The sequence below is a fragment of the Nyctereutes procyonoides genome, unplaced genomic scaffold (genome assembly GCF_905146905.1).
Source record: "Nyctereutes procyonoides isolate TBG_1078 unplaced genomic scaffold, NYPRO_anot_genome, whole genome shotgun sequence".
Classification (NCBI taxonomy): domain Eukaryota; kingdom Metazoa; phylum Chordata; class Mammalia; order Carnivora; family Canidae; genus Nyctereutes; species Nyctereutes procyonoides.
In genome coordinates, this window is record NW_026575125.1 from 18,967,858 (window position 1) to 19,039,946 (window position 72,089).

The window sequence follows — 72,089 nt, forward strand, 5'->3', positions numbered from 1 at the left end:
GATTCAATGCAACTCTTGTCTGAGTATCATTAAGGTCTGTAACACTGAACATTATTCCTAAAATGTACTTTAAATACATCAAGTTTAAAAATGTGAAATTTGGTCCACCTCATAAAGGGGAAAACTAAAACTTACATTTGCTGATGATATGATCAGCCTCATAAAAAAAAATCTAACCAAATCACAAACTCAGTTATTAAGAGAGTTCAGCAAGGTGACTGAATATATTATCAACAGAATTTTCCTGTATCAGCAACCAACTAGAAATATAATCAAGCATAAAATAACATTAACAAGAGAACCAAATTCTATAAATTTTCTAAGAATTAGTTCACAAAAAATACCCAGGACTGCTATACAGGAAATTTTTAACACTCCATGAAAAAACATAAAAATCTGAATAAATCAAGAGCATTCCATGCTCTTGAAGGGATGATTATTTGAAAGATGCCAATTTTCCCCCAAATTAATCTATATTCGAATCAATTCCAATAAAAATTCCAACTGAATTTATTTTCATAAACTTGATAAATCTCTTCTAAAATGGGCAAAGAAGTCTAAAGGTCTATCAATAGTTAAGTCAGCTTTGAAAAAAAGATGACCAAAGAGTAAGGAATTGCTCTACCAGATATTAGGACGCACTAAAAGTCATAATAAAAAAGACAAAATGGCCTTGGTGTGAAAACAAACAAATAGAGCTGTGAAGCAGAAGACAGAATCATAGCAGACACATGTCCTTAATATACAATAAAGATAGTGCCATACACAAATCAAAGAACAAAGGATAAACTGGCTAGTATACAGTGTTGGGAAACCCTTTTTGAAAAAAAATAAACTGAATTCCTAAGTAACACCTTCTAAAATTTTGACTTTAAAAGGATTGAACACCTAAATATGAAAAGTAAACTATAAATTAAACATAATGCAGAAAAATAAACTCATAACCTGGGGATGGTCAAGGATTTAAAATCCAGAAAGCACAATAAGTAAGGTAAAATACTTGTATCCTGCCAAAATGAAGAATTCTGTTCAATAATAAAGTTAAGAGAGATGAAGGAACACAAAGAGGTAATCTGTATATGACCTTATATCTGGAATATAAATGGAATTCCTTTTTTTAAAAAAAAAAGATTTTATTTATTCACGAGAAACACAGAGACAGAGGCAGAGACATAGGGAGAAGCAGGCTCCCTAGGGGGAGCCCGATGCAGAACTCTACCCCAGGACCCCGGGATCACAACTTGATCCAAAGGCAGACACTCAACCACTGGGCCACCCAGATGCTCCTATAAAAGAATTCCTATCAAACAAGGACACAACAGAAAAATAGGCAAAGGAAATTAACAGGCACCTAACTCAAGAAGAAAGCAAATAACTTGAGCATATTAAAAGGTACGGGTCGGGGGGAGCGGGGAGGGGGGCGGGGGGGGGGGGCATAAAATCAAATTCTTGAGCATATTAAAAGATGCTCATGATCACCAGTAATTACAGAAATGTATACTTTATTTACACTGTAATAGCAAAAACCAGAAAACTGGTATTCCTGGTTACTATTGCTGTGTGACAAATTGCCACAAAACTTAGTTGCATAAAACAGAAACACTTTATTATGTTTAATGGTTTCTGTGGGACAGAAATTTAGTTGGCTAGGAGTTCTGGTCCAAGGTCAGAGGGTGTTTGCAGCTGGAGAAACTAGGAGATGACCACACATGTGTTCCTCTGCATGCACCTTCTCTGTGGGGTCTATCACGTGGACTAGTTGGGGTTTCCTCACTGTCAGAGAAATCAGATCTCATACATGGCAGCTCAGGGCAGCAGGGCAACTGTGTTAGCAAGCAAGGTAGAAGCTGAATCACAGTTTATAATCTGACCTCCAAAGTCATACAGTGTTACTTTTGCCAGGTTCATGTGGCCAATACACTCACAAAAGCCTGCCCGCATTCAAGAGGAGGAGAACAAGACTTGCCTTCTTAATGGTGAGTGGAGTTTCTAAAGAAGCATGTGGGCTGGGAGATACTGCTGCAGCCATCTTTGGAAAATACAATATGCCACAGCTGGATAATTCCAAGTATGAAGAGTCATGTGGTAATGTAGACAGGCAAAGATATTCTAGAAAGTAATCTGGCAGTGTTAGACAAATTAAGTATGACAATACCATTTGATAATCAGAACTCTTACCCCTGGCTGCATATCCCTGTGAAATCTTCTTATAATCCATAAGAGGACATGTACAAGGATATTTATGACAACATGGTCAGAGGTAACTAGGACTTAGAGATCATCTGTGTTTCACCACCAGGGTAATGATTAAAATGTGATGAATACTTGCAATGATTCCTACATAGCAGTTTAAAGCAACAGAGTTACTCATATGAATAGAGTATTTAAAAATTATGGTGCTGAAAAACGAGAGTCAAAGCACATTACTAATTTTTCATTAAAAATTCACATATGCCAAACAATGTACATTTTCAAGTGCATATAAAACTGAAAGGTAGACTTCACTTGATTAAACATTTGCCCAAACCCCAGCGAAAAGATTACAAGTAGGGACTAGGGGTAAGAAAGGAAAATAAGAAGACCAAGAAAACATTACAGAGATATTTAATTGACCAATGGTGTGCCTTGAACACAGGAGTATAATCAACTCTCCAAAGGCTTAGCAAGACCAGTTGCAGTAGGTAGGATGTTAGTCAGAAACCTTCTACAAATGCAGAGTGACACTTTGGCCAAGTTACAAATGTTTCCATAACTCAATTTATTCATCTTTTAAAATACATTTTGAAATACAGGCAATAATTAGGGATCAATGAGAAATATATTTTCAGGCAGGAGAGTTTCTCAGAAGTCTTCTATTAATTTATCACATAGATTGCCACTTTAACACTAGATCTATTTGAAAAAGTAGATTTTAATGATGTGGAAGTTTCTAAATATATGGTGCTCAGGGGAAAAACAGTGAATTAGACTTTTTGAGATAACCTTTAAAGTAAAACAGATGTATGCAAAACAGCAATACACACCTTACAATAAAAAGGTATTACAATGGCTGCCTACAGGTTAATGCAAGGAATATGGGGGGGGGATAATTCATTAATTGTCACATCTACATTTAGATTTTCAATTAGGCAAATAACTATTTTACCAAAATAATTACATTTCTAAAAGACAAAGTATTTTAATCAATTGTCCCTGCTTATTAAAATATTTTAATCTCTATGATATTTCAGGCATTGAATCTGATTTAAAACAATAATAGAACGATCACAGGTCCAATGGCAGAATGTCAGGGAAATGGTCAAAGACTTTATTTCATTTCCTCGATGTAACTTTGACATCTGAGTTCAATGTTGGTTGACTGGTGTGTGCCTCTCTTTGCTTGGCATTCTCATTTAATAATGTAGTCACAGCTGTAAAACTTGAGATAGTGTCACAAGAGACAAAGAGAGCTGAAGCTGAACCAAAATGCTATGAGAATATTAGCCCTTTGGGGTGAGCGAAATATTAAAAAGTCAATCATAGCCCTAGGTTTCACACCAGGATCCTTTACAGATTTAACAAAAGGCTACTTTAATTTCCAACCCCCAGTAGACATCCTCCTGAGATGGCAACAGAAAAACTGCTCTGCATCCTGTATTCTTTCCCACTTGGAACGAGAGCAAAACTGAGCAATTTACATTCAAGCTCTTTCTCAAGGTCACTGACAGTAACATTTGTTTACTCATTTTTTTACTTTTTAGGATTCAGAAGGGAAAGGGGAGGGGAAAAACCCATAGATGTGAGTTGGCCCTATTAATAGAATTCAAAAGAAAGAAAGAAAAAAAAGAAAGAAGAAAGAAAGAAAGAAAGAAAGAAAGAAAGAAAGAAAAGGAAGAGGAGGAAAAAGAGGAAGAAGTGGAAGCAGAAGAAAAGGAAAAATGCCATTATAATCCAACCCTTTAAGTGGTAGTATTTGGACATTTGTGAAAGCACCAACTGAGCACAAGCAGAGAGCAATCCAGGGGAACCACTTCTATCTCCAGTTAAAACAACTTTGAGGAATCCCTGGGTGGCTCAGTGGTGTAGCGCCTGCCTTTAGCCCAGGGCGTGATCCTGGAGTCCCAGGATGGAGTTCAGCATTGAGCTCCCTGCATGGAGCCTGCTTCTCCCTCTGCCTGTGTCCCTGCCTCTCTGTGTATGTCTTTCATGAATGAATAAATAAAATCTTTTAAAAAAACACCTTTTCTTTATTTAAAAAAAAACAACAACTTTGAGTGACCTCACTCTTGGGTTGTCTCCTTTTAAGAATTGTGTTAATATTTAATATTCCCCCAAAGTAGCAAAATAATTTTAGTTATACATAAAGGTGAAAAACATTTAAAAAAAAAACTTCCCAAACAAAAACATGGTTTCCACAAATTTGTTTTTCTGGTATCATCATCTTACCTTCATTCTTTAGTTTTTAGGTGCATTTTAAAATGTAATGCATACAACAGGGTCACCTCAAGAAAAGATACATGAAGAGGTAGGCAAAGTGAAATTCATAAACATGTATTTTTCTCCTGCTCAGTCACTGTAATTGAAGGGGAACTCCAGGGATAATGTGAACTAAGAAATATGTGTTAACTTTGGTAAGTACTGAACTTTGGTAAGTACTGAACTACTAAGTAGTACTTACTCTTAAATACATTAACACATTTAACCCTTACAGCAACCCTATGGTGGCAATGTTATTCTCTTTGAACACAATCTGGGGAAAGAGAGAGAATAACTGGCTCAAGGTCACAGAGCCAGTAAATGGTAGAACAAGGATTCAAACCTAGGCAGTCCAGCTCCAGAACCTGTACTCTTAATCACAATTCAATACCACTCCATTAAAAAAAAAAAAAAAACACAAGATAGACCAAAGCAATTGGCTAAAAAATACATCATGTTTCAACTCAGAATTTGAGTTATCCAAAGTATAGAAACTGTTAAGATATAATAAGGGAAAACATGGTCTTAGGGAGCCCTAATAAAGCCTGCCTGGATGCAGAAGTCTATCGGGAAAACATCCCTTTTGTCTCCAAGACCACCACTAATGAGTTTCAACATTTAATAAGGTAAGAAGCTAGGGCATGGAATTTGTGCAGGCACATTTCTCTGACTTAGATCAGATTGTTGGGGCCTGCTGGAAAGAATGGCTAACATTTATTATGTCAAGTTCTCTGCTGAAATACTCAAGTAAATCAAGTAGTTGGCAGCCCTTTTGAGAAATATGGTTTAAATTTTTCCCTAGAAAAAAAGAAACTGCTCATAGTTGCCTTTTTAACTGAAAGTAAATATAACAACATCATAGGTTGTTATAGTTTCATTTGTGGACTATATGACATTTAAATGTGTTTTTTTTTCTGAAATGCATCAATTTTAAAATGGCAATTTGTTTTACAATCTGTAAGTTTTGTCATTTACACACAGTAGTGTGAGTTTGCAGCTCTTAGCCCAGTCAGCATGAAGAATACAAAGTGACTATGAGTTTTGGAATTGGGAGTTTATTGTGGTGCTCAATGCCTTTTTATTTTTCAAAAGAGAAACAAGCTAATTTTTTCTTTTTCTTTCTTTTTTTTTTTTGCAGTATGACAGTGGCTTGTAAATAATACCTGTTCATAAACAAATGCCATTTAACACTAGCAGTTTAAGTCATAAAGTCTGAAAAGGCTTTAGGAGGGACAGAATGCTGAATTTTCCTGCAAGGTACTGGTGGTCAAGTTTCCTTTAGGGAATATGCATTCAAAGTTAGCATCACTGGAGATGACAAATCCAAAAGATATGGTAGTATAGGAAACCAATTCTTTTAATAATGTTTCACTGAATTACAATATGTCATCCAAGGGTTTACTGCACTTTCAAATTTGGTTTGCTTAGCTATGAGAAACAAATGGAAAGAAACCAGACAAATCTCCTTAATGTATTCAATGGTCTTGTCTAATTCAGAGCTTTCCCTCCTTTGTTATGACAAAATTACTTTGCTACATTTTCCTAAGCAATATAGCCAGTATCTAACCAATACACTGGTTCTATTCATTAATAGGCTTACCTGTCTTGAATAAGTAACCTCACAAAGTCTTCTGTTTTTTCTCCTTCACTTCTCCCACAGTAAGGAAAAAGTCTTTGCAATTGAATGCCAATTTGCAAACACCTTGTTTCCATCTATAGGTGCATGGTTTATCATTTATATCCTAGTTATCCCACTACCATTTTCTCATTTCTGCCATGGTTTATTCTCTCTTCTCTGGTCATACTTCAGTGTGTCATATGGGGGACACAAAGCTGAAGTGGCTCAGTTTATAGACCATGAAATTTTGATGACAGTTAAGTTAATTTCGCATGAAGATCAAGAAGCCAAAGCTGCAAAAGTCATTCATAGAAAAGCACTTTTCAAGTGGAAGGTTACTGTCTAGTTTAACTGGGCCCAGCTTTTTGCCTGTGATTATTTCAAATTGCATTATTCATACCATACTTCCTATTTGTGACAATGTTTTCCTTTCCCAAACCTGTATAGCTTAAAAATGACAGCTTTTGTATGATTGATTCATCTATTCAGTCATGAAAGATAATATGGCTGTGGAAAATAAGGTCTGGATCTAACTAGATAATTAAGCAGGTGAAAAGCTGGGGTTTTTCTTTTCATAATTAACAAATTCTGTTTTCCAAATGCCCGTAGGCTCATGACTTTCAGAAAGGCTGTAAGTCGTTCTAAGAGAACCAGTTAGTAATTCCAAAATAGTGCAATTAGACGAAATAAAATTACAGGCATTCATTTGTTCTGGGTTCCTTCACAGAAATTCTGGTTATAAAATGGCCAAAGGAACATAGTTTCTGCCCTCAGGGCTACATCACCCTAGTGGGGAAGAAACTTTTTCATCTATTACATTACCAAAATTTACTAGGTATCTATTGCTATATAAAAAAATTACTTCAAAACCTGGTGAGTTAAAAATAAACACTTAATAATATCTTATGTTTTCTATGGTTAAGGAATTCAGAAACAGCTTAGCTACATGGTTTTGACTCAGAGTTCTTCATGAGGATGGGTTAAGATGTCAGCCAGGGTTGTAGTCATTTGTTAGGTTAACTGGAGATTCCCATTTGCCTCAGGCACAATCCTGGTTATGTCCCTTTTCCTGGCATAATTATAATTAGCATTTCCTTTCATTTTCAAAAGTACCCTGGACTGTATAATATAGTTTCATCACTGAACTAATTAGGAAGCCATATCCAGAGCACACTACCCCGAATACAAAAAAATGTCTGCCATTTCAATTGCTTAGCCTCTCACTCTTTCCTTACCCCCAATACCTACAGAGCAGCTTTCCTTCCTTCCTGCTTTCAAGTTATCTCATCTTTCTACCAATTCTGAGAATCTCCAATATTCATTTAATAAATTTCCATTTGCTTAAATTAACCCCAGTAAAGTTCTATTGCTGGCAACTAAAGGATCCTAAACTGGTATGACCATGTTACTGTGATTTTGCTTTATACCTATAGCAGTGTACATTTTTGAAAAAGTGTTCTATCTATTGAATTGAGGGGGAGAACTACATGTGCATTTTAAAGCAGCTACTTGCTTGCTGTGGTGCAGAGAATTAGAAGGAGAAAGACTAGAAATGAGAACGCTAGTTAGGAGCTGTTGCAGTGGTGTGCCTGATGCCAAATGATGCTTGCTGTCGATTAGGATATGGCTTATGAAGGTAGGAAGATGTAATGGATTCATAGGATTTAAGAGGTGACCCTGACAAGATTTAGCGGTGGAACAGATAAAGAAAGAAAAGGAGACCAATATTAACAATGATTCCTTTGTTTTTGGCTTGTCTAGGAGATGCATGACAAGTCTGTTAACTCTACCTATAACAGAAAATACATGAAGAGAATGAAATTGGTGAGCATTGGGTTTCTTTGAGATGTTCTAGAAGGGAAATTGAATAGACAGTTGAATGCATGAAGGGGAAACACTGAGAAGTGGTCTCAGCTAGAGAGATGTTTGCATGGTATCTTTCTATAGGTAGTTACAAAGAAGCCATGGATGGGCAAAGATCACCTAAATTGGCACTTAACCCTGGTTGTACTTTGTGTTTGTTGTTTTTTACATTTTTTTAAATTTAAATTCAATTTGTCAACATACTGGTCATACTTTGAAATCCCTGAGGAGGTGTTTTTACAAAAGCTGCTGTGTGGGCCCAGAGATTCTGATTGATTGCTTGTGGTGGGACTACTACATTTAAACACCTCTACATGAGTAACGATTAGAGCATAAAAAATGAAATGGAGGACAGAAAAAATGAACAAAACTAAGAGTTGGTTCTTTGAAAAGATTAATAAAATTGACAAAACTTTAGCTATATAAACCATGAAAAAGAGAGGACCAAAACTAGTGAAATTATAAATGAAAGAGAAGACATTTTCATCTTTGATCCATTTTATTGATCCTAAGAGACGACTATGAACAGCAATATACCAATAAACTGGAAAACCTACAAGAAATGTACAGGTATATCTTCTTCTATTGGGGTTTGCAGACATTTTGTTTTTAATATATTAAAAGGTTGTGGCAATCCTGCAAACAACTCTATTGGTGCCACTTTTCCAATAGCATTTGCTCACTTTGTGTCTCTGTGACAAATTACAGTAATTCTCAGAATATATCAAACTATTTCATTATTATTATATTTGTTACAATAATCTGTGGTCAGTGATTATGACTCATTGCAAGCTCAGATAATAGGAGGATTTTTAGTAATAAAATATTTTTTAAAGATTTATGTATTTGAGAAAGAGAAGGAGCACAAGTGGTAGTCGGGAGAGGGAGGCGGGTGGAGAGCTGGGACAAGTGGACTCTGAGCTGAGTAATGAGCCCGACACAGGGCTCCATCCCAGGACGTTGAGATCACAACCTGAGCTCAATGACTGAGCCACCCAGGCGCCCCAGCAATAAAGTCTTTAAAGTAAGGTATGCACATTGGTTTCTTAAACATGTTATTGCACATTTAATAGACTACACTATAGTATAAACCTAACTTTTATATGCACAACCAAAAAATTCATTTGACTTGCTTTATTGTGACTTTCACTTTACTGAAGTATCTGGAACCAAATCCACAATATTTCCAAGGTATGCCTCAAATGTCCAGACTGAATCATGAAGAAATTTTTAAAAATCTCAACACACCAGTAAAGAGTAAGGAGACTGAGTAATCAAAAACCTCTCAACAAAGAAAAGCCCAGGACCAGAAAGTTTTACTGGTGAATTTTACCAAATATTAAAAACAAAAACAAAAAGCTAAACACTAATCCTTTTCAAAGTATTCCAAAAAACCTGAGAGGATGGAACACTCCCAAACTCATTTAATGAGGCCTACATTTCCCTGATACCAAAAAGCCAGGTAATGACGCTATAAGAAAATTGCAGGCCAATATCCCTGATGAACATAAAAGCAAAATTTTTCAACACAATATCAGCAAATCAAATTTTGTAAGATATCATACGATCATCTCAATAAATGCAGAAATAGCATTTCACAAAAGTCCACATCCTTTCACAAAAAAAAAAAAAACTCTCAACAAATTAAGTACTGGAGAAATGTACCTCAACATAATAAAGGGCATACAAGAAAAGCCACAGCTAACATCACAAAGGCGGACAGTTTAAAGTTTTTCCCCTGAGATCAGGAACAATTAAAAGGTGCCCACTTTTAGCAATCCTATTCAAAAGAATACAAGAAATCCTAACCACCACAATCAGGCAAAAAAAATAAAAGAAATTAGAAAGAAGCAAAACAGTCTCCATTTGCAGAGGACATGATTTTATATATAGAAAAACCTTAAGACTCCACTAAAAAAACTGTTAAATCTCATCAGCAAACTCAGTAAAGTTGCAGGATACAAAATCAACATAATTTTTGAACAGTTGTATCTTCATTCTTCATTATTTCCATGAATCTTTTTATTCTTCCTTAATTTCCTGGTTGACCCTTTATCTTTTAGCATGGTCCCTTAAACCTCCACGTGTTGAGTCCTTCCAAACTTCTTCTGTGATTGAGTCTAATTTCAAGGCGTATGGTCTGAGAATATGCAGGGACAAATAATAAGGCAGGAAACAACAAATGTTGGAAGAGGATGTGGAGGAAAATGGAAACCCACTTACACTGTAGTGGGAATGTGAACTGGTGCAGCCACTCTGGAAAACTGTGTGAGGTTCCTCAAAGAATTAAAAATAGACCTGGCCCTACGACACCACAATGCACTGTTTAGGGATTTACCCCCGAAGATTCAGATGCATGAAACGCCGGGGCACCTGCACCCCGATGTTTCTAGCATCCATGTCCACGAATAGCCAAACTGAGGAAGGGAGCCTCGGTGCCATCGAAAGATGAATGATAAAAGAAGATGTGGTTTTTATGTATACTATGGATATTAATCAGACATTAAAACAACAAATAACCCACCATTTGCTTCAACGTGGATAAGAAACTGGAGTATTATGCTGAGTGAAGTAAGTCAATCGGAGAAGACAAAACAGTGTAAGGTTCTCACTCATTGGGGAATAAAATAATAGTGAAGGGGAATATAAGGGAAGGAGAAGAAAATTGTGGAGATATCAGAAAGGGACACAGAACATAAAAGACTTCTAACACTGGAAATGAAACTAGGGTGGTGGAAGGAGGAGGGCGGGGGGGTGGGGTGATGGGTGACGGGCACGGAAGGGACACTAGACGGATGAGCACGGGGTGTTTTATTCTGTATGTTGGTAAAATTGAACACCAATAAAAATAATTTTATAATAAAAAAAACAAAATCAACATAGAAATATAAAAAAATTTCTTAGGGTGCCCAGTTGGCTTAATAGGTAAAGCATGCAACTCTTGATCTGGGTGTTGGGAGTCTGAGCCCCACATTGTGTGTCAAGATTACCTAAAAATAAAATCTTTTAAAAAATACAAAAATAACAATAAATTATCTGAAAAAGAAACCAATTTACAACAGCATCAGAAATAATACTTAATAAATTTAACCAAGTAGCTCAAAGATCTACAGTAAAAATTCAAACACATTGATCAAAGACATTAAAGATGACACAAATAAATGTAAACATATCCCATATCCACGGATTAGAATATTGTCAAAACATCCATACTACCCCAAACCATCTATAGACTCAATGCAATCCCTATGAAGATTCCAATGACATTTTTTAAAGAAATAGGAAAAACTGGGATGCCTAGGTGGCTCAGCAGGTGAGCATCTGCCTTTGGCTCAGGGTATGATCCCAGGTCTGGGGATCAAGTCCTACATTAGGCTCCCTGCATGGAGCCTGCTCCTCCCTCTGCCTATGTCTCTGCCTCTCTCTCTCTCCCTCTCACTCTCTTTCTGTGTCATGAATAAATAAAATCTTTTAAAAAAAGAAATAGGAAAAACAATCCTCAACTTTATATAGAGCCTCAAAAGACTATAAATAGCCAAAGCAATCCTAAGAAAGGACAAAGCTAGAAGCATCATACTTCTTGATTTCAAACTATATTACAAAACTAGAGTCATCAAACCAGTATGGTACTAGCCTAAAAACTGACACAGAGAAATAAACAGAACTGAGAGCTGAGAAATAAACCCATGTATATACATTCAGGTAATATTCAACAAGGAAGCTGAGAATAGTCAATGCATAAAAATAAAAGTCTCCTCAATAAACAGTGCTGGGAAAATTGTATATTCACACGGAAAAGAATAAAACTAGACCTCCATCTTACATCACTCATAAAAATTACCTCCAAATGGATTAAAGACGTAAATGTAAAACCTGAAACCATAAAAATCCTAACAGAAAATAGAGGGGAAAAGCTTCTTGACATGGGTCTTGGCAATAATTTTTTGGATATGACACTTAAAGCACCATCAATTAAATCAAAATAACTTAAGTGGGACTACATCAAACTTAAAAACTTCTACAATGCAGAAATAAATGATCAACAAAGTGAAAAGATAACCTATGGAATGGGAAAAAACATCTGCAAATCAGATATATGATAAGGGTTAATATTCAAATTAAATAGCAAATTCATAACAACTCAATAGCCAAAAAACCCCAAATAACCCCAAATTTGGGAAGTGGCAAAGAAGCTGAGTAGACATTTTTCCAAAGAAAATATTCAGATGGCCAACAGGTACATGAAATAGTGCTCGACATCACTAGTTATCAGGAAAATAAAAATCACAACCACAGTGAGCTATTACCTCACACCTGTGAGAATAGCCATCATCAAAAAGACAGGAGAAAACAATTACTGGTGAGCATGTGGAGAACAGGGAACCCTGTGCACTGCTGGTGAGAATGTAAATTGGTATAACCATATGGAAAATAATATGGAGGACCCTCAAAAAATCAAAAATAACACTAGTCTCTGATCCAGCAATTCCACTACAGGGCATATATACAAAAGAAATGAAATCATTACCCTGGAGAATTATTTTTACCCCCACATTCATTGCAGCATTATTTACAAAACCTAAACACAAAAAACAACCTAAGTATCCATCCACAGATGAACAAAAAATTGGGCATATATGGTATATGTATCATATATCTCTCTCTCTTTCTCTCTCCCTCCCTTCCTCTCTCTCTCTCTCTCTCTCTCTCACACACACACACACACACACACACACACAGTTCAGCCATATAAAAGGAGGAAATCCTGCCAGTTGTGATAACATGGATGGACTTAAGAGTATTGTAACCAAGTGAAATAAGTCAGGCCAAGACAAATATTGTATGATCGCACTTACATGTGCAATCTAAAGAAAGTGGAATTGTTGAAACAGAGGTGAGATTTGTGGTTGCCAGAGGTGGCAGGGGCAAGGTAGGGGTGGAGGAATTGCGTAGGTGAGTCAAAAGGTACAAACTTCCAGCTACAAGATAATTAAGTTCTGGGGGGTATGATGTACAACATGAAGACTATAGCTAACAATTCTGTTTTATTTTTCAAGTTGCTCTGAGTAAATCTTAAATATCACATCATAAGGAAAAAAATAGTTTGTAACAATGTAAGATGCTGGATGTTAATAAATTTATTGTGGTGATCATTTCACAATACATGCATGCATCAAGTCATCACACTGCACACCTGAAACTCATGCAATGTTGTAGGTCAGTTATATTTCAATAACAAGAAGAAAGCCCTCTACATGATTTTAATAATCATCCAGCGTTGAGAACAAGTATATATGAAGTATACAGAATGAGAAAAAAAGACCTAAAACCGAATCTTGAAACACTTCAACATTGGCAAGTTAAGATAAGCTGGCAAATGAGACAGAAAATAACCAGAGAGATAGGAATGTAACAGGAAAAGTTAACATGAAAGCCTGAAAATCAAAGTGTGGCAATTTCAATGGGTGGAAAACACTAATTTTTACCAAATAACCACTTAGAACTATATCCATCCTAAATAGTATATTTCTGACCTTTTGAAGAAACAGTTTGCTCCTATTACATATGATGGAACAGAGTTAGGTTAAAAGTCAATGGAAGGTGTTCAACTTATACAAAGAAAAAAGTCAAATATGCAACATAAGGATAAATACAAGAGAGTTCCTGAAAAATAAATACGGCTCCCCAAAACCAGGGAGGATCCTAAGAACAAGTGGAGGGTTTAGCCTTAGTTAAGGACAACATCTTCTCCATGAATCCAACAGGGAAAAAGAGCTAAGAGCAAATACCAGTGGCTCTATTTTGAACTGAAAAGACAATTCAGGTCCACTCTGATAACATACTTTTTCTCTAAAGTAGAAGGCAAGGTATGGGTTGACAATAGGATAGAAGGAACAGGTGGTGGGAAAAAGTTTGTGGAAAGCAGCAAACTTTTGGTGTGGTTGTTATGGAGAGTGATAGAGTGAGCTGATTGTAGAGAAACTGTGTAAAAGTTTCAAGCACTGTAAAGGATCCTTTTAAGAAAAGTTACCATTAATTCACAGAGAAACAAGTACAAGAACCAAGTTTTATCCAAGAATGGATTTTTTTTATCCGGATAGGAGCAACAAAAATACAGGGGAGCAAGGGATTTCCATATGATAATGGAACAGAGTTATAAAAATGAGGTGCCATGGGATCCAAGTTGGATGAGGAGAACAAGAAAAAAGACTGATGTGGGTGCCTGTGTGGCTTGGTTGGCTGAGCATTCAACTCTTGATTTCTGCTCAGGTCATGATCTCAGGATCATGAGATCAAGCCCCAGTGAAGAATGTAGGGATAGGAGGGCCAAGGTGTATTGTATTAGTTAACACCGATAAGGCTCGTGTAAGTAGGAGACAGACAGTGGTGGCCCATATGACGTTATAGCTGACAGGTCATCAAATGGTTACACAGGAAATCTTGGGTTTTGGCGTTAAATGGAAGTGTATGTAGTCTATGTTTATGTCATTGAGGAAATAACTCAGAATACTTAGAAGAGGAACAGGTGTGTGTGTGTGTGCTTGCGCATGGTGCACACACACACACACAGAAAGCTTGAGAAAGGAAATTGATCAGTGCAGTCTTGCAAACAGGAAAAAAAAAAAGGCCAGCTGCAGATAAGTAATGGCAGGCATTTTAGGTGTTAGGTTAGAATCAACAAACCTGCATAACAATCAGAGTACACTTTGAGCAATTAAGCAACAAATAATAAGATTAAATGACCTGGTAAAATACTATGCTATACCTGGTCAGAACAGCATGAGCCAAAAGCTTATAGAGAAAAAAATAAGGCAAGGAGAAGAGACCCAGAATATATCAGTCAACAAAAGTTAACTCTCAGGGCATGGATTTTTACCATTCCCAGTGGGGAAAATCTGAAGTCCACACAGCACACCCATTTTGTGTGTCCCATTCTGATGTGCTGCATACACCATCATATGGATGGAAAATACCTTTCTTGTGTATGGCTTTATATGCCACAGATCTTCTAGAACGTTAGGTTCAAAATGGTTTTTGAATGAGTGAACACATGAAACAGGATCTTTTTGTGTGTGTTTTTTTTAATTGGAGTTCAATTTGCCAACATATTAGCATAACACCCAGTGCTTATCCCGTCAAGTGCCCCCCTCAGTGCCCATCACTCAGTCACCCCCTCCCCCTGCCCACATCCCCTTCCAGTACCCCTTGTTCATATGAAACAGGATCTTTAGAGGAGATTGGGAGTTTTGCAGGTAGAACAAGAGGACAAAAGATATTTCAGGAGGAAGTACCAGTTTGAACAAGATACTGAGGCATGAGCTGGCAGGGGCTGTTGAATGGACTGCCTAGAGGCTGATGTAGTTGTTGGGGAAAAAAAGCATGTGACATGGAATGGATCCTGGGAGATCATGAGGGGGCATAGAAGGAAATGAATCCAGGTGATAAAAGATCTTGAACTCCACATGTGGAAGCTTGGTTTTTAGCCTGTGGATCAGAGGGAAGGCAACATCATAAACGTATGTTTTAGAAAGATGACCATAGTAATGCATGGAGGATGTACCGAAGGTATCTGTTGCCTGCTGTAATTTTTTTTTTTAAAGAACAGTGTTGGTAACTGAATTGGGCTGGTATGTGGTGAAGGGAATTCTGAAAGTGGATCTCTTCTTCTTTGTCCACACTGCCTTCCTCAAGTAGACATTGGTGGGAGCAGTGATTGCATCTGGGACTCCTTTGATCAAAGTGGCACTTGGGAGAAAATCTATCTTTTAAGCCCAGCTCATTCTGCTAAGCTTTAGATCCTTTTACCCAGATATTTACTAGTATCTGCACTAGGTTGCTTTACAAACATCTTCAGTGTAAAATGTTTGAAACTAAATTCACACCTTCTTTTCCCAAACTGCCTCCTCCTTTAGATCCTCTCTCTCAGTAAATGCCACCCAAACCACTGTGTTGCTTGATCTTCAAACACAGGTGTCTTTGAGGAATTCTTCCTATCACCTCCTTCCACTTATCTTCTAAGACAGAAAAATGCTTCTTATACCAAGTGAAGTCACAGCAACAAAAACCTAACATATATTAGGATATTTTTAATTATTTATATATTCAGATAAAAACAGAAAAGGCATATACAAATATGAAAATCTAAGTTATATTGTTAGGGAAAGCATGGGTGATTATCCTCCATTTTCTGAAATGTTATAATACTGTTACTTTGTCTGTGTAAAAATAAGTCAAGCATGCCAAACCGAGGGGGCATCAGAGGCAGTATCTTTATGTATCATAGACAATATTTTAATATTGCCCAGGGAAGCAATCCTGCCATTCTATTTCCTTCTAAACTTTATGTTAATTAAAAAGGGAGAGTGATCCTCAATAGTCCAAGACCAAATAAATGTCAGCTCAGCATTTGTGGAAAGCGCTAAGACTAGAGGACAACGATGAATTAGCCTAATTCAGAGACTAATAACATTATAGAGTGAACTGTCATCTTGGCGCTTACATGTAATGTGTCTCTGAGGAGCAAATGTGGACAGATGCAGTGGAGGACTTCCACCTCCATTACCAAAATGGCTGAGGTGTTGGTGACGGCTTATAATCAGAGACACAGATTTTATTAGCTTTAACTATCAAGAGTGGCTAGGGAAAATAAAAAGCTCACTAGTAGGCAACACTTACAACTGATGAATGCAAGATTAGCAGCACTGGAAACGAGGGTTCTAGGTTCTTGTGGAAAGACAAAAAACTATGGCAAGATGAACACAAAATTCCACTTTTTATAGTCTACATATACTTAATAGAATGGAAAGCATACAGCTATAGTTGGAATCAAGAAAATTGTGTTCTTCTCCCCACTTAATATTTTATTTCTGGAAAGCATTTAAAAATCCTGGACTAGCACCCCCAAAACACATGTTTTATAATTATATTGTTAACTAAATTTTATAGAAGTTTATAGCATTCAAAGCATATTCACTGATTCTATCCCACATGACCATCTCATGAACTCTCTGAGGACATTCTACAGGAGAGGAAGCATTGAACTACTAGCTGCCACTCACCTACCAAGTGGCTGAGTCCAAACTTAAATTCAAGGAATCTGACTGCAGGCCACCCATAAGCCTTACTGCTCCTCCCAGGCAACATTAAAGTGATTAGGAAAGAAAGCTAGTTACCAGCAAAATTGGTATTTAAGAGTTGGCCCTCACTTTCTTCTCTGCTCCCTGCCTACCCAGAATTCCTATACCCTCATGAGAGTCCCCCCTCTCTGAGGGAATAAAACTCATTTACACTAATGTGGCAAGATACTGTGTCCCCTAAATTTGGCTTTGCACCGGTAATGCTAGCAGAGAACATTCTTAAAAACAATGACACGAACGAATGGTGGAATTTCTAGACTTGCTAACAACAAAGGAAAAGAAAGATTTTGGGGGCCTTCCAATTCTACAACTGCAGGACCATTTATTCTTCTTATGAAGCTGATCCTGTACAGAGTTCTCATCAATTTGGGATGCCAGCTGTGGTGAAGTACAAAGAGGAAAATAAGGTTCGGCTGTACCACATACAAGCTGTGTGAGCAAGGATAAACAAAATCAAATGACTCTGAGCTTCCATTTCCTCATCTGAAGAATGGAAGTTTTTATTTACAGTGTTGGAGTGAAGATAAAATAAGATAAAACTTAATTTCAGGAAAGGGGTGATCATTATTCTTAATATTTCCAGTGAGTTCTTTTTAGAGGCTTTTATCCTCTAAAATCAAGTTACTTCCTCCAGCAGCATTGTTATTCTAGAAGCAGCCTCAGAAATTTTACAATTTACCGTTAGCATTACAAAGAAAGCAACTCATCTAATGTAATGAATGTGTTATCAAATCCATTTTTATAACTTTGAAAATTATCTAGGAAGTTTGGGAGTTAGCAGGACTTCAAAACATTCAAAACATGGTTATCGTTTTTTAGTGTTTCTTTAACTCAAAGGGAGTACCTCGCATAATTAGAACATCATACGCTGCTACTGCTTTAGATAGATACACGTAGATATGCCTATGGATCATACACACATACAACTTCTAAAGCATGAACCCATCACGCATATTAATCACTGGGGGAAATGGGATGGAATTATGTTTTTTTAACAATAAATTCATTTTTTATTGGTGTTCAATTTGCCAACATACAGAATAACACCCAGTGCTCATACCGTCAAGTGCCCCCCTCAGTGCTCGTCACCCATTCACCCCCACCCCCCGCCCTCCTCCCCTTCCACCACCCCTAGTTCGTTCCCCAGAGTTAGGAGTCTTTATGTTCTGTCTCCCTTTCTGATATTTCCTACCCATTTCTTCTCCCTTCCCATCTATTCCCTTTCACTATTTTTTATATTCCCCAAATGAATGAGACCATATAATGTTTGTCCTTCTCCGATTGGCTTATTTCACTCAGCATAATACCCTCCAGTTCCATCCACGTCGAAGCACATGGTGGGTATTTGTCGTTTCTAATGGCTGAGTAATATTCCATTGTATACATAAACCACATCTTCTTTATCCATTCATCTTTCGATGGACACCAAGGCTCCTTCCACAGTTTGGCTATTGTGGACATGGCTGCTATAAACATCGGGGTGCAGGTGTCCCGGCGTTTCACTGCATCTGTATCTTTGGGGTAAATCCCCAGCAGTGCAATTGCTGGGTCGTAGGGCAGGTCTATTTTTAACTCTTTGAGGAACCTCCACACAGTTTTCCAGAGTGGCTGCACCAGTTCACATTCCCACCAACAGTGTAAGAGGGTTCCCTTTTCTCCGCATCCTCTCCAACATTTGTGGTTTCCTGCCTTGTTAATGTTCCCCATTCTCACTGGTGTGAGGTGGTATCTCATTGTGGTTTTGATTTGTATTTCCCTGATGGCCAGTGATGCAGAGCATTTTCTCATGTGCATGTTGGCCATGTCCATGTCTTCCTCTGTGAGATTTCTCTTCATGTCTTTTGCCCATTTCATGATTGGATTGTTTGTTTCTTTGGTGTTGAGTTTAAGAAGTTCTTTATAGATCTTGGAAACTAGCCCTTTATCTGATACACCATTTGCAAATATCTTTTCCCATTCTGTAGGTTGTCTTTGAGTTTTGTGGACTGTTTCTTTTGCTGTGCAAAAGCTTCTTATCTTGATGAAGTCCCAATAGTTCATTTTTGCTTTTGTTTCTTTTGCCTTCGTGGATGTATCTTGCAAGAAGTTACTGTGGCCGAGTTCAAAAAGGGTGTTGCCTGTGTTGTCCTCTAGGATTTTGATGGAATCTTGTCTCACATTTAGATCTTTCATCCATTTTGAGTTTATCTTTGTGTATGGTGCAAGAGAGTGGTCTAGTTTCATTCTTCTGCATGTGGATGTCCAATTTTCCCAGCACCATTTATTGAAGAGACTGTCTTTCTTCCAGTGGATCGTCTTTCCTCCTTTATCGAATATTAGTTGACCATAAAGTTCAGGGTCCATTTCTGGGTTCTCTATTCTGTTCCATTGGTCTATGTGTCTGTTTTTGTGCCAGTACCACACTGTCTTGATGACCACAGCTTTGTAGCACAACCTGAAATCTGGCATTGTGATGCCCCCAGATATGGTTTTCTTTTTTAAAATTCCCCTGGCTATTCGGGGTGTTTTCTGATTCCACACAAATCTTAAAATAATTTGTTCTAACTCTCTGAAGAAAGTCCATGGTATTTTGATAGGGATTGCATTAAACGTGTAAATTGCCCTGGGTAACATTGACATTTTCACAATATTAATTCTTACAATCTATGAGCATGGAATATTTTTCCATCTCTTTGTGTCTTCCTCAATTTCTTTCAGAAGTGTTCTATAGTTTTTAGGGTATAGATCCTTTACCTCTTTGGTTAGGTTTGGAATTATGTCTTAACAGTCCTTAGGACACACATCTGCAATCTGTCTTATAATACTAATGTTCTGCAACTTTATGGTATGTATCTGTCTGGTCTGTGTAGTATAGCTTTGAGGAGGTTCAGGATGCTAGAATGTAATTTCTTTCTTCTCCTGACCAGCATGAGACTTGCAGCCTGAGTCAAAAAAAGATTTAGGTGTCCAGCTACCACCTACATAAAAAATACAAATAATTCTTGGAGATATTCCCATTTTTTATCCTATCTTGTCTTTAAGTCATGTGATTTTTTTTCAGCTAACTAAAGGTGATGTTCTATGAAGATGGGACACAGAGATATGTTTGAAATTTGGGATATTGGTCAATTAGGTCCAGAATGTAGGAAGGACATTCATAAGAATGGTACATATGGGTGTTTTATAGTAAGAAGAGAGCAAAAAATCTGTCATTAAAGCTTATAATATAGAATGTTGTTTTCCTTTTCGGCATCTATTCCCTCTTCTATCTTCCCAATAGTATCCTGATTTGTCTTCCTCCCCCTACATAAGCCCATGTGCCTTAGGGGGAGCTATCCCCAACCCAGCTCTTGAGATAGGCCTAACTGGAATAAAAATAATCTAGTCTTCCTCTTCACAAGCTACTGGTTAAAACCCGGGCACATGACTCATTGAGGGCCAACAGGACTTCCAATGAGAGGCCTTTTTTGGGGGTGGGGGTGGGGGACCCCAAGTCATTCTTCATTTTTCTGAGAGAGATTTCAGAGAACTCTTCCTTCTTTACTTTTACAAGCTGTCATACACAAATGTGATGTTCTGCACAAGAAGCCAACACTCAGAAGGAAGCCTAGTGAAGAGAATCACAGGGAAATGAAGCCAAAGCCACAAGATGAAGCATCCCCAAAGCCCACCTCACCACAGCATTTCTCCATGTGTGAGCAAGTACATTTTTTCACTGTATACACCCAGTGGAGTTGAATTTTTTTGTGGCTTGTAGCTCATGCAGCCCAAATGATAGGGAGCCAAAGATAAAATGTTGTATTGTGTAGGTCCCACAGCCACTGTGCTCTGAGCAGGAATCTTTAAAAAAAAAATCACAGGCATCTACACCATCTGTCACTTGTTATAAGTAAAAGCTAGACAAAGAAAAGACATGTGACTGTCCAAGGCATTGCTGTGCAACTGACAAAATCTAGGTTGAAATATTCTTGTCTCTCCTCTCCTGACACTTTCCTTTCCCTGGAATGCTTTGTTTTTCACCATTAAGATCTTCTATAAATGAGGTAAAGGTTCTACAAAAATGTCACCTTCATTTTGCAATCATTTCAATACATAATTATTCATCCATCTAAGAAAAACAATCCATTTCAGAAAATTAATTATTGAGTGTATCAAGTGCTTTCATTCTTAGAACCCATAATGTGAATTGGCTGGATCATAATTAATGCTTTCTAGCATGATTCTTATAAAGGTGTCTCTCCAATCAGATCTGACAGCCTACTCGCCCAATTTGGCTCTTATGCCTTCAAGATCTTAGTAAAACAAAAATGAACTTGAAAGTTGTTCCAAATAAGAATGTAGAACTAAATATCATGTTCCTGATATCTAATATTTTTACTTAAAATTATTTTTAAGTTGTTTTTGCCCACACAGCTATACATGAACTCCTTCCTAAAGAAACAGTGAATGGGACAACCCTCACACAACTGCATTTTGCACACTCTGCCCCATGCCTTTTCACTCTAGTATACATGTATAGCTTTATTTTTTATAATAAAAGCACATTTATAATGGTTGGAGTAAATATTCTGAAGCTAAAATATGTAGTATATAACATAATATACAGGATTCTATCTTGGCCCAAATCAAATGGACTTTATATAAACTGATTACAAGACAGGATTTCTGGGTAGATGACACTCTCCAGTCAGAATGAACTATTTGGGAAAAGACATGCAACATCTCTCTATAGATCTATCAGTTGTAAATTAAAGTTTAAATTTATATAAATGCTTGCTATTAAAATTTTACAATTCACTCCCAGCACCTATAGACGGGAGCCTACATTTGAAGCCTCTCTTCATTTAGGGGCTTTTAGAGGAAATTCTCTGTGATATTATAGTTTCTACCCCTGTAGTCAGTTCTTCGGCTAACATTACCCATGTGAGTGTATTTTAAGGTTCTGATGACCCCTTCATCCACTTGGCCTCCAATGATGATCTTTCATCCTATTGTGGCAGGTTGTATTTGTCTGGTAGCCTGTTACAGGGTAGGGACATTATCTTCTGTCACATTAAGAGAGAGATACTGGTGCTCCCAGAGGTTACCAGAAAAGTGTAAACTCATAAGGACATCCCCAAACAGGTCCTATTTTTACCATGCAAGACTCAACAATAAGGAGAATATGGACGTGGCCAGGGACCAAGGCCATCTTTAGGCCAACAAGGCCATATTGGTCTTTTTTATGATTTTATTTATTTATTCATGAGAGACACACAGAGAGGGGCAGAGACATAGGCAGAGGGAGAAGCAGGCTCCCAGCAAGGAGCCTGATGTAGGATTCAATCCCAGGACCCTGGGATCATGACCTGAGCCAAAGGCAGATGCTCAGCCACTGAGCCATCCAGGTGCCCCAGCCATATTGGTCTTAAGCAACATTTAACAGTAAAGCAGACAAAGAGTCAGTAACCCTTCAGTTAAGGGGCTGAACTTTCATTCATGAATTGCATCACGTTGCAGACATGCTCAGAGACACACTGCCTCAACCATGAGAGTGAGCTAAGGAAAGAAAGCAACGGATAAAATTACAACACAAACCTTGGGATTTTTAGAAAAGATTTTATTTATTTATTCATGACACACACACACACACACACAGAGAGAGAGAGAGAGAGAGAGAGAGAGAGAGAGGTAGAGACACAGGCAGAGGGAGAAGCAGGCTCCATGCAGGGAGCCTGACACAGGACTCGATCCTGGGACTCCAGGATCACACCCTGGGCTGAAGACAGCACTAAACTGCTGAGTCACCCGGGCTGCCCCAAACCTTGGTATTTAATGTCTTTGATTTCCACATCTGAAAGCCCCAAGTAAGGGTCCACAGACAGGGGCCCCATTCCAGATGATTTCAGTGTTTAAGCAGAATATTCAAGGAAGAAAATCTGTTATTTAAAATGTAACTTTTGCCATATAAAGGTTTATCCTCCAGAGACACAGGATGTTAATTGTTACAGTGCTGTTGTCCCTCTCTTTCCTAACTACCACCATCAAAATGACTAACAAAAATTTTGGATTAAGGTGCTTGAATTAATTTAAAACAAGAGGGATTGGGACTTGAGTGCCAAAGAGAATCTGCTGAGTTGGTAGGATTGTAAACATGAAAGCTCTTTAAAAGGGAGAGCTGTATAAAGATATGCAATCACCTGCCCTTTAAGACTTGGGTCAACTGCTAATGTAAGAAAGAGTACTCAAGAAGGATCCTGAGACACTGCTCATAACACTAAGCAAATAAACAGCAACCAACCTCTAGAGAATGTTAGTTGTATTATATTGAACACTATAAGCCCCAATAAGAGAAGATCACAGAAATTTGCAAAGAAAATGTCACCTATCCTTTAAGAAGTGATGGGGGGGGGTCCAACAGTACATTGAGATTATTCACCATGTGGGATTTATCCCCGGGATGCCCGGGATGCAAAGTTGGCTCAACACCCATAAAACAATCACATGATAGATCACATCAACAAGAGAAGAGACAAGAACCATAAGATCCTCTCAATAGATGCAGAGAAAGCATTTGACAAAAACAGCATCCATTCCTGACCAAAATTCTTCAGAGTATAGGGATAGAGGGAACAATCCTCAGCGTCTTAAAAGCCATCTATGAAAAGCCCACAGAAAATACCATTCTCAATGGGGAAACACTGGGAGCCTTTCCCCTAAGATCAGGAACACGACAGGGATGTCCACTCTCACCACTGCTATTCAACCTAGTACTAGAAGTCCTAGCCTCAGCAATCAGACAACAAAAAGAAATAAAAGGCATTCAAATTGGAAAAGAAGAAGTCAAACTCTCCCTCATGGCAGATGACATGATACTGAACATAGAAAACCCAAAAGACTCCACCCAAGACTGCTAGAGCTCATACAGGAATTTGGCAGTGTGGCAAGATACAAAATCAATGCCCAGAAATCAGTGGCATTTCTATACACTAACAATGAGACTGAAGAAAGAGAAATTAAGGAGTCAACCCCATTTCCAATTGCACCCAAAAGCATAAGATGCCTAGGAATAAACCTAACCAAAGAGGTAAAGGATCTATACCCTAAAAACTATAGAACACTTCTGAAAGAAATTGAGGAAGACACAAAGAGATGGAAAAATATTCCATGCTCATGTATTGGAAGAATTAATATTGTGAAAATGTCAATGTTACCCAGGGCAATTTACACGTTTAATGCAATCCCTATCAAAATACCATGGACTTTCTTCAGAGAGTTGGAACAAATCATTCTAAGATTTCTGTGGAATCACAAAAGACCCTGAATAGCCAAGAGAATATTAAAAAAGAAAACCAGAGCTGGGTTTCAATGCCATATTTCAAGTTGTACTACAAGCTGTGATCATCAAGACAGTGTGGTACTGGCACAAAAACAGACACATTGATCCATGGAACAGAATACAGGACCCAGAAATGGGCCCTCAGCTCTGTGGTCAACTCATCTTTGACAAAGCAGGAAATAATATCCACTGGAAAAAGGACAAGATCTCTTCAATAAATGGTGCTGGGAAAATTGGACAGCCACATGCAGAAGAATGAAACTAGAACACTCTCTTACACCAGACACAAAGATAAACTCAAAACGGATGAAAGATCTAAATGTGAGACAAGATTCCATCAAAATCCTAGAGGAGAACACAGGCAACATCCTTTTTGAATTTGGCCACAGCAACTTCTTGCAAGATTCATCTATGAAGGTAAGGGAAACAAAAGCAAAAATAAACTATCAGGACTTAAGATAAAAAGCTTCTGCACAGCAAAAGAAACAGTCCACAGAACTAAAAGACAACCTACAGAATGGGAGAAGATATTTGCAAATGACCTATCAGATAAAGGGCTAGTATCCAAGATCTATAAAGAACCTATTAAACTCAACACCCAAGAAACAAACAATCCAATCATGAAATGGGCAAAAGACATGAACAGAAATTTCACCAAAGACGACATACATGTGGCCAACAAGCACATGAGAAATGCTCCGCATCCCTTGCCATCAGGGAAATACATATCAAAACCACAATGAGATACCACCTCACACCAGTGAGAATGGGGAAAATGAACAAGGCAGGAAACCATAAATGTTGGAGAGGATGCGGAGAAAGGGGAACCCTCTTGCACTGTTGGTGGGAATGTGAACTGGTGCAGCCACTCTGGAAAACTGTGTGGAGGTTCCTCAAAGAGTTAAAAATAGAACTGCCCTACGACCCAGCAATTGCACTGCTGGGGTTTTACCCCAAAGATACAGATGCAGGGAAACAGCAGGACACCTGCACCCCAATGTTTATAGCGGCAATGTCCACAATAGCCAAACTGTGGAAGGAGCCTCGGTGTCCATCGACAGATGAATGGATAAAGATGTGGTCTATGTATACAATGGAATATTCCTCAGCCATTAGAAACGACAAATACCCACCATTTGCTTCAAAGTGGATGGAACTGGAGGGTATTTTGCTGAGTGAAATAAGTCAATCGGAGAAGGACAAACATTATATGGTCTCATTCATTTGGGGAATATAAAATATAGTGAAAGAGACTAAAGGGGAAAGGAGAGAAAATGAGTGGGAAATATCAGAGAGGGTGAAAGAACATGAGAGATTCCTAACTCTGGGAAACGTACAAGGGGTAGTGGAAAGGGAGGTGGGCTGGGAGATGGGGTGACTGGGTGACAGGCACTGAGGGGGGCATTTGATGGGATGAGCACTGTGTGTTACACTATATGTTGGCAAATCGAACTCCAAAAAAAATATACAAAAAAGAAGTGATGGGGGAGGCAGTAGTGTCAAAAAGACTTAGATAATTTGCTGAACATAGAACAAATGCCTTTCTGCTAAAATCCCTAACTTGACATAATTGATTAGCATCAAGGCAGAAACCCAGAAGAAAGTATTTTCAGAGTTGTGAGACAAATCAAATTATATTCTCTGGTAAATCAGGTTTAGAAGGAATTATCTTGTGAAAGATGCCAGGAATTGTAAAAAAAAAAAAAATCTTATTTCCATTTAAAATACAAGGTGGGGGGAACATCCTTTAAGGACAAATGCTGGACACCTGCCACCTTTACAATACAGACAAATTCCCAAATACCTAACTGTCCAGGTGTTTTATTTTTTAAAGCGATCCAGTGGTAGGAAAACCTGTCAAAACACTGGATTTCATACCATATGCCCATTTTCCTAAAACTATAAAGTGGAAGTCCTTTCCACCTGCCTCAAGTCTTAGCTGAAATTAGACTATAGAGAAAGAAGCAATGGAGGAGCTATAAATCACTGCTCTGTCAAGTCCAAGTCGAAAGGCAAACATGTAAATCGCTCTGAGGCTAAAAAAGATTCCTCCCCAAGGCAAAAGAAAGAATGTTTGCTTACACCTTTATAAATAAAGTTCTGTCAAGCTGGGAAGAAAATATACTTGTATCCATAGGGGTAGCCACGGAGCCAGTCCTATGAATCTCCCATGTAATCTATTTCCACACAAAGGACATTCTCACCAGCTTCCTCCTGGGACAGTAAATAATCACTAATCATCCCAGATGGTGTGAATCCAAACTTATTGCTGACAGATAATAAATCAGGGCATTCTGATATGTGCCATGCTATTACAGTTGCGGTGATTTCACACCGATGGGACATTCAAACTGCTAAGTAGCATAATTAGTTAGAGATAATTCCAAGACATTAATCATGCTTGGGATTAAATCCTTGAAACAAACACTGAAAATATTCTTTATCACATACATGACCAAATGCCTGAAAGGGACTAATTTGGTACTGGGCTTGTAAGCAAGTGGGCATTTCAGATGAACAGCACTTTCCGACGCCCAGAATTGACATTCCAGCACAGATGAGGAAATGAAGTACCCTTCCCACAACCACCTTTTCAATTTCTCAAGTTTTGCTCCAATAAGACATTTCATTTTATATTCAAGAGAATTTGAATTTGATTCCACTATCTCTTTAAAAAACAAAACTGTCCTTTTTATGAAGGAAGGCAATATCCACACCTTAGGAACAACTGGGAAGCCAGTCAGCTTTGTTTCGGGATCTGTTCCTAGTGCTTACCTCAACATTTTAGCTTATTTCCCCTCAACATATCCTGTAAAGCTTCCCAAAGTCTTTCAACCTCATGCCCTATTCAGGCCTTCTTTCTCTTAAATCCACCTCTGCTTGTTCATTTGCCTCAGTTTCCCTTCACAACTTAGCCCTCTGGTGTAATCAAATCTCCATCTTCACCAGCTACTCTCAGTAACCAGCCCATACCCAAGTATTAACAGAGAACAATTTAGTGAAACCTATCTTCCCCACTAATGTAACTGCATTTTCAACCATTAAGCTTGAAAATGAGGAGAGTTGGGGATGGGCTGTAACGGTCTATGGGAACCCCAAAAATCTTGATACACAACCAACTAGTTTATGACTGCAGTTAGTCATGAAGTACTGGCCAGCCCAATGTATGTGAGCTACCCACATGAGTTGTTGCAAGCATTCAAAAGTACTGTATGTGAAGAATTCCAGAGAGCACCAATATGTGTTTCCTCTATATATATGTTCCAGAAACCGAATACCATGCAAAATTCTAAATTCACTCTTCTAGACTATGTACCCTTTCATTTAACTTAATGATTCCTCACATTAGAATATTTTTAACTTTTTGGAAATTATATATATTGATCTATTCATTCTTTTTAACTATAGTGTTTTAGATAACTCTTTACTTCCCCTAAAGTAATAGAAATATTCCCTTGAGTTACTTTCTAATATTTTTACTTTTTAAATAATATTTACATCTTCAATTGATCTGGAGTGTACAACAGCTGGGGCATGAACATATTTCCAAATGGGTAGTATATAGTCCTAATGCCATTAATTTAAAAAGACAACTCTTTGTTCCAAATTCCATCAATAAAATATAATGTGAATCAATTAAAACATACATATATGATGAACTATGTAGCTTTTTAAAACAAAGTTGCTCCATAGGTAATGCCAACAATGTACAGATTGAACAGTTACAAGAGAAAATTGATGTATGATATGACCTTATTAAAAGGAAGTCTCTAGATATAACATTATATATACATTGAATATACAAAAATATACAAAAAATCTATAGACACACAGATCAAACTGTTCATGACTACATCTAAAGATCATGATTTGGGATGGAGGAGAGTTTTCTTTTTCCAACTCTTTATACTTACATAATTTTTAAAATTTACAGTAAGCACATATGTCTTCTGCCTTTTAATATAAATCTTGTAAACCCTAATAATTCTTTAACATTAACCAACTGTATAAACAAAATACACCTTCCAAATCACTAAATGCATAAAATATTTATTTAAGAACCCCTTTTCTCTTTGCTGGATTGTGACTTGAATAAGAAATCCACCTTTATGGAGTTTAGCTTCAGAGGTTTGGGAGTTGTTATTACAGTCAGCCTATAATGACTACTTACATGCTACTTAGGAAAATAAGATATGTGTGTGAAAAGTTAAGAGATCAAAGCAGTTCAACACTCCTGATACTAAGGACCATAGGAATCAGATTAGGACAAAATCCCCAGAAGTTTTGTTAAAAAGGATGGGACGGAGCTAGTTAAGTTTTGGTGACGTGTGGAAGAAGTGTATCAGTATAGAATCAGGAAAGTAAACATTAAATAGAGAAATTTCCTTGGAGAATATTTTTATTAAGAAGCAGTTGAGTTAATTCTGAAATGTAAGTTAGAACTTAATTACAGAGAATCCTCAATGTCAGCCCAAGGGTTTTGAACTTTGTCATGCAGAACCAGTATAACAAATAGGTATTATTTCTCCTGTAAATGCTAATTGCTAGAGAGGGGGCTACCTTTCCACGAGGTTCAGAAAGATTCTCAAGTTATAACTCAGTAGCATTTGGAAATACCTTCATGCTCAATTAGCAGGGTGTGACATGGGCTAACACTGAAGGCACTGTTCTGTGCTGGTATGTGGAAACTCTGCTAGAGGCAAGGGGGATCTTGAGATGTGGAGAAATAGATCTGATAGTATTTCCAAAAAATAAAAAGGATCTAATGTTAGTGAGACAAGAGAGATGGCACAGCAAGACTTGGTGAGACTCGAGGGAAAGGAGGAATCAAAAGTGAGCTGAAGGTTTTGTGCATTGAGCCCCAGAATGTTGACAGCATTTTCAAAAACAGATAATTTAGAAAGGAGTTCCTTTTCAGGGAGGTGATGGATTCATGTTTTTTGAGCTGATGGCCATGTAAAAATGTATTGTAAGAAGTTTGGGGTATGATACCGAAAATGAAGACTAATGGAAGTTTTTCCTTTCCTCTTCAAGAAGGCATATATTTCTGGAAGAGAAAAAAATCATGACCTACTTACAAACCATTCCCGATTTGAGTTCCAAGAAGGGGATGGCTTAACAATCCACTGGGTAGAATAAAATAAGAAGTCATAGATTTCTCCCTCTCAAAAAATGATGTTTTCAAGAAGCACAGTTTTGCAATGTGCTGGTCATTCTTTATCAAGTTCACTACAACAGTTAAACAAAGTATTCTATAATTTTTAAAGTTCATATTACTTAAAAGTTTAGCCTGATTTCCTTTTAATCAAACTGAAGCTTTAGTTCCATTTTAAGTTTATATTTGGAAGAAAGATTTGCCTGGAAAAATTCACCCATCATCAGGCCATATAAGTGCATGGTGCATGGCACAAGTCTTCCATGATTGCTTGAGGTTCACAGCTCTCCGGTGAGGGGCTGAGGCTGGAGTTAACAACCTCCACTACACAGATGGCTTCGATGGTACCTAGAAAGGTGATATAGTTTACCTAAAGCTCACACAGTAAGTTAGTGATGACATCTGGCTATGAATTAAGGTTTCTCAAATCCAAATCCAGTGTTGTTTACCGAATATGAGACTTTCTGCCATAGTGAGGTATCTGGCTTCACACTGGCCTTTTAAAATGTTACATCTTATTTTTCATCAATAGCATGGTAGTGGGGTCCTTTTCTAATTTTTCTATTAAATTGTGTTGACTTGCCCCTGAAAGAGCAAGGTTATGCCCTTTATGAAAGCTTGATAGATCATCTAGAATGCTCTCAAGAAAGATTTATGATCTCACACAATATTTTACTGCTGTCATTAAAAACAAGTGGTAAGATAAAGTGGTCTCAATTACACAATAAAAAAAGTTACCTGATTTCAAAGGCAGATTAAATTCAAAATGCTTGAACTAATTTACTGTTTTTTCTTCTGCTCCAAGGTATTCCAACACAATGAGAACAAATGAATTTTGTTTCTTCTACTGTTTATAGCCAACAAATGCCACATAGACTGGGAAAATGATAATTCACCACCACGGCATGTTTTCTCTTTTTGCCATTATACCGTTGCTTGCTTGCCCCAGCATACACACATACTCGCTCTCTCCGGGGCACATTTGGCAATCTCCAAAGGCTACTGAATCTCCTACAGGTTTTTTAAGTGGTATGTTTTCCTCATACCATAGGATAGGGTTTATTTAAAATCCCTTGTGCTTTATCTGACAGGATATGACCCAGGGTGAAGGACAGAAAAGCTGATTGAAATGATACACCTTTGAGACCTCCAGAAGATTGACTCCTATTGTCAGATTTGTTTACTGTCACCTCTGAAAAATAAAATGCTTCTATTTTATACTGGGGTTAAAAATGTCATGCACAAGGGCAAAATCCATTTCATATGTGTCTTTTAGGATTATTTGTAGCTCCTAATATGGTCCTAAACATATTACCACTCAGTATTTACTTGCCTTAATTAAAAATAACACAGACACAGTTTAGGGCAGTAGCATACTCCACTGAGTATGAGTGTTTGAGTGTGGAACACCTATAGAAATGTTCCCAGCTCTCTGTCCCTTATGAATACCCTTTGCAATGTGGTTGGGAAGCTCCTATAATCCAAAGGTGTTGTCTGTTTCCCTATCCTTTGAATACAGGCTGCCCCTGTGACTTGATTTAGTTAACAGAACGTGGCAGAAGTAATGCAGCCAGCCTTGAGGCTGGGTCTTGTTCTCTTGAAAGAAGTCACCACCTGAGCAAGGCTGGGCTATCCTGATGGCAGAAGAGAGGTCTCAAGGAGTAGAGACTAGCTGTACCAGCTCAGGTCATCCCAGACCAGCCAGCAAGCTCCCAGCTGACCCAAGGACTAACCCCAGACACGTGAGAAAACTCAAATGAGATCAGCCCAGATTGCTGACCCACAAAATCGTGAACTCAAAAGACTGGCATCTGGGTGCTTGGGTGGCTCACTGGGTTAGCGTCCAATGTGATTTCTCCTCAGATCATGATCTCAGGGTTGTGAGACTGAGCCCCACGCTGGGGCTTAAGATTCTCTCTCCCTCTCCCCCTCCCCTTCTCTCCTTCTTCTCCTTTTCCCCTCCTCTCTCTTCCTCTCTCCAAAAAAAAAAAGGCATTGTTTTAAGATCTAAGTTTTGTGGCAGTATCACAGTAAAAGCTAATTAATGCATGGGAGAAAGAGTAGCATAGGAGAAATCCCACATTCCTGTTCAGAAAAAAGCTTCTGGGATCCCTGGGTGGCGCAGCGGTTTGGCGCCTGCCTTTGGCCCAGGGCGCGATCCTGGAGACCCGGGATCGAATCCCACATCGGGCTCCCGGTGCATGGAGCCTGCTTCTCCCTCTGCCTGTGTCTCTGCCTCTCTCTCTCTCTCACTGTGTGCCTATCATAAATAAATAAAATAAAATAAAAATAAAAAAAAAAGAAAAAAGCTTCTGCCAACAATTTCCTATACTTCTAAGTCTCAACAGAGCCAACTTCTATCCATCTTTTTATCCCTTGTTAATTTCTTCCCAGAACAGGCATAGCTAGCTTAATTGGTAAAGGCTTGACATTTGTTGCATATTTTCTGGCAATATGTTTAAGAAGATTTAATGTGTCTGGTCTGTGTTCTTGGTCTCATCAACTTCCTCTCAAGTAAAACAAGTGGTCTTCACTGCTCTGCTCCCTAATTCTTTTTTAAGATTTATGAGAGAGAGAGAGAGAGAGAGAACACACATGTGAGTATGAATTAAGTGGGGAGCAAAGGGAGAGGGAAGTATAAAATCTCAAGCAGACTCCCCAATGAGCAGGGAGCCTGACGATAGGCTCGATCCTGTGACCCTGGGATCAAGACCTGAGCTAAAACCCAGAGCCAGATGCTTAACTGACTGAGCCACCCAGGTGCCCTCTACTCCTTAATTCTTTACGAAAGACATTTCAGTGTTCATGGGTAAGGCAGGGGGCCACTACTGTCATTCACTGTCCTGCTGGCTATCGTGTGTGAAACAGGCCTGTAGGTTCTTCCCAATGGTCTGTGAAACTGCTCTAACAGATTCAGATATTTTCAGAGGCAAATAGGAGTGACCAGTAAACTTCAGTTTCAAACTCCATCTACCAATACATATCAGCAGTTGGTTGCCAATAGGTCTATTTTCACCAATAGAACCTCAGGAGGAGAAATGGGACTTAGTACATTCTCTTCAATAACATCCAGTAACTGTGAATATTGACCTGAAAATTTTATATGTACAATGAAATGGAATTTTTCTCCTAGATTTTCAATATTACAATTACACTATTCTTCACTCCAGGTTTCATGGGATTATTATTAGAATGAAACCCTTTTATGTTTAATTTTTCTATAAATTGTCTACATAATAACCATATATCAACTTCCAATCATTCTATTTTGGTCCTTTTAGATGTTAAGATGAGAAATTACTTTGATCACACAACAAATTCTTTTCCAATCGTCAGGTTTTCTGCTCTATTTTAAACTCTGCACTTTGGTAGTATTACTGAATTATTTTATTTTCAAGAAATATGAAATAGAACTGGGTAACAGAGGGGAACTCTGGGGAACTCAGTCGATTAAGGGTCTGCCTTTGACAAGTCTATTCCAGTTTTTACTTCTCCCTCAGTTTTTGTAAAATTTAAGTTGTTCATTTTATGTAATATACAAGTTTATTGGCCTAAAGTAGTTCAAGTATACATGAACAGTACTACAGTTATGGGGGTTTTTTCATTTCCAATATGACTGAGCGATAGATTTTCCTCTTATTTTTTGTTGATTTTGGTTGAAGTTTTATATTTATTATTCTGTTCAAAGAACTTTGTGGTTTTTTTCATCTCTAAATGTTGTTTTCTCTTTCATTATATTATGCAATTATCCACATATTCTTTTGTTCTATTTCCTGTAATATTATTCTTTTTAAAATCTTTTGTCTTTAGATGCTTAGCTCATTGATTTTCAGCCTTTTTCTAATACCAGGATTTAAGGTTATAAAATTCCTTCTTAAAATAAAATAAAATAAAATTCCTTCTTAGTATCTGTTCAGCTATATTCTATATATTTTGATGTATTCAACTTTTATTATATATCATTGTGAAGTATTCATAAATTTTATACATAAGTCTTTTTTAATCTATTAATAACTTTGGAGAGTATTTAAGTTTTTGAAACATAAGGAAGGTTTTTCAAAATCAGCATCTTTTTATTAATCTATAACTTGAAGGCATTGTGATCAGGCTTGCTTTATGTACTATTAGGTGGTCCTATTTTATTTTAATTGTATTCTGCAGGGTTATATTCTACAATTGTTCAGTGAATGATTTTTAATTTTGGCCATTAGACCAAGACACTATTGTGATGTTAAAAATTCTCCATTGTTAACAATTTTTGTCTGTTTGATTTATCAATTACTCAGAGTTGTATTTGTCCATGTGTGAAATTTCCACTGCATTTCTACCCACTTTTGCTATATTGAGGCCATGTTGTTAACTGCTCATATTAGGCTTGTTACATGTTCCCAGTGAATTGTACATTTTATCTTTATGTGATGGCATTCTTCACTTAAAGCTTTTTATTTCAAACTCTTTGATACTTACATTCTTTAGAATTATTTTGGCTTATTTAAATCTAATAATATGTCAGGTAAGAAATATGTACTATGGAAATAAAGCAGACTAAGGGAATAGAGAGTTATGAAGAGGTGCTATGGGAAGCCTTCCTGCTGAGTTTTGAGCTGAGATCTGAGTAAGGTGAGGACAGAAGCCATCAGAATATCTGGGAATAAAGAGTTTCAGGCAGAGAGAACAGCATAGGCAACTGTTGGAACATGCCTGGTGTCTATGTAAACCAACAAGGAGAGCAGCATGGATACAGAGTGAAGAGCAAAGCACAGTGTTTAGAGATGACAACAGAAGGGAAAGGAAGTTATATCAAGTAGGCTAGAGAAGGATTTGAGAACTTATTCTGAATAAAAGAGAAAGCTATTGGAGGGTTCTGAGGAAAAACAAACAAGACCTGACTTACATTTTGATATTATCAATGTGACTTCCATGTTTAGAAAACATTACAGGGCTGAGGTACAGGATAGGCCAAGGGGAGAAGCAAATAAAATAGCTGGGAGACTTTTGAAATAATTCAAATGTCAGATCACTGTAGTTTACATCAGTGCAGGAGCAGGAGAGAAGATGAGAAATAGTCTAATCTGGAGGTATATTTGGAAGTTAGAAGTGGCTAGACTTGCTGATGGACAGATAGGGAGTATGAGAGCCAGAACCATCAATGTTCGACATTTGCTATGAACAATGAACACGTGTGACTGACATTTACAAAAAGGAGGATTATAAGAGGAGCTGGTTTGGATAAGGGACTTCAGGAATTTGTTTTATTACCTGTTAAGTCTGAGATGCTTATTACTCATCCAGGCAATGGAGTTCAGTCTAGATGCAGTCTAAAGATACAATGTGGGAGTCATCACATATAGAGCCAGTCTTTAGAACTGTGAAATGCACTCAGAGCACCCAGGGAGTGCATGAAGATGGAGAAAAGAGGAGATCTAACGATGGAGCCCTAGGATACTCCAATGTTTAAAAGTGGGAAGATGAAAAGAACACAAAGGCAAGGGAGAGAGAGCCATGTCCTGCAGGCCAAGGAGAGAAAGTGATTTAAGAAAGAGAAACTCCGCTGCATCTGAACATAAATGACAGGTCAAGGAAGATGAGAAATGAGAATGTTTAATTCCAAGGCTAGCCATGTGAACATCCCTCAGGGAACTTGAACGAAGTCATTGCAGAAGAGTAGTTATAACTGAATGCCACATTGGAATGTGTTCAAGTGAGAAGGATGTGAGAAAGGAAAAAACATAGTGGAGATAGCTCAAGTTGTTTTGTTTTTTTGGGTCTTGTTTTGGGGGACTTTTCTGGTAAAGGAGAATTTTTAAAAATGGGGAGCAATCTAGTTTTTTTTTTTTTTAAAGATGGAAGACACTAGACTATGCTATTGATAATACTGGGAAAACTAATTATGCAGAAAGGGAACTACAGGTATGAAGTCCTTCTATTCCTGAGGTCAAACCTATCCTGCAAAGGCCCAAATAATAAATATATTAGGCTTTATGGGCCATATTCCTCAGCTCTGTCCTTTTAACCCACGGAAGCAGCTACAGACAGTATGCAAACAAACGAGAATGGCTATATTCCAACCCTACTTTATTTTCAAAAGCAGGAAGCTAGCTCAAATTGGCAGTAGTTTGCCAACCCCTGTCCTATTCCATAAATATTTTCTGGATTGAAATTAAATTCTTTTGAGTAAACGCAAAATTGTATACTATATAATAATGTATTAGATGGAACTGAACCTCTGTTTTATAAGAAGATTCTAGATTAGCGACTTGTCACACTACAGGGATGTTCCTAGATCTGGACCACATCACTCTCTTAGTCCCATTCTGTTTAATTCTCATCAATATCTATTATAAAGACAACACTGAAGATTATACATAGCTGAGAATATCCTATTTTTGACAATAGAAATATACAGGTGTCAAATAAGCAGGATGCCAGGGCTGAAAATAACATTGCAGAATAAAACTTAGGGAGGGAAAAATCACAATTTCAGTAGACCTAACAGAGAAAGCAAGACACAAAATAAACATTTCAGTTGACTGTTATTTAGAGAAAATCATCCCAATACAGAGACTTACACACTATTACACACTATCAGAGGAACTACATTTTAAGGGGGGGGATTTGTTCAGTTAGAAGTCATTCAGAGCTGAGTAAGGCGAGGATGGTCAGAGGTCAGAACATCTTTTTACGTGAAGAATAGTTGAAGCATCAAATGACCTTTTATATGGAAAGCACAATATTCAGGATAGATATAAGTCTCTCAACACTTGAAGACTGATTATTTGAAAAGGAGAATAGAAAACTACTGATTGTAGGATATCTTACATCTAAACGACCTAAGGAAAACTCTTGATATTTTATCAGACCTGTCTATACATCCTAAGTGAGGTGGCAAACTCAATAAAAGTAATCAACCAGAGGACAGATGTTGTTTTACTCACAATATTTCTGTGTTTTCTCATCAGTAAAAGAGAAACAGAGGGTGGTGGAAATAGATGTTGGTTAAAGGGTACAAACTTCTAGCTGTAAGATGAGTACATTCTGGGAATCTAACACACAAGGCAGCCACAGTAACTATCTTCAACTATAATATACACTGTATCGTATACTCCAATTTTGCTAAGAGACTAGAGCTTAACTGTTTTCACCACACACACATGCAAAAAATAAAACGGTAACTATGTGAGGTGATAGATGTGTTAATATGCTTGGTTGTGGTCATTTCACAGTATATACAAATCTAATTTTTTTTTCAAGTATTTCTCAGTAAAGCTGAAAAAAATCTATCTTATGATGTTTAAGTGTTAATTGAAATCACGTATGTAAAGCCCTTTGCATAGGCTCTGACATGTGGCTCTATCCTCTTAAGAGAATTTTCTAATTCATTTGCAGCCCTCCCCCCTTTTTAAACAGGACTCCAGGAAGGTCAAAATAAATTTAGGCATCCCCTAAAAAGTAACTGAACCATGGAAAATAAAACCAACTTTTTTTTGGTCATTAAAGAAGCTCTTCCATCATGACTCTGTACTGCCCGTTTTATAGATCTTTCTGGAATACTCCACTGGCTAGGCCTCTGCCTGAGCTGTCAGCCGTAGGGTTCAGCAATACAACCACCAAGCCATCATTTTTCCAACTCATTAGACCATATCATTAGAGCTGTTGCCACTAGAGCCTTTATAGCTCAGGGCATAAATATGTCTGAGCCTAAATTTGGGAACTTAGAGCTTATCCTTCACCTTTTTCTTTTGTATTTTGTAACATAGTTAATAGGAACATTCTCTCAAGGCTTAGATTATTAGTCTTTTGCCTTTAACATTCTTTGCTTATGCAACTATTTCTGAGAGAGGTAGAAGCACCATCTTTTGCCATTTCTCCATTACAGAAAAGGGCAGGCCACACATTGCTGGTAGCCTAAGGTGGCTCTGAAATGTTATGTCAAGCACACAGAATGCCAGGTTTTGACTGCTTTGACATCAGAGAAAAGCAAAGCTTCAGCATGCTCTGTTTAATATTTTCATGTTCCGGATGCTTTTCTGACCATTTTATTTAATGGGTGAATTTTACAGCAAGATGCAATTTTAAGGGCTGGCTGTTTCTTGAGAGGTATGCTTAGATGTTCTTTCTCACCATTATTTGCTTTGTCCCTGGAATCACACAGGCTAAAAATCTAATTACATCTGTTGACATTCCTCTGACCACTTATTTTTCAGGTGCACAATTATAGAACAATACTGACAACACAATTTTAACTAATTGTATGGTATTTTATCATTGATGAAGTGCTTTCATGTATATCATCTCATGGAAAATCCCAAAGGTAGGAGCTTATTAAACAAATACTATTTAAAAAGCATTAGCTGGGACGCCTGGGTGGCTCACTGGTTGGGCGTTTGCCTTTGGCTCAGGGCGTGATCCCAAGGTCTGGGGATCAAGTCCCCCAACGAGCTCCCAATGGGGAGCCTGCTTCTCCCACTGCCTATGTCTCTACCTCTCTGTGTCTCTCATGAATAAATATTTTTTTAAAATTTAAAAAATAAAAAGCATTAGCTGTGACCCCCGCCCCTCCACACACACACACAACTGAAATAGCTTAGGGAATTTTAGGGACAAGCCAATGAGATGGGATCTGTACTAGCCATCACAATGATTCACTTTAAACAGTATATAAAAGACAAATATGAGTAGACAGATTCTAAGTAAATGCAAGTTGTTATTTTATGCGTGTCAGACATATGTCCCAGCTATAATAGTTTCCTAAGGCTGCAATAACAAAGTATCACAAACAGGGTGGCTTAAAACAACACAATTATTTTCTCCCAGTTCTGGAGTCTCAGTCTGAAAACAGGGTGTTTGCACTGTAGGCTCCTTTTGGAGGCTCTGAGGGTTAATCTGTTACATGTCTCTGTCTTAGCTTCTGATGATTGCCCCATAATCTTCAGCAGTCCTTGCCTTCTAGACTATTCCGATCTTTGCTACTTGCTTCACTTGGCATTTTCTTCCGTGTCCTGGGAACTTCATTTGCTCTTTTATTTAGGAGCCAATCGTACTGGATAGATTAGGGCCCGCTCCAATCAAGTATGACCTCATTTTCACTTGATTACATCTACAAAGACCCTATCTTTTAATAATCTCACATTCACAGATATGGTGGTTTGCAACTTCAAAATCCTTTTGGGCAGACACGATTCAAACCACAACATCAGCCTGACATTTTATTTCTTTTTATATTCCAAGTGGGATAATCCCTACTTGACACAGACCTACTTCTTGTGACTTTGCGCCTCAAGTGTCCCTGCAATCTGTGTATTGTGGAACACAGAACCCCAGAAAGATCCCCCCCTCTTTATTCTGCCCTTCTCATCCTGTGGCCATCAGGCTACAGGCTAAAGTTCTGATGATCTTTGTGACAGTACTACTCTGTTTCATACAGCTACAAACACTGCTGATCGCTACCAACTGCCCCTCTACTCTCAGGTTCGGGGATCTTAATGATGGGACCTGGGCCTTCAATGACAAATGGAGGGAGAAGATTGGCCAGTCTGGGTCTAACTCCTTATGTCCAAGGGAACTGGATTTATAGCACTGAAATTGCACCTTCCCTCTTCATATCATGGAGACTAAGCAAATTTAAAGCCCTTTATATACCAGAACAATAACCTACCTCCTTTCCTGTGCTAGGATTAACCTCTTCCCAGGGGGATACTGTGAACATCAGTTGCCCTCAGGAGAAGCCACCACTCCTCACCAGGACACAATCTTCTCACAAGGTCTCAGCAATTGGAAATCCATCTGCCATTTTTTGATTGACACTGAGTTGACAAGGCAATACATGTTCTTCCCCTTTTCTTTGGTAACAGAACAACTATTCTGTGGGGTGTGGAAATAGGCCAAGCAAGAAAATGTTTGCCCAAGCTTCTGCTGCAGATATTTTATCAGGGCTGTTGTAAAATTTCCTTACAGGGGCCTCACTTAGTTCCTTTTTCTTTCCTGTAACATATAGCCAGAGCTGTAGCAGCCATCTGTCCACTACAAGGTGACCATAGAATGAGAGCTGCACATTAAGGATGGCACGGTTAAAAAAAAACAGAAGGAAACTGGTTATCAGTGACATTGTGGAGCTTCCAAAGCAGCCTTGGACTCCATTTACCTTGCCTCCCCCGCCTCCTGCCAAGGGGACATTTCAGTATGTCTGTTAACACTTTGCAACGTTTTGATGGCCACACTTGAAGGGGGCGAGTAGCAGTCAAGGACAAGGCTAAATATTCTCCAGGGCACAGGACAGCCTCCACAGCAAAGAATCATTAGGCTCAAAGTATCATTAATTCTGGGGTCGAGAAGGTTTCCATCTAGGGATAAAAACCTGTTATTTTAAGCCTATGTTGTTAACAGTCAAATTTAATCCCTGGCATGCAATGGGCCATTTCTCAAAAATCAAAGTTTTTTCATCTTTCTTACTATGACATTGTCACATGTAGAAGAAACCAGAGTGAATGTTAAACAAAATGTTTGCATGGCGGCACTCAAGCTTCCTTTATTTAATATTTCCACTACCATGAATGAAGAGTAATTATAAACACTTTAAGGTACTGCCAAGCAAGGGATCATTAATAAACGTGTTGCATCACTGCTCTGAGTTAAAAGCAATAAGCTTGATTCCTAAAAAATTTAAACACAGAATACCATACAACCCAGCAATTCCACTCCTAGCTATACAACCAAAAATTGTAAACAGGTACTTAAGTAAACATTTGTACACAAATATTCACGGTAGCACTATTCACATTAAAAAGTGTGAACAACCTGAATGTCCATCAATGTATGAAGGAATGGATCAACAAAATGTGATACATATACACAGTGGGGTATTAGTCATAAAAAGCCATGAACTATTGACACGTGCTATAAAATGGATAAACTTCAAAAACATTACGCTTAAGTGACAGAGGCAGACACAAAAGGTCACATGTTACATAGTTACATTTGTATGAAACGTCTAAAACACGCAAATCCTTAGAGACAGAAAGCACTCCAATGTTTGCTAAGGGCTAGGGGAAGGGGTTGAGGGGTGACTGGTTAATAGATAAGGGTCACCCTTGCGGGTAATAAAAATGTACTGGTACCACATAGAAAGGATGGATGCACAACACTGTTAAAATACTAAGTGCCACTGAATTGTATACTTCTAAATCATTAAGATGCTAGTTTTTTTAAAGATTTTATTTATCCATGAGAGGCAGAGAAAGAGGCAGAGGGAGAAGCAAGCTCCCTGCAGGGAGCCCAATGTGGGACTCGATCCCAGGACCCCAGAATCACACCCTGAACCAAAGGTAGATGCTCAATCACTGAGCCACCCACCCAGGCATCCCAGGATGCTAATTTTTATGTAACATGTATTTTACCAGTTTAAAAAAAACCAAGAGGCTAATCCTGGTTGTCTCTGTTCATAAACAGTTATTTGGGACCCACTAAATTCCCTAAGGGACCAGAGTCTTTGCCTAGAAACTAGGTTGACTAAGGGAAAATTCAGAATCATTGCATTGCCACGTCACAGAAGCATAAGGTCTAGGGTATCTATTCTTTATAAATTGGAAATGACAAATTCCCAAACCTCCTACCATGCCTGCTTCTTCCCTAAATGACTGTTTGGAAAGGGGGAAAAGGGTGAAGTGGACATTTTGAACTGCCAAGTATTAGCAGCAGAATCTCTGCTTAGAGACTAGGTGACAGTCCCAAGTCAGTTTCCAGAACCTCCTTCTACAAAGGCCTTCCAAAATTCAATAGAATTACACCATAACTTGGAGGATATTAAGGTCATCTCAGTCTAAAAGATGCTTTTTATCACTCTGGTGAAATTTCTTCATATTATAAGAACTCTATTTAAAGGTTCTGTTGAGCACATTTCAGGAATCTATGAATAAGCTAGGTTTGCATGTCAATCTATTTGAAACTAGAATTAAATTCACTTTTCAAACAGCTTTTTTTCCCCAACTAGACTGTTGGCAGAACTCTTAATTTGAACTGAAGTGGGGAAAGTGCATCAACCTTTTAACTTCTTTTAGCTATTTATGGATAAGGAATCATGGTAGGATGTTCATTTCCTCCAATCCTACAATGGGAAAAAGTCTTCATCTTGACCTCAGAATTTAATAACTGATTTACGTTTCTCTTTTTTAGAATATGAATTCAAACAGAAACACCTTAACATTTTTTTAATCTCCCCCCGCCCCCCGCCTCCACACAATGACTATTTATGGCTACATTCACACCACAGTCATCAATGACAGCAATGCTCATGCAAATCTATCAAGGTAAACTTTAGTTTTTAAACTAGGACACATATCATGCTAGTGAGCAAATACTGCTATTATCTACGATTCTTAGAATTTAAAAATTGGTAATACTAAAATTTTTTTAACATAGATCTCTAAGCTTAAAACCATTTTTATAGGGCACCTAGGGAATTGAGTTGGTTAAGCATCCTACTCAGTTCTGGCTCAGGTCATGATCTCAGGGTTGTGGGCTCAACCTCTGCCTTGGGGCTCCTTGCTCAGTGGGAAATCTACTGGAGATTCTCTCTCTCCCTTTGAAACCTCCCACCCACCCCCATCATGTACATGCAAGCATGCTCACACACCCTCAAATAAATAATTTTTAAAAAAGTTTTAGCTTTACTAAACTACATTATGAGTTGAAACTCAATGAGTCACCAATTAGTTTCTTTAATAAAGTTTACAAAATAACCAAACGTTGAAAATAAATCTTAGTTTTTACTGCCTAAACCTTTGAAAATTCCTTCTAAGTAACTCACAATTAAATCTGTCAGCACTCAACCACTCAGCCCCAATTACTTTGTACCTTTCCTAAGTTACAAAAAACATGTGAACCAGATCCAGATTTTATAAATTATAATTATGGTTAAAAATTGGCTGCCTTTTTTTAAAAAACCATGGATTTTTATGGCTGTAAGCTGCTTAAGAGCTTCTTTGGTGTTTAAGGTTTGGTGTATGAATGGCTGGCAGTTGATAAAGTTATAAAATCAATGGTATGTCAACAACTTATGAATAATTTCATACATCAGATGTTGTCAAGATTCCATCCATATTAGTTCCTGAAGGCAGACTTCTATCTGTAGAATCTACATTTCTTTGCCTTCTTTGCCTGAAGGCTTTTTCTGGCCTCCAAAGTCTACTCTGCACATACAAGAGGCAAGTCAAAAGTACCAAGGAATTACCACCCTACCAGGAATAGCCCACAGACTTGTTGGGACTCAGTATATAAATATCTGTGGCTCTCTTAAGTGGCCTACCATGAGGTCATGTTCTATACTGCTAATCTCTCTCTCTCTCTCTCTCTCTCTCTCTCTCTCACACACACACACACACACACACACACACCTACCACAATGAAGTCCACATTTCCCAGTCTCCTTTGTAGTGTGATTATGCCACAATTTCTCACAATTTCTTTCTTTCCTCCTTCCTACAAGCACAAACATGAATGTTCTAGAACTGAGCTTCAACCATGTATGTGTGGACCATTTTTTTAAAATAATTTATTTGAGAGAAAGAGCACACAAGTGAGGGGAGGGGTACACACAGAGAATCTCAAGCAGACTCTGGGCTGAGTGCAGTGCCCGACACGGGGTTCAATCTCATGACCCATGAGATCTTGACCTGAACCAAAACCAAGAGTCAAAGAGTTAACCAACTGAGCCACTCAGGCACCCTGTGAGAACCATGTTTTGGGAAACTGAGGAGCAATGTCACGGAAGGTCCCTGAACAATGAAGTGGAACAGAAATGACCTAGCACTGTTCTGTTATAGCCATTTTCTCTAATACCACTTCAGTATTCAACTAGGAGCAGACAAAATCTTCATCCACATGGTAGCATATCGGGATAGGACATTGCTGTAGGATCAGCCTCTAAGCAAATGCCATATGTATACAATGTCATCACCTTGCAGACCCCAATGTCTCACTCTCATCACATTTTCACTTGTCAGTAGTCTCCTCAATCTCTTCTTCGACTCTCATGAAGTTTGACACGCTGAGGGAATCATGAAGCCCCTTACAGCAACTGTAGCCACTAAGTACAGATCTCAGGCTGGCTTACAATCCCCCAAGGAGTTAAGAATGAGTAAGAGGACAATATGGAAATGTACTTCAATTTGATCAAGCAGATCTCTAATGTGCTTAAAATGTGAGCTCAACCAAATCAGCCACATGCAAACACTGACATAATCTGAAATGATGTAATCCTCCCTACTGAAAGCCTGCATCTGAGTGAAAGGCTGTACTCGTCAAGATGGATGGGTCAGAGAAATTCATCAACAGAATTGTTTCCTAACTTAAAGCAGAGAACTTTTGGTTGCCCAAAAGGAACTCTGAAAGGCAGTAAGGAATGATATGTAAAATATACCCAGCAGTGGGATGCCTGGGTGGCTCAGTGGTTGAGCATCTGTCTTTGTCCCAGGACGTGATCCTGGGGTCCCGGGATCGAGTCCCATATCGAGCTTCCTGCATGGAGCCTGGTTCTCTCTCTGCCTGTGTCTCTGCCTCTCTGTCTTTCTAAATAAATAAATAAATGAATGAATGAATGAATGAATAAATAAATCTTTTTTTTAATAAATTAATTTTTATTGGTGTTCAATTTACCAACATACAGAATAATACCCAGTGCTCATCCCATCAAGTGTCCCCCTCAGTGCCCGTCACCCATTCACCCCCACCCCCCGCCCTCCTCCCCTTCCACCATCCCTAGTTCGTTTCCCAGAGTTAGGAGTCTTTATGTTCTGTCTCCCTTTCTGATATTTCCCACACATTTCTTCTCCCTTCCCTTATATTCCCTTTCACTATTATTCATATTCCCCAAATGAATGAGAACATACACTGTTTGTCCTTCTCCGATTGACTTACTTCACTCAGCATAATACCATCCAGTTCCATCCACGTTGAAGCAAATGGTGGGTATTTGTCGTTTCTAATGGCTGAGTAATATTCCATTGTATCCATAAACCACATCTTCTTTATCCATTCATCTTTCAATGGGCACCGAGGCTCCTTCCACAGTTTGGCTATTGTGGACATGGCTGCTAGAAACATCGGGGTGCAGGTGTCCCGGCGTTTCATTGCATCTGAATCTTTGGGGTAAATCCCTAACAGTGCAATTGCTGGGTCGTAGGGCAGATCTATTTTTAATTCTTTGAGGAACCTCCACACAGTTTTCCAGAGTGACTGCACCAGTTCACATTCCCAACAGTGTAAGAGGGTTCCCTTTTCTCCGCATCCTCTCCAACATTTGTTGTTTCCTGCCTTGTTAATTTTCCCCATTCTCACTGGTGTGAGGTGGTATCTCATTGTGGTTTTGATCTGTATTTCCCTGATGGCAAGTGATGCAGAGCATTTTCTCATGTGCATGTTGGACATGTCTATGTCTTCCTCTGTGAGATTTCTCTTCATGTCTTGAGCTTCCTGCATGGAGCCTGGTTCTCTCTCTGCCTGTGTCTCTGCCTCTCTGTCTTTCTAAATAAATAAATGAATGAATGAATGAATGAATGAATAATAAATAAATCAATCTTTAAAAAATAAAATAAAATATACCCAGCAGATACAGTAAGTATCCTTCTGTAAAAAAAGGATACAGTTTACAATGGCTCTTTTTACGAGTATTAGCTTTAAAATTGATAAATTGTGCAACCATCTCTCTTCCAACAAAACAATCAAAACAGGTGGATGAAACACCATACTTTTAACTATTATCAACTAAAAAGCTTTTTAAAGTTACAGTTTCTCCCAAGACTCATCAGACTCAATCTTCACTCTCTTGATCAAACCTTTTTATTGTTACTCTGTTTGAGTACATTAGGAAAAAAAATACAGACCTTACCTGCTTACTACAAATATCAATATTACAAAATTGTGTGAACACATGAACTTAGTCCCAGTACCTACCATGTTCTAGCTTGTAGGTACAAATGACAGAGACTCAAGCTTATACTCCTGATTGGTTTTAAGATTTTGCTAATCCTGAGACCCAATAATCCAATTATTCAAAAAGCTGTTTGGAAGACTATTTCTAGTCTAACAGTTCTCATACTTGGCTGCACATTAGAATCCCCTGAGGAAATTTTAAATTTCCAATGCCCAGATCACACCCTGTACTAATAAAATTTTCTATGGGTGGGAAGTAGCCAGGTGTCAGTCTTTAAAAAAAAAAATCTTCCTAGATGTTTTCAATGTATAGAAGTTGAGGAACCCTTGCATAGATGAAAGCTCTACATTCAGTTAGCTGCATCTCCTAGGCTTCCTCACCTTTCTAAAGGAGGGCTTTAGAGGAGATCTCCAAACACTAAAAAATTATTCGTCAACCAATAAATATTCATGAAGTTCTGACTAACCACTAGGCTTTGTGGTCAGTACCAGAAATCCAAGAATGAAGAGGCTATCTGGCTGAGACAAAAAAAAAAAAAAAACAGTGCTTTTCCAACTTTAACGTGAATGTGAGTCATGTGGGGATCTTGTCAAAGGTGAGTTCTGATTCAGTAGATCTAGGGTGGGGCTTGAGACTGTATTTCTAACAAGCTCCTGGGTAGCATGCCAGTGCTTCTGGTCCCTGGACCCCACTTTGAGTAACATGGACAACTGCAATGTCAGTTGGCAAGTTCAGAGTGCCCTAGTCTAGTATACACATACGTGAACACCATCTACAATTCTATGAAATGCTGGCCTCCTATAGTTTCCATCATCTTTATTGTTTCCCTAGAGTTTTCAATTTTTTTTTATCTGTATGCCGTCCCAGGTAACCTATACATAAGGTTCTAACAATTTTATGACTTGTTCAACAATAAGCTGACATAAAATTGCACAAGAAGGGGCACCTGTATGGCTAGTGGTTGAGCTTCTGCCTTTGGCTCAGGTCATGATCCCAGGGCCCTGGGATCAAGTCCTACATCAGGCTCCCTGTGAGCAGCCTGCTTCTCCCTCTATATCTCTGCCTCTATGTCTCTCATGAATAAATAAAAATGTTTTTTAAAAAATTGTACAAGAAATACTTGAGGAGCTAGCATAAGAAAACAAGATTTTCAAAATCCAACATTTGTAAAATCAAAAGGGAAAGGCATGCAGGCAAGATCTGGAAAGAGGAAATGTGTATCAGAGCTGGAAGGCAGCTGGGAAGTCAACCTGCCCATTTCCTTGTCCTTTTGATGAGTTCATAATTCATTGTTTCCCCTTTGTCAGGAGAAGTAAAAGATCACTTGCACTTGAAAGTGGCAGAGAGAAACGTGCCTTCAAAATACCCAATACAGGGATGCCTGGGTGGCTCAGCTGTTGAGCGTCTGCCTTTAGCTCAGGTCATGATCCTGGAGTCCAGGGATCGAGTCCCATATCGCGCTCCCTGCATGGAGCCTGCGTCTCTCTCTGCCTGTGTCTCTGCCTCTCTCTCTCTCTCTCTGTCTCTCATGAATAAATATTTTTTAAAAAAATTCCCAATACCTAGATTTTTCCATAAATAACTTGAGAGCAATTTTAACTTTTTTCAAGAGTTCAAACTGTAACTCTTCAATTAAAGTGAGAGTTCTTAACAAAGATACACCTGATTATTTTGATTCTTCATAATTTGAAAAGAAATTTAAAAATCCACTCTTTATTCTCTGCAATCTTTGTACCTTCTGAATGGTATAATAAAATGGAAAGTAAGTTCCTCAAGTGTCTCAACAGCCATTCGATCCTATTAGATTCAAGGGTGACCAAATATCAAAGTCACTTTTAAATCTTTCCAGGAAGAACTTAAGAGTAACATGTTGGTATAAGTGGACTAGGATCCTTTATAAAGTAATCAAATGACTACAAGAATTAGATCCTTAGTATAAAAACTAAAAGTCAAATGGAAGAAGAAAAGAAGGAGAATTGGGGAGGTGGCAAAGCCCAAGAAGGGTAAGTCCTCTACAGGAAAGAACTTTCCAAAGATAGCACATCCTCAGTGTTTGCGAATGGATAGTTCTGACATACAAACATCTCTGTGGAGGTTGATATTAAATTCTGGTAACTTCCATTACTGTAAAAAGAGAGGTTCTTCCTTAACCTGTACTTATTATGCCCTAGTGTCATAGGCGGCATGACACAGTACAAAGTGGATAGTCACTGGTTCGAATTCCAGCTCTGTGACTTCCTGTGTGGTCTGCATTTGGGCAAATTATTTAAATTCTCTGAGCTTCAATTTCCTTCTCCATCAACTGGAAATAAAACCTTAATTATGACTGGATTGCTCTAAAAACAGTTCTGTATTTAAAGTGTCTGATACTTAAACTTCCTTAAAATTGTTATTACTATTGCCTAATAAAGATGATAAGTTTGGGGCACCTGGGTGGCTCAGGCAGTTAAATGTCTACCTTTGGCTCAGGTCATGATCTCAGGGTTCTGGGATCGAGCCCCTTCTCCCTCTGCCCCTCCCTCATACACTCCTTCCCCATGGCCTGTGCGCTCTCTCTCTTGAATAAATTTTTTAAAAAGATGATAAGCTTGTTTGCTTTGTCACTGTAATGCCCTTTGCATCGGTGAGCTTAAGGAATTAATGATGTTGATGCCCTAAGCATTTGTCTAAAGATGGTATCTTCCTCTTGTTTCTCCATTCTTGCTGACATAAAATATTTAGGCACTAAAGCAGGTAAGTAAGAGGCTTGTGGGCTCAGTACAGCAAATAAGCTTTGTTTGACTTGTGCAGTGTTCATTCAAAATGATAAATTAGTTCATAGCATTCAAAAATCAGAAGATTTAATATAAATGTCTAGATTACTAGCTTTGTCTGAAAAAACGGAAAAACTGGCAACATTTCCCCAGCAACCATGCTTAGCAGCCATTAACTGGGCCTGAGAAGCAACTACTGGCCCCTTTGGATGGGACTTAGTCCCTTCAATTTGCCACAGTCTCCACCTAATCCATTTCATTAAGTTACTTGAGTGGCCCCTACAGTTGTTTGAGTCCCCTACTCTACAGAGAAAAAAAATATAAACAAACTATGAGAGATAATTAGACAACAAAATGGCTTCTTTGAAGCAATGTCCTAATTTTACTTGAGTCAGGACACACAGAGAGCGCTCCGGGGGCAATACAACCAGGAGTACGTTTTAATAGGAACTAGGGAGTTCCAGAAACACTAAGGGAGACTTGAGTATTGTTTATCACTCCCAATTATCCTCCCTGGCCCTGCACCCCTAGCCTCACACTCCATGTTAGAGTGAAGATTGTTTACAGAAAGAGAGAAAAACTGAAAGATCTGCAGGGCAGGATGTCAGCTGTTTTGATGCCATTAATCGCAGCAGCAACAGGGGCTAATGCCCTTAGTACAAATGACAGCACCTTGACAACTATTATGGCCACCCTTGAGGCAGACACCAACAGGAACTAAGAGGGTGTGACCTCTTTGTGGGCAGCAGAGCTGGAGAGTCTTCAGTGAGCCCTGTCAGCAATAGCTTTTGACATTTTCAGTGGTCACCATATATAAGAGAAGAAGAAGAAAATGGCAGGTGGGACAGAAAAGTCAATGGGTTTGCACTCAGTGCACACCTAAGGTGTCCTGAACCTCTCAGAATTACCGGAGCTGAATCTGAGAGCTAGATACCATCTATGTGAGGAGGGGATGGAGCTAGGGAAATGCTGCTTGGCAGTTATGACCCAGACTGTTGGGCTTACCCACACTGTGGGGTAACAACATTAAAAGGCAGTTGAGCAAATTTTACCACTGGTTTTGCTAACTTTTCAGTTGACAATTACCAATCTGCTTTGTATTTTTTCAAAGTCACTCCTCATTAAATATATTTAAGCATATTAAAAAGAAAATTCATATTTCCAATGCCTCAATTGTCATTGCACTGAAGGTTTTTCCTTGTTCTTTATTGGCAAGGGGCACCACTTGGATTTTGGTCAGGTCTAACAGTAAACACTGTTGTTTTTTTTCTTCTAGTTCTTTAGGGGAAAGGAAAGAGGAAAGGGTTCCTACTGCTGTGTAGGAAACATGCTTGTTGTCATTCTCGAAAGTTTCCTTCTAAAGAAAGTCTCTTGGACATGAGTGTACCTAATGTATTGTGATCAGCACCCAGGGCAATTGTAGGAAGGAGAATAACTAAAGAGTAAAAGCAACTTCACAGGCTGGGTGAATGGTATATGGGAACTCACTGCACAATTCTAAGTTTCTAATTCCTTCATAAATCTAAAACTACTTCAAAAAGAAACAGCTTTTAGAACTTCACTTACTCCCTGTTTGTTAGTGAAGAGGAGATTTTCAAGTAATGCAGAGACTGAGGAAGTTTGGTTAGAAATTAAGAAATTTTGGGCACGTGGGTGGTACAATCAGTTGAGTGTTCAACTCTTGATTTTGGTTCAGGTCATGATCTCAGAGTCATGGGATTCAGGCCCACATCAGGCTCCACATTGGGCATGGAGCCTACTTAAGATTCTCTCTGCCCCTCCCACAGCCGCGTCTTTCTCCCTCTCTACCAAAAAAAAAAAAAAAAAAAAAGAAAAAAAAAAGGAAAAAAAGAAAAGAACAAATGAAGGAACTTAAGTTTTTCCCCAAACAACATTCAGATGGTTTATTTTCATTATCTTACAAAAATTTCTGTGATTTTCACTCTCAGTATTATATTTCAAATTGTATTACAAACCTATCTTTGAAACATTATCATAAAGCAAATTCCCTGTGGTTGTTGATTTTAACAATGATTCAACCCTCAACTGTATTCACCAGAGCTCTCCCACAGGCAGCAGGCATGATTTTCTTTCAGGAAAATAGTATTTAGAAAAACCTTGTGCAGAAATGTTTTTTTCCTTTTGGATCCTTGGCAGATATTACCGTATTTTGAAAGGAAACACTGGAGGGGCTTCCATTTGTCTAACACAATGAAGCCAAAGCTGCATTACTTCTCGCAGCCAAGTATGCAAATTTCTGATCAAAGGGCAAAGATTAGGAAGGCCAAGCACTGAGATTTAGAGAAAATCTAAGCTATGGAAAGAAACTGCTCAATCCAATGACTGTATTTTAAAGTAACTGTTGTAGGGATAACTCCCAGGATAGTCTGAAATTGCTCTTTAGCTTTCCTTCATTCTGATGATGACCATGATCATTGTCATGATGTTGACAGACATACTTGAGCCCTTAGATTAAGGAATAGGCACTGTATTAATGGTTTCAACCACATTGTATCATTTAGCTCTTGAGACAGGCCTATTAAGTACATACTGTTTCTTGTTCCTGTTAGATCTAGTAAAAAAAAAAAGAGTCAGTGAGAATTTGTTCCATGATACCTATGTACAAGAATTCCATGTTCCTTTCCTTTTCTCTATCAACTCAAATCTGGTTCTGACTCTCCATCCACATGGTCCATCTGGGGGTCCACTGAAGATTAAGTGGAGCCAGGAAAGAAACTCCATCCACTGTGGTGCTATCTACGGTTATCATCATTCCTTCTGCCTCAGGAAGGCCCTCCCTCTCTGGTCCTCCACCAGCTATCAGCTACCACAGGCCCACAGCAATTCTTTGCTGACTGCAGACTCCTACAGAGATCTCCTCAGGGTAGGACTGCCAAGCTAAAAAAACAGAGGACCTGGATAAACCTCAATTTCATATAAATGTACTTTTTAGCATAGTTAGGGCTCATGCAATATTTGAAAGAATGATTCGGTGTTTATGTGAAATTCAAACTTAACTGGGTCTCCTTTGGTCTATCAGGCAAATCTCTCTGTTAGCAGCTACCATGGGCAGAGGGCTTAGTTTCCAGCCTTGTCCTCATTCATCCCATAGGTATCTTCTATCTGGGAACATGAGCAGGAAGGGCTCTGTGACTCTGAAAATGCCATGGTTGTATCCAGTCATCTGTTCCCACTAACACAGCCACGGGAAGATCAAAGGCCTTGTCAATCCTGACCAGCTCACTGAGCACTGAAAAAACACAGACTGGTAATGGAAAGAAAACCCCTCTGTTGAAGTCTGGTGTCAAGGGGCTCGGTCTGGGAGCTTACAGTGGCCACATGGTAGAGAACTCAGGTGTACCTGCCTGAACCTGATTCAAGCCCAGACCTCTGTAGACTCTCTGTTGGTGGCTCTCAGTCTACGAACATTCACACCGTTACCTCACCTCCAGCCCCAGATAATCTTACCTGGAACCCCAGCTCAGCAAATGCTCTTAAAGCCCCAGATGGGCCATTTAAAACACTTACAACTTGAGTCACCTGGGTGGCTCAGCTAAGCATCTGACTCTTGATTTCAGTTCAGTTCATCATCTCAGGGTCTTGAGACTGAGCCCTGCATTGGGCTCTGTGCTGAGCATGGAGCCTGCTTGAGATTCTCAATCTCTCTCTCTCCTCTCCCCTCCCCCAACTCATGCTTTCTCTCTGAAAAAAAGTTAAAAATAAAGCAATAACTCAAAACACAACATTTTTACTATTACACAAATAATAGACATCCAGATGTTTTTAGTATTTGGTTCCTATCACATTACTCTTTGACCCCCTTGTTCTTTTAGCATTGCTTTAAAAAGACTTCAACTTTAATTGGCCCAACACAAAGTACTTACATAAAGGATCCATGAGAGGAATCTTAACCAAGGGAAGCTGAAGAATTATTTCCCTTCCAATTGTTTTTGTATTGGTGCCCTGGGACCACGATGATTCCACTGCTGGATTAATATGAGGACACAAAGACTAGCCCCAAGGAAAGGCCAAGAGGATCACATTAAGAATCACCTTCACATACTAATAAAGGGAAGATCCAAGTTTCAAAGTAAACTGTGGTAATGGTGCTTTAAAACTTGCTTCATTTCTTAAATATGAATAAATACACTGACCATACAGCTCTAGCTACAGGACAAATACTGCAGTGGGGGTCTCCTTAAACATACCCTTGATCATAGAGCAATGACTTCGTTGATCCAATAATCTCAATTTTCTTTACCAAACCTGAAAACTGTGCAACCATCTGGTTAACTCTTAATACAAACTACTGGGGAAAAATGCCAATACAATAATTTACTGTATTGAGGGCATCTCTGTCTTAAGTACTTGATTCAATCTCTTTCTGAATCAGATTCTTTGAAACATTTATGAAAACAACTGGCCAATAGTAATTAAATCTTTCCCTTATAACAACAAAATATTGATCTTGTAATTTGTCTCTTTTATTATTTTTGGCCTTTTTGGTTGGATAGCAATTGCAGGTAAGAGGAAGCTATTTGGCATTTTGAACATGTAATGAACATACTGTGCATTTAGAGGCCCCTTTAACATGTAGCTCCGGGTTTGAACCAGGTAGGGGTGAGACCATTCACATAAAAGTGACAGGACACTCGTGCTAGATTTTTGTTGTTTTGCTTACCGGAGCTGTTCATTTTAGGCCTTTTCCAACCTTGCTATTCTTTTCCATGTTTCAAATGGCAACTCCCAACAAAATGCTACAAAGTACATTAGAAGGCAACAGATAAAAAAAGCTGAGAAATCCAACTATTATGAGTTCATCACATTTTTTTCTTAGCTCTTCTCTCTTCAGCCATGGTGGGATCTGACTCCAGTTCATCATTTACTCTTGAGTGTAAAACATTTGTTAAAATTATTAATGAGGCGAGGAAAAAAAAAGTGGGTGCAAGATGGAAGGAAAGGGAAAATGCTTGGAAAATTTCTTCCTGATTATATCTCCGTGCAGAAACACTTTGCCAACTCTCTGAATCATATTTTTGTTGATCCTCATGCCTTATGATAATCAAACAAAACCTAGAAGGGCATCTCAGTTAATGATTTCCAGGAACAGTTTTATAATTCATTGATTTGACAATTTTACCATAATCTGTCATGTCATGATCATTTAATATAATAGAGGAATCAAAACCTGAACCATTACTCTATGTAATTATATTTATTGACTTAAATATCTGTGATAGAAAAAAAGCCTGGGCATTATACTAAACACTTAGAAGTTGTAAATTAATCATCATTATTGTTACTATTTTCAAACCAACTAAAATCAAGTGGATTCATTTCTTTCAAAAATAAGTATTTTTTCCAACTAATGGTGGCCTGAGAAAACAAATGGAGTCTCTGACAGTTTATGAACTTCCTGCTGGAATTTGCCATATTCAAAATTCCTGGGTGGGGGGGTGGGGAAGTAATTTTTCAAACTTTTTTTTAAAGCCCTGGAACACAATAGCCAAACTGTGGAAGGAGCCTCAGTGTCCATCGAAAGATGAATGGATAAAGAAAATGTGGTTTATGTATACAATGGAATATTACTCAGCCATTAGAAACGACAAATACCCACCATTTGCTTCAACGTGGATGGAACTGGAGGGTATTATGCTGAGTGAAGTAAGTCAATCGGAGAAGGACAAACGGTGTATGTTCTCATTCATTTGGGGAATGTAAATAATAATGAAAGGGAATATAAGGGAAGGGAGAAGAAATGTGTGGGAAATCTCAGAAAGGGAGACAGAACATAAAGACTCCTAACTCTGGGAAACGAACTAGGGGTGGTGGAAGGGGAGGAGGGCAGGGGGTGGGGGTGACGGGCACTGAGGGGGGCACTTGACGGGATGAGCACAGCACTGGGTGTTATTCTGTATGTTGGTAAATTGAACACCAATAAAAAATTAATTTATTAAAAAAAATAAATAAATAAAGCCCTGGAACATTTGCTTAAATAAAAACACATGCAGTAAATCTACGTATCAAGTAAGCAGATCAGGCCCTTGTAATTGAAGTGGTAGTGAGTGATGCAGAGCAGATGCTGGCAGTGTGCACCCACATCTTCTCAGCCATCCTGCAGGTCCCTCAGAGGTTTCCATACAAGCTGTGACTTCCTACTCTCTCTCTGCTGGGCAGCATCTGCCACCCTCAGTGGCACAGTTGGTCCGTGCATGGCACAGGCCAGAGATGCCGGGTGATTAATGCCTCAGGAGCCAGCCTCCACAAGTAAGGGATGTGAGGGGTGGACAAATATGCCATCTTCCCTCACCCCTCAGTAGGACGATTCTCGAGTGTGGTCCACACAGTTCCTCTGAGAGATCCCAGTGGAAGTGAGCTCAAGTTAGCCACCGCAGTACCTTGCTCAGTGATGTAGCTTTATTGGCTTTCTCCCTGCCCCATCTCACCTCTCACAGGATCACCTCACAAACAAATAGGGGACAGACAGAGCCATACTCATCCCACTACCCCACCCTAGATGGCCCCTAAGAGAACTCCACACTTGGAAAATCAGAGCTACTCTATGTCACATTCTTCATTGTACAAGTGGATCAGGCTTGCCGCTACCAGTGCTTGCCATGTTCACAGCACTAAGAGTAGTACACCCTCTTTTGGGCAGGTACACCCTCAAGTCCCTTCACTATCACCCTGGAATCGCAGAGCACCCTACATACCTCAACTACCTCACCAACAGCATAGAAGAGGCTGAGAAATTATATGCAACATTTCTGATGTTAAAAAAAACAAATACAGGCATCTTCCTTTTAACATTAGCAATCCATTCCTGAGTTTCCCATTATCCATTCTAGGAGTTCTCATTATTTTAAATGAAAAAAAATCTGTCATGTTATATTTCAATCTAAACCCCCCCACCAATTTCTTAAAGCATACTTAAAACACAAAATAAACACACACACACACACACACACACATACACACAAACTAGCGAGGATGCACAATGTTTAGATTTTTGTTTCTTGATCACCCATTCATAGAGTTGTCAACATAGAGCTTTTTTGAAGTAACACTGATACTCCTCTTAGCATAGGCCACACAAAGGAGGTGTACTTCATTTCTAGACACTCTCTAAACTTTTACACATAATTCAGACATTCCACCAACTTTTTGATACCCAACTTCGACTGTACATTAGAATCACCTGGAGAGGTCTTAAGAATCCCAATGCCCAGGCACCCCGAGTGGCTCAGCGGTTTAGTGCCGCCTTCAGCCCAGGGCCTGATCCTGGAGACCCAGGATCGAGTCCCACGTCAGGCTCCCTGCAAGGAACCTGCTTCTCCCTCTGCCCGTGTCTCTGCCTGCCTCTCTCTCTCTCTCTCTCTCTCTGTGTGTGTGTGTGTGTGTGTGTGTCTGTGTGTGTTTCTCATGAATGAATAATTTTTTAAAAATCTTAAAAAAAATGAATCCCAACACCCAGAATGCACCCCCAACCAATGGACTCAATCTATCCATATTAAATGATTCTAATGTCCAGCCAGGATTGAGCACCACCATGCCAGATGAATCTGGAATGTGACCAATACTTTCTTGCACATCTTTTTGTTAATAATGTTGAGTTTGGAAGATAAAAATTTTACCATAAGCAACACTGCTGAAAAAAATACTGATGTGAGAAAAATACAGGTTCTGTGAAGTTAGGTAATACAAAGCAGAAAATCTTCTGCCAGGAATAGTCAAAAGGAGATACTTTGTGAGGATATGTCTCCAACTGATATGTGGAATTTTAATTATGTGCACCTAACTGTAACAAAGGATTTTGTTTGTATTTTTTATAAATTACTGATAATTCTAAATTAATTTTTTTTGTTCCAGACTCCTGGCACTTGTATTCTCTCTTCTCTATATTATTTATATCTCCTTTTAAAAATAAGTTTCATCCAAGTACAATAGTAGACTTACTGTACTTGAAAAATCTTCCCTATAGCCATGTTCTCTCTCACCTTCAGGCCTTTACCCACACCCCACTCTTCCCTTGAAATACCCCTTCCACTCCTATTCCATCTCCTCCTAGATCACTCCTGCTCATCCCTTTGAGATTCTGCTCATCAGGTACCTATTCTGGGAAAACTTCCAAAACCAAAGGCTAGATTAAGTGTCCCTCTCATGGATTTCCCACAGCAGTCTGCGCTCACCTCACCCCATTAGAACTGCTCTATCCCTTTAAGCTCCATGGGCTCAACGGTTCACAATAGCCTCGCCCACAATATGTAGCTTAAATATTTGTTAAATGAGTAACTGAATATGGGGCTATTAATTTTCAGCACCATCAGCAGCAGCAAACCCCAATCCCACCAACATCTCTATCAAATATTATCCCTTAAAGTCACATGGTCCAGCTACTGTTAAATAACACATTGTACTGCTGAAGTCTTACTGGTCTGGGCAGTGCTACTCTTGCTGGGGATATATATTAGGAGGCAATGATTTAAAACTATCTTCTAAAGCATTTCTTCCGGGGCACCGGGATGGCCTAGTGGTTGAGCATCTGCCTTTGACTCAGGTTGTGATCCCAGGGTCCTGGGATCATGTCCCACATCGGGCTCCCCACAGGGAGACTGCTTCTCCGTTTACCTCTCTGTGTCCCTAATGAATAAATAAATAAAATCTTAATAAAGCATTTCTTCCACTTCTTATACAAATCCCTTCCATAACACTCTCTCTGATCAATGTCCTATTGCTGTCTATGATTCAACTGTCCAAGTCCTGGGTAAGATGGATAGTGTCAGCACTTCAGGGGTGGTGGGCAAGAAGGCATTATTCCAGGACATCATTCCTGCAGATGCAACTCCAGTACACAGCCCAGTCTGTACAACCCCTTAATCCCTTTCTCAAATCCTGACCTGGTCACATGGGACATAAAATATCCATGCTAATTCAATTTATGCTTCTAACCATCAAACTCCACCTGCCTTGCTGAGTATAAATGAGCATCCATGGTGAAATTTTTACTATCTCTGGCAATATTATTGCAGTCAAAGGCAATGTCAAGCCACCTTAACCTAAAGCTGCTAACAGCTCTGAGCTCTGAGCTGTACCCCAGATTCAGACTCTTGATAGCAAAATGGTGAGGAGAAAAAAAATGAAAAGGCAAGACAAAGCTATGAATGAGCAAGGCGTAAAAGAACATGTTTTCTCAACTTGAGAATGAGCTGGCACTATAGAATATTTACGTTCACAATTCAAAGAAAGTGTTTAGTGTTCAATTTTATTTCTTCTTAACAAATTCCACCCCTTCAACCTATGGATAAAAGCTGAAAAAGCTTTTTCAGATGCCAAATGCCTATGCAACACAACATTCTGATGGGTAGCAAAGTATACATCAATTAGAGACATATGGGCATTAAGTTCCCTCAAAATGAATGTATTTATGAAACTTTAGGGTGTAGGAGAAGCATTCGGCAAAACATTGAGTTATGCTGAATATACAAAATCTATTAAGGGAATTATATTTATTCAAATTTAAAATACATATTTTTGCTTCTAGCCAACTCAGCAATAATATCTTCATCAGTGAGTATATCATTTAAATTTATTTATGTAACTGTGTTATTTGACTCAGCTTCCTTTTTTAAAACATCAGGAAAGGATAGAGGGTAAAGGGTTGAGAGAAATGGATTCAGCTGTATCTGTAATGCTCTATTTTTTTTAAAAAAATATTTGAAACAAAGATGGCAAAGATGAAATCAGATTTGGCTGCTGGGTATGTGTGTGTCTATTGCTTTCTATATGTTTGAAAAATATAGCAAGTTTCTGATAAAAGTACACAGGCAGTACATCATGTTGAGTAAGGACATGGGATTTGGTTTGAGACATCTGGTTGTGCTGTTTACTCATTCTGTGACTTCGGCAGTCTCTCTACATTTTAGTTTCCCAATCTGTAATATAAGGAAATTATGAACTGGTTCCCATCTGAAGAGTGAGTATAGTACTATATGGAAAAAAAAAAAGACATGTGTTTGTATGTCCCAGGTTAGGGTCCTCAGGAAACAGATTTTGAGACCAAGATTTGTCTGAGACTGTCACTGGGAAGTGCTCTCAGAAACACTACCAGTAAGCATGTCAAGGAAGCCACACTGGGCCAAGGGCTAGGTTGAGGTCTGATGCGGTTGCAATGGAGGCCTCAGCCATTCCCATGAGCACATTCTGGAGCTGAAGCAGATATTAAGAATTAGGTAAAATCAATCTGTGGAGGACACACCTTTGTTCCTCTACATCAAAATGTAAGCCATTGAATTGAATGAATTTAAGTCCCTATGAGAAGGACCTAACTTTGGATGAAGCAGACCCCTTTTGCCAAAGACCATGCCTTAACAGGAAGATGACAGTCATCCACAACCACCACACCTATTAGCTGGGCATGAGGGCCTAGGTCTTGAAGGGAGGATCTGTGTTAAGCAACAGAGCAACCATCCTCAGTCAAGAAAGGAACAGGGTGTAGGAGTAGAAAGACTAACAGCCAAGAGGTTCACGGGTAGGGGGGCTAGGTCCTTGGGACCTAGGTAGGATGGGATGGGGTCAGAAAGCCTCAGAGAGAAGGTTGGCTGCGACAGGATCAGAGCCTTCTGTAAGTCGGACTCTTGACATTGTTTGTATTCTGTGGTATGTCCCTGTGGTTCTCTAGAAAAAATTTACATATGCATTCCAACCAATCATTACTCAGGCCAAGGCATAGAAGAGAAAACAACCATGCCCACCTAGCATCAGTGGGATGGGGTGAACAGGAAGCCAAACCAGAGAATCTCAGAGGAAGGTGAAATTCAGATGACCAAATCAGGCCTCTGAGTTAATCATCCCCTCACCCCCACTACATCCGTATGGGGGAGATCCACTTCGCAGAGCTTTGAGTTCTGGATTCTGTTTTAACAAGAAGAGGCTATTTACTCATAGGATCCACTCATCATTCAGAATATTATGGGTCAACTGGGGTGACCGTTTCACATCTGAGGAGGAATACAGTATTTTTCTGTTTTATTTTTTGTTGTTGTTTTTTTAGGTTTGTTTTTTTCTTTTTTACACACCACTTTAAAACACTCCACCTTGGGATGTCTGGGTGGCTCAGCAGTTGAGCATCTGCCTTCTGCTCAGGGCGTGATCCTGGAGACCCAGGATCGAGTCCCACATCGGGCTCCCTGCATGGACCCTGCTTCTTCCTCTGCCTGTGTCTCTGCCTCTCTCTCTGTCTCTCATGAATAAATAAATAAATTTTTTTTAAAAAAACACTCCACCTTTTCAGAAAAGAAAAGGAAATATAACATTTAACACAAGATTGTATTTAGCTAAAAACTCTTCTCTAAAGTTAAGACAGCTTCCTCAACCAAGCTGTTATCAAAGTCAGATAGCATGGCTTCCCTGAGGGAATCATTTGTACATGAAATTCAGAGATCACATTTAATTAAGTTTTTAAACACCATTTTGAACCTACCAGTTTGATTGTATCAATGATTGCCACTTTTTTATAGATAAATGTCATGTGCTCATTGTATTGCACAAAAATTGATCACTCAATTTGGATTCAATATGCTTCATTTCTAAGGCCTCTAAGAACTTTGCAATTAAAATAATGAAGCATCTGAGAGAAGGAGAGCTGTGTACTTAATTGTACAAAGGGAAGACTTCTCTTTTTGCTCCTTCCTTTGACAATGCTTCTGTAATAAAAATCCTTACATCTTGGGACACCTGGGTGGCTCAGTGGTTGAGTGACTGCCTTCAGCTCAGGGTGTGATCCTGGAGTTCCAGGATCAAGTCCCACATCCGGCTCCCTGCATGGAGCCTGCTTCTCCCTCTGCTTATGTCTCTGCCTCTCTCTTTCTGTGTCTCTCATGAATAAATAAATAAAATCTTAAAAAAATCCTTACATCTATTTGCACTTCAGTGTTTCCATCTGAACACTAGAGCAAGCACTTATTATATCCAACTGGCCCTTAAGGTATGAATTCAAAACACATAATCATAATTGGTTGTAATGAGATTGTATCTTTAGTTCTTCAGATTTCTTGTGAGCTGGGACACAAATAGCAGGGTGTCATGAATAAAGAGGATCTGAGCCATTCTACTAGTGTGCAATGGTAGCCAGTGTCTTTTAAGTAATTATGTGATTCACTCAGTCCACACTACTAATGGAGTAGACTGGTTTATTTCATTACTGATAACACTGTTGTTAGCCTCTGTCATCCAGCTTGGGTGACTTCATTCCATATACAGTTCAAGGCCAAGCACGTTGTGTACTTGTCCATCTCATTCATTCATTCATTCACACAAATTAGACAAAACAATCGATATAAACCACCCTAAGGTAACTTTCTAAAGAGTACCCAGCTACTCCCCTCCCACCTCTACAACTATTGGGAGATTCTAGAAAAAAAACATGCTAAAGTTTTTGTCTTAGAGAACTATGCTTTCCAATCCTGCTAAAATGAAACTACATGTATACACACAAGACTACACACTAGAAAATTTCTTGCTCTCCTTTAGCTTTGCAAAAGCTATTGTTCTGACGTTCAACTATGTTTGTTTTTTTAATTTTTTTTAATTTTTATTTATTTATGATAGTCACAGAGAGATAGAGAGAGAGAGAGAGGCAGAGACACAGGCAGAGGGAGAAGCAGGCCCCATGCACCGGGAGCCCGATGTGGGACTCTATCCCGGGTCTTTAGGATCGCGCCCTGGGCCAAAGGCAGGCGCCAAACCGCTGCGCCACCCAGGGATCCCCTCAACTATGTTTTTGCTAAAACAAAGTGTAGATGTGAAGCAAATATGTATGGGCAGGTTTTGTTTGTTTCTTTTTTACTGATATTTTCAACACTCAATGCCTGACCGTGACATGCTCATACACTTATCAAACACAGTGACCATACAATTCATTCAACACACTGTTCCTTGGCATAGGAGCTACAGTCTTATAGGGCCATTGATTATGGACAGCTGTCAATGAAATAATATTCTTCTTTGAATTCTTTTTCAGCCATTTAGAACTGTAAAAACCATCCTTTTTTTTTTTTGAAGTTTTTACTTACTTATCTGAGGGAGATAGAGATAGTGACAGAGATAGCAAGAGAGAGCATGAGCAGGGAGGAAAGGGAGAAGTAGGCTTCCCGCTGAGCAGGGAGCCCAATGTGGGGCTCCATCCCAAGACCCCGGGATCACGACCTGAGCGAAAGGCAGATGCTTCACCTACTATGCCATTCAGGCCCCATGTAAAAACCATTCCTAACTCATGGTCTGTACACAACCAGGCAGGCAATAGGCCAGATTTGTCTGACAAGCTATAGTCTGCAAAATCTGATCTAGACCATTGGTTCCCAAATTTGTCCAGAGGATCCCCCAGGTAGTGTCTTAAAATTGCTCCATTTGGGTCACACCTCAAATCAATTAAGTCACAATTTATGGGGGATAGTATCAGTAATTTGTGAAGCTCCTCGAATGATCCCAGGGTGCTGACAAGCTCTGAACTCACTAATCTCTAACATAGAATATCCCTTCACCTACTGATCATATAGACTACATGCACTGGCTTTCGCTTTGTCATTTCTAATACCCCTAACATTTCACAAACAAAATGTCCTAGTTTCAAAGTAAATTCAGTCAAGTTTGAAATATGGTAGGTAGGGAGGGTAGCACACTCTTTGTCTTTGACTGGGTGTCCCTCCCCAGTGCCTCCAGAAAGCAGACTTTGAAACAAGCTAGTTTGCATAGGGACATGGCAACCTGATCCTAAACAGCAGGAAAGAGGGACTGAGAAGAATAAAATAGGGAAGGAAAAAGAGCCAATACAAGGATTAGTTATCCAGCTAATCCCTGCGATGGGCAACTGAGCTTAAACCCACTGGGATGCACAAAGTAGCTGAGCAGAACATTCTTCAGAATGCTTTGCCCGGCAAAGAGAAAAGAGGGGCGTTCACCCATTTGCTCCCATCCCCTATTTGTCAAGGGCTAGCCCAGGGATTCAAATGGTACAGATTTAAGTGCAATACAGCCAAATGCCAAGCAGCAATATCCAAGCAGCCAAGACCAATTGCTATAGGGTCACATGTGCTGAAAACTGCCACAGCAATGGCTGGAGAAAAGGTGGGCTGAGAAGATGGGGGAGTTTCACAAAAGACGTGCAAAATACCATCACACACTCATTAGAAGCCTATAGTTTAGAAGCTCATCTGACTACTTCAATAGGTGACTCAGTATAGGCTTGGTACGATATCATCTTAGATAATTCCTCTTTACAAAACAATGTCAACAATGATGCATCTCCAATTTTAACAAGAAAAAAATGTACAAGTCAGACACAATTTGTCAAAGTTGAATTTAAACTCTTCCCTAAATGCCTGTCTATTCTCATTATTCTACTTAATAGTCATATCAAACTGAAGTTCTAATCAGATTAGAAAGTAAGAAGAATATAAAATACACATTCAAAATCCCTCTACATAAAAAATAACTACTGTTAACATTTGACGTCTTCCCTCATCTGTCAAGATAGGTTTACACAGTTGCGATAATTCTGTGTTTGTACCATTTTTGCATTTGAGTTAATTTTCAAGACCTCATTAAAGTCCTTAACTTTTGGTCAAAACAGACACAGTGCTTCCGTTGGCCCTTCCTAATGGCCCCTTTTCGGATCTTCAAACGTGTTCAACATTCTTTCCTCCACATCCATCTATATTTCTTTAGACTCCTACCTCCCTTTCAAGACCTGGGTCAACTATAACTCAATAATCATTTTTTCTTCCTTCTCTCTCTTATTTGGTTATCTGCCACCCCCCTTTGCACTCCCACCATCCTCTAAACTTTCTTTCTGCATTTTATACTTTTATCCTAACCCTATGACACACACCAGTGTTGTATTTATTGTAGTGTTTGTGGACTGTGTCCTCTGCCCATGCTCAGTCTCCATCTCTATCTTAATGAACTGTTATTTTTGTGAAGGTAGGATTTGTCTTATCCATCTCTTCCCCCCTATAGCACTTAGTGCGGTATCTTGCCTGTAGGACCTCCATAAATCCTTGCTGAATTAATGAATGAATGTTAGAATTATCTCAGCTGTAAGCCATGCACCACCAGTCTTGATACTCGTTAACTATACCCAAGCAAATATTAAAACCCTAAGGGATAGTATATGTGTGCCATTGTAGATATGAAAAGCCACAGGGTTTCCAAATGCATTCTGCTTAAGAGTGTTACTGTGGTAATATCACAGTATGCTACGGATGCCATTAGGAAAAAAGCATTTGGAGCAACACTGCCTGCACCTCTCTTAACAAATGAGCATTTTTCCTATACACAAGGCCTGGATGCACAAGGGCACTCTTGACATAAGCAAGTGAGCTATGTCAGACCACTTTCTTCTCCCAGCCTTCAAAGTCCCATGGGAGCCTCTGTTTGGCAAAAGGCAGACAGCAAGGAAGGCTCAGAGGTACAGTTCAAAGAGGTCAGCCTCCCTGGGTTAAAGAGCAGGGTAGACAGAAGTACAGAGGTTATCATTGGATAAAAGAAATTCCAGGAGAATAGGAGCAGAGTTGACACTAGGATTCATAGCTTCCATAGTTGGGAGCATGAGCTGGAGCTTCTCATTTGGAAAACAGATCTACTCTGGTTAGACTCTAGGCTGACCAAACAGGATCTGTGTGATTTATCTGCCAATCATGTCCCTCTCAGTTCAATATATTGTCATATTGATGCTTTACACTGGGTCATGACTACTGGCATGCAGGACCCATTCTAGTTACGAACCTATTCATTTTTCAGTATTAGAACTATGTGACTCTGAATCCAGAGCCATATCACAACACATCTTCTTTATCCTAATTGTTCATGACCTGGCAGGTAAAGAAGAATCCATCAGCCTTTATGTACACCAAAGGGAGGGCCTTAGCTTGGGGTGCAGGAACTTCCTGTACTGTGAGTTCATCATGGTAGTTGACTATTCATTGTTTTGCATAGTTCTCACCCCAAAAATGAGTTTCTCCCAGTCACTTGTTCCTGGGTATTCGAGGTTTCAGTTATTCATTCTACCAAACTCATTTTGACAGACCAGGCATCTGTAGATGATGGTATTGTAATTTCCTCTTCACTGGTTTCTTTGTGGGACAGGATTATAATACTTATCCCTGTCCACTGAGCTGGTTTCCTTTTCTTCCCATCTGCCTGGGGGCATCAAAGTACTGAGTGGCCACTGTCTACCAACAACATGTGCTCTGAAGATAACTGGCTGCCTCATCAGCAACCTATGCTTGCTCTTGCTATTCCTGAGCCAGTGTCATTTGCGGTTGAAGGGTGAGGGGAATGGAGGGAAATAATACATGGAAGACTCCAACGCTCTTTCAATGATGTATTTTCTGGCACTTTTCTAGAAGGCACAAATATCTGTGGGGATGGACTTAGACATTTCCTGTGTATGCCATTTCTTTTTTGAACCTGGTCAATTTTATGTGAGGAGAGTTCTGCACTGTTTAACCAAGAATGAAAATATCCAGGTGAAAGTCTGTGGTATATCTTCAGTATTTCTTTCCATAATGACCTATGAACAGCAATGTACTCACAACCCCTTGCTGACAACCTGAGCTTCCAGGAGTCATTAAATTCAAAACTTTAGAGTTCACTGGTTTTGTCTCCCTATTCATTTTACCAAAAGGTCAAGTAAACCTGATTGGTATCTACTTAGACCTCTTAAGTCATGGTATATGTACACTATGTTTTCATTTTTTCTAGAGACAGGACCTGTTGTTCTACTACCCACTCAAATTTAAGTCTTTTCTACATAGCTCAGCGGTGGTAGCTAGAAGTTTCCCAAGTGGTGTTTATGTGCCCTCCAGAACTCAGAATCACACATGTGTTAGGATGGGCACTATTAAAGCTCCTTATTCCAATTAGTACTATTCGATATTTTTCCTAACCACTGAATTCCTAAGAATATAACAGAGTGCATCAGCCCTTCAACTTTTCTTTCATTTACTGCTCCATTCTCTGCACTGTATATGGTCCACGGCTATGACTTGCTAAGTGACACCATTATCTCTACCTCTCCCTCAATTAATGAGAAACACACTGATGTGTTGGTGGACTCATGTACTGAAGAGTGGCTCTTGCCCCCTCGGTCTCAAAAAATATTCTGCCATCAGGAGGCAAGTTTTTCCTAACTTTGTGGCAAACTGACAAAGGTGTATTGTAAACTCTCCCATCTAAAGGCCAAGTGAGACCAGCCTCTATCACTGATACATAGTTACCAGTGGTTGCCAAATCAATTACTTCATCCTGTATACCCAGGCCTCAGACACCTGGTTCTCAACTATGATCATGTTGGCTTTGCAAATAACAAAACACCAGAGTAGAAATGAAAATAATATTATATCTTCTCCTCCCAATTTATCTGTTTGCTAAAAAGCTAGTTTATCTTTCTTAAATTTAGTCAAATGAATCTTAAGACAGTAACTCCTAGGCAGAGAGAAGAACATGTATTTTCAAAGTTCTCTGTGAATACTGGAATCTTCATTTTATGAACCACATGAAACTGTTGGGTTTCCAAGTTTTGAAAAAAAAGTGCTGGAATACTGACAATTACTTATCATTTAACTATGCTCCCAACAGAGGAGACAGACTACACAACATTCAGGGAAGTATTACAAGAATGGATTCGCTCCCAAGAAAAAATAAGGATTAAGATGATGCACTTGTCCTGGGCCCCATGTTTCAAATGCTTTAAACTTTGCTTTCAAGAAAGTTAAGAGTTGGGAAAAGGTGATACTTTTTAAAGACGGAAGTACAGTCACCATAAACTAGATATTGACTATAAAAGGGTAGCAAATCCACCACTACAAGTTTTTTTCAACAGTAGTATGATCATTGTATTGATAATTTAGGCCATTAGGTCTTATAAAATATGTATTCTGGCCTTAAAAATGGGTGAAAATTACATCACGCTACATTAAACGTAAGTGTACTGGGTCAGTTCAGCCCATATGCACATTTTCTCCTCACAGGAGCAGCCATTGAATACTGCTGACTTTGCATACCTTTAGGTGGAGCGTGTATTTTACAGTTTCCCTTAGTTCCTACCACTCCTTATTGCCTTATGTGTAGCCACTTTAGGTAGTTATTAAATGCATGACCCAGGAAAGCATTTGAATTTGAAATCCCTATTAATAATGATGTGCAAATTATATATGAACTCTTCACTTGATTACAGTGTTGGTGCCGTTTACTCAGAATATGATAGGAAAATATGAAGGAGAGGTTTCCTTTGAACAGCAAGCTCCTCCAATGTATGACAACCTGTTTCAACTTGGAAATAATTTGTTTTATGTTCAACTTTTTAGAAACAGAATTACTGCATGAAATACGATACTAGCCAATTTATCAAGAAATAAATTAGTAAGGGAGAACTGATGTAATGTCAAAAAAAGCCTGAAAAATAAAAGCACATAGAAAATATAAGAAGTTTACTTGCAATACAATACAAGGCAGGCACATTTCAGAAGGGATGGTATGAGGATGTGAGTGTGCATGTATGTTTAACAAAAAACTGCCATTAGACTGTTCACATAGAAAAATAATTTTTTTCCATGTGATTATCAAATCCACAAAGGTTACGCTATTTCTTCAGACATCAATGTTGCTAACGTCAGGGATAAAGTTTCTTTCAACCAGATGAGTCCACTCCTACAGGAAAATCTGCAAGATGTTACTCATGGGGGGATCAGAGCTAGACAGGTAACATTATTTTTGGTTTGTTGCAAGGTACAGAGTTGTTTCCCCCATCTATGAAATATGATACACATGCTTATTTATAAAGGAGGCAAAACAAAACTTTGCCTCCATGATGAAGAGGGCTTTCAAGATAGATAATGGAATCTGGATCCCAGCTTGGCTGCTTACAAAGTGCTAGCACTCAACAGCATCCTTGCCTTCCTCTTCCTTCCCAAATCCCATATCTGGACTATAAGCCTCAGCCTTCACTATATTTCACTGTGGCCTCCGATTAAGAAGTGACATGTGCCATTCCAAGCCTGGTCAGTCAAACCTTCTGACCCACAGGAGGATGGAGACACATGAGCAAAGGAACCCAGGATAGCTACATGAAACAGAACTCCATTTGCCTCCTTCCTCCCATCCCCACTAACCCACAGGACTAGATATGAACAAGAAACAGACATACTGGGTCGTTTTATTACAGCTTTTGGCTGATACTGACAAATACACTGCGAGATAGTGGTGAAGTTATTCAACTTCTCTAAACTCTGTCATCATCAATAAACTGAGAGTAACAAAGTATCCAATTGAGGGGGCTGGTATGAGAATTTAATAGGAGAATGTACAAGACTGAGCACAATACTTGTTACACTGAATAATCAGTAAATATTACCTATTACAATGGTTATAAATACACGTTAACTATTATAATTTAGATGAATTGCAAAAAAAAGGAATATCATATACTGCCTTCTGCTTGGTAAAACTTCCCTATACTTGGGTCACATGTAGAACGCAGTCCTTACATTTAGCCAGCTCTAATACCATATATACTGATTAAATACTCCTTTGAAGATTTGGAGTCCCACAGGGCTGAGATTAATGTTGAACTGGATAAGTCACCATTACAACAGATGCTTGAACCACCGGAGTGTACCCAATCACTCTCTAAATTGAAAACTCTGAAAATCACTATTAGGCATTATATCCTCAAACACAAAAACTCCCATAAGCTTCAGACCACCATGGAGACAATAGAACACCAGGCTATCCTTAGACTATACCAACTGGAAAGGATGCTGCCTCTGCTGCCATCATCAATTACAGTGTATTAAGGTTCCATGGGGTATACTACTTAATAAATGGCCTTGCTTAATAGATGTTAACTAATTACACCTAGAAAATCCCCATCCACCCAAGGCAAATAATACAGTATGCCAGGTGGAAAAGGTTGGATTTCTCATTTACATCCTTCAAATGCCTCTGTGTGTCCTTGAGGTAGGGTCTGGAGGCAAAAGAAGATCTCTCCTTCTTTGAAGGCTTCCCTAGTCTAATCTTTAAGTCAGGGGCCTGCATGTCTTGACTGTAAAACCTCTTAATCACCAGGCCTCAAGTCACTTTTTAGAGAATGGAAATCAGGTTAGATTCCTAAAAGAGGAACAAAATAGGTCAGACCCCAACTTGAGCTGGTTCTCAGCTTGATTTAATCTGACCTCTCAGGTAATGGGCTGTTCAACTCAGCTAAAAGCACAAGTACAGAAGAATATATTTTACTTTGGCACAGGGTTCTGCTCATTATAGCACAGAATATAAGAGACTGTTTTTAGCTTCTAGTGGGTAGCAGGATCACAGATTTGAGATCTTGATGAAAGCTAGGAATCCTCTCTCTAGAAAAAAAATTCAAGATGTTTCTAGCCCCTCCCTTTCTCACTTGTAACTCTGCAACACTGGTTCTTCATACTAGATCACAGAAGTGAATGAGAATCCCCTGGAGGGCTTCTTAAAATTGAGGGCTAGAATATTTATGCACCCATGATGGGAACCCCTAAATATATAAAGAAACTTTTAACAGGGGATCCCTGTGGCTCAGCAGTTGAGCGTCTGCCTTCGGCTCTGGGCATGATCCTGGGGTCTCAGGATCAGGTCCCACATCGGGCTCCCTGCATGGAGCCTGCTTCTCTCTCTCTTTCTCTCTCTCTCTCTCTCTCTCTCTCTCTCTCTCTCTCTCTCATGAATGAATAAAATCTTTTAAAAAAAGAAACTATTAACAGACATAAAGGAATATATTGATATAATATAGTAATAGTAGGAGACTTTAACTCCCCAATTAGATCAATGGACAGATCATCCAGACAGAAAATCAACAAGGAAAGAGAGGCTTGGAATGACACATTGGACCAGATGGACCTAATAAATATATTTAGAACATTTCAATACAAAAACAGAGGAGTACATCTTTAAGTGCACCTGGAACATTCCCCAAAAGAGATCACACATTAGGTCACAAAACAAGTCTCAAAAAATTCAAGAAGACTGAAATCTTATCATGTGTCTTTTCTAACCACAACACTATGAAACTAAAAATCAATAAAAAAAATCTGGAAAGAGCACAACACAGAAGTTCAATAACATGCTATTTAAAAATGAATGGGTCAACCAAGAAGTCAAAGAAGAAATTAAAAAAAAAAAAAACACAGGGAGCTAAATGAAAATGGAAACCCAGCAGTCTAAAATCTCTGGGGTGAAGCAAAAGCAGTTGTCAGAGGGAAGATTATAGCAACACAGGCCTACCTAAAGAAGGAAAATCTCAACCTAACATTATAGCTAAGAGGAGCTAGAAAAGGAACAAACAAAACCCAAAGCCAGTAGAAGGAAGGAAATAAAGACTAGAGTAGAAATAAATGAAAGAGAAAAAAAAAACAGTAAAGCAGTTGAAACCAGAAGCTAATGGCTTGAAAAGATCAAGAAAATTGATAAACCTTTAGTGAGACTGATAAAGAAGAGAGATAAGTAAATAAAATCAGAAATGAAGAGGGGCACCTGGTTGGCTCAGTGGTTGAGCATCTGCCTTTGGCTCAGGTCATGATCCTGGGGTCCTGGGATCAAGTTCTACATCAGGCTCCCCATGGAAAGGTCTGCTTCTTCCTCTGCCTATGTCTCTGCCTCCCTCTGTGTCTCTCTCATGAATGAATTAATAAATAAAATCTTTTCAATAAATCATAAATTAAGAAGTAACAACCAACACCCCAGAAATACAAAGGATTACGAGAGATTATGAAAAATTATATGCCAACAAATTGGAAAAACCTACAAGAAATGGATACGTCCCTAGAAACATAACCTCCCAAGACTGCATCAGGAAGAAAAAGAAAATTTGAATAGACTAATTGCAAGAAATGAAATTCAATCAGTAATCAAAAAACAAACCAAAGTGCAGGACCAGATGGCTTCATAGGCAAATTTGACCAAACATTTAATGCAGAGTTAATATTGTTCTTCTCAAAGTATTATAAAAGATACAAGAGGAAGAAAAGCTTCCAAATTCATTCAATGAGAGCAGCATTACCTTGATACCAAAACTAGATAAATATACTACATAAAAAGAACTACAGGCCGTATCTCTGATGAGATAGGATGCAAAATTCCTCCACAAAATAGGAGCAAACAGAATGTAACAATACCTTTAAAAAATCATTCATGATGATCATGTCGAATTTATTCTTGGGTTACAAGGGTGGTTCAATATTCACAAATGAGTCAACATGATACATTACATCAATAAGAGAAAGGACAAAAACCACATGATCATCTCAATAGATGCTGAAAAACCATTTAACAATGTACAACATCCATTCATGATAAAAACTCAACAAAGTATATTTAGAGGGAATATACCTCAACATAATAAAGGCCATCTATGAGTAACCAACCTACAGCTAACATCATCTTCAATGGTGAAAAACTAAAAGCTTTTCCTCTAAGGTCAGGAACAAAACAAGGATGTCCACCTTCACCACTTTTATTCAACATAATCTGATAATCCTAGCTACAGCAATCCAACAAGAAATAAAATGCAACCAAGTTAGTAAAAAATAAACTGTCACTATTTGCAGATTACACGACACTCAACATAGAAGACTCCACCAAACAACTACTAAAACAGATAAATGAATTCAGTAAGGTTGCAGGATACAAAATCAACAAACAGAAATCTGTTGCATTTCTATCTACTAATAATGAAGTAGCAGAGAAAGAAATTAAGCAAACAATCCTGTTTACAATTGCACTAAAGAGAATAAAATATCTAGGGATAAACTTAACCAAGGAGAGAAAAGATCTGTACTCTGAAAACTATAAAACACTGATGAAAGAAAGGCTGACACAAACAAATGGATATTCCATGCTCATGGAATCCAAGAAAATTGTTAAAATGTCCATACTACCCAAAGTAATCTACACATTTGATGTAATCCCTATAAAAATTCCCACAACATTTTTCACAGAACTAGAATAATCCTAAAATTTGCATGCAACCACAACAACCCAAATAGCTAAAGAAATCTTAAGAACAAAGCTGTAGACCACAGTCTCAGATTTCAAGATATACTAGAAAAGCTCTAGTCATCAAAACAATATAGTACTGGCACAAAAACAGACATATAGATGAATAGAATACAGAGCTCAGAAATAACCCACACTTATATGGTCAATTAATCTATGACAAAGGAGGCAAGAAGCCATAACAAGGAAAAGTCAGTCTCTTCAACAAATGGTGCTGGGAAAATTGGACAGCTACATGCAAAATAAGGAAACTGGACCACTTTCTTACACCACACACAAAAATAAACTTAAAATGGATTAAAGACCTAACTGTGAGACATGAAACCATAAAACTCCTCCAGTAAAACAGATCATTCATCATCAGGAAAATGCAAATCAAAACCACAATGAGCTATACCCCCTCCACCTGTCAGAAGCTATAATCAAAAACACAAGAAACAGGTGTTGGTGAGAATGTGGGGGTGGGGGAAGGAATCCTCATGCACTATCAATGGGAATGCAAACTGGTGCAGCCACTGAAGAACAGTATGGAGGTCCCTCAAAAATTTAAAATAGAATTGCCATGATTCAGTGATTCCACTACATGGTATTTACCCAAAGAAAATGGAAACACTAATTCAAAAAGATACATTCACCCCTATGTTTACTGCTGCTTTAGTTTTAAAAAAGCCAAAATTTGGAAATAACCCAAGTGTCCATCCAAAGATCAATGGATAAAGATGGGGTATAGATACACAGATTACCCAGCCATAAAAAAAAAAAGAATTAGATCTTGCCATTTACAACAATGTGGATGGACCTAAAGGATAT